The sequence below is a fragment of the Triturus cristatus genome, chromosome 8, assembly GCF_964204655.1.
Source record: "Triturus cristatus chromosome 8, aTriCri1.1, whole genome shotgun sequence".
In the NCBI taxonomy this organism is placed as follows: Eukaryota; Metazoa; Chordata; class Amphibia; order Caudata; family Salamandridae; genus Triturus; species Triturus cristatus.
Window position 1 is genome coordinate 651,025,258 of NC_140591.1, and position 72,089 is coordinate 651,097,346.

Here is a 72,089-nt window from a genome sequence, read left to right on the forward strand (position 1 = left end):
GTACGCTTAGAACATACACGGGTGTGGGTTCGCTCCATGCATACGAGGTGGGGGTACGGGTCGTACGTACACTGTTGGCATGGGGGGTTCGCTCCATTCATACGCGGGTGGGGGTACGGGTCGTATGTACACTGTTGGCATGGGGGGTACGCTCCATGCATACGCGGGTGAGGGTACGGGTCGTACTTACACTGTTGGGGTGGGGTTTACGCTCCATACGTACGCGGGTGAGGGTACGGGTCGTACTTACACTGTTGGGGTGGGGGGTACGCTCCATACATACGCGGGTGAGGGTACGGGTCGTACTTACACTGTTGGGGTGGGGAGTACGCTCCATACGTATGCGGGTGAGGGTACGGGTCGTACATACACGGTTGGGGTGGGGGTACGCTCCATGCATATGCGGGTGAGGGTACGGGCCGTACTTACACTGTTGGGGTGGGGGGTACGCTCCATACGTACGCGGGTGAGGGTACGGGTCGTACATACACGGTTGGGGTGGGGGTACGCTCCATGCATACGCGGGTGAGGGTACGGGTCGTACTTACACTGTTGGGGTGGGGGGTACGCTCCATATGTACGCGAGTGAGGGTACGGATCGTACTTACACTGTTGGGGTGGGGGTACGCTCCATACGTACGCGGGTGAGGGTACGGGTCGTACATACACGGTTGGGGTGGGGGTACGCTCCATGCATACGCGGGTGAGGGTATGGGTCGTACTTACACTGTTGGGGTGGGGGGTACGCTCCACACGTACGCGGGTGAGGGTACGGGTCATACTTACACTGTTGGGGTGTGGGGTATGCTCCATACGTATGCGGTTGAGTGTACGGGTCGTACTTACACTGTTGGGGTGGGGGGTACGCTCCATACGTATGCGGGTGAGGGTATGGGTCGTACATACATGGTTGGGGTGGGGGTACAGTCCGTACATACACTGTTGGGGTGGGGGTACGCTCCATGCATACGTGGGTGAGGGTACAGGTCGTACATACACGGTTGGGGTGGGGGTACGCTCCATGCATACGCGGGTGAGGGTACGGGTCGTACTTACACTGTTGGGGTGGGGGGTACGCTCCATACGTACGCGGGTGAGGGTACGGGTCATACTTACACTGTTGGGGTGGGGGTTACGCTCCATACGTACGCGGGTGAGGGTACGGGTCGTACTTACACTGTTGGGGTGGGGGGTACGCTCCATACATACGGGGGTGGGGGTACGGTCCGTACATATCCGTACCCACGCTATGGCATGCTTGTGCGGGCCGTACCCAGGCCTTTGCCACGTGGGTACAGCCGTCCCGCCATTGTTGGGGTGACGTAGGTGTGGGCATGGTACGACGCGTACCCACGCTCTTAAGGCGTGGGTACGGGACGTACCTGTATTGTTGTGTTGCCGGTTCGCGTCGTCAAGCACTTCCGTTGTGGCAGACGCTGGCTTTGCTGGACACGCCCCCGCCCCCTCGTAGTGACCAGGGCCTGGGGGTCAGGTATGTCCAGGGCATGTGTGCTGTGTGACTTGGGTGGGGGTTTTGTGGCCTGCCCCTGCCCCCCCCCTTTCCCCCCTCCCTTTGTTGTTCTGACCTTCTGCGGCGTCTGCGTCATAACCTGTAGAGGAGGTCGACTGCTGTGAGGGCCGGGATGACACGTAGGTTCGGGTCCATGTCTGTCCATCGCGTACAGGTACTCCTTGTTCGCGTCGTCCTGATTTCCCGGCAGTTTTTGGCTGCCGGAAAATAATGTCCGTGCGGGATGACGTCGGTGCGAATCGTACTTCCTGGTTCATGAATGGCAGGCTGCGTGCATCCCGACGTCACATCGGCGCTTTCCCGGATCACATTTGTATGTTTATTTTCGTCGGTAGGGGTTTTGTACGATTCGTACGGAAATGGTATTTCCGTGCGAATCGTACTTCCATGTTTGTATATTGTTACGACCGGGTACGCGTCGGACGGAGAATATGCTCCGTCCGACGGTTCGTACCCGGTTTTTACAGGATCGTGATCGGCACCAATGTCTTTTACCCATGTGTTTTGACAGAAAGAAGACAGTTACAGAGAGCAATAGATAAATTGCAGGCAGGCAGATTGAAATAGAACATGTTCCCAATTAGAACTTCATATCATATATGGGTGTAAGTAATGTGTAGTGTATGCGAAGTATGCAGGCATAGATGTTTGTTAGGCAGACAGCAAGCAGAGACTGTGAGGGGCCCAGGCAAGCAGGTGCTGTGTTATGCATTTCCATTTGATATGTTTCATTCTCCTGAGCAACAACTATTTGGGTTAGTAGAAGATCAAGTTGACTGACAGTATTAACAACTTTGGAGCATATTATCAAGCACAGCGTTAAAATTATCGCCGCTTTAGTGGCAGAAAACTGCCACTAAAGCGGCGATAATGGGCTTGATAATATACCGCAGAGAATTCCAATAGAAGCCCATGTTGACACCAGAACATGGGCTTCTATGGCAATGCTCAAGGGCATATTATCAAGCCTATTATCGCCGCTTTAGCGGCAGTTTTCTGCCACTACAGCGGCGATAATTTTAACGCCGTTTCTTGATATTATGCCCCTTCATAGTTAAAAAAAACAGAAAGCCTATGAGCAGCTAGAGGCGGATCGGTTTGTGGTGTTGCTGTAGGCTGGAAAGAATAGGTACTGTGCTTGCGGGTGATTAAAAGTGCCGTATTGGGTGCGTGCTTGTGTTTTAAGGAGAGCAGGACATGGGCGTATTGCCTGTGTATCTGTGTGTGTGGGTAGGAAAGACAAGACAATGGTGTGTATTTGTTTATGGTTGTGGGTAGATAAGGCCAGGTTTTGTGAAGGGATAAGGAATGACAGATTTTCGATGGTGCAGAGAAGAACAGGCTTTATGCTGGCCAGATGTATAAGCCCACCAGTAATATGTCTGTATAAGCGGCAGGGAGAGACCTGCAGCTGTGTGTCAATGGATGTTTGTATAGTGTGTTCAGGTTATGTTTGGTTGAATAATGATGTCTGTTCCCTGAATTTTGTTATCAAATTTTGGTAAGAGGAATGCCAGGGTGAGGTGATGGTTAGCCTGGCAAACTGATGCCAGAACTTTGCCATTCTATGAAATGTTTTGTAACTATGCTATATGCCAAAAGTTTGTGGAAAAAAACAGCAGAATATTACAATTAATGTGAAGAATTGCAGTCACATAGCAATGTCTTGCTATTAGTGACCATATTATCGTCACCAGTGTGTGGCATGGTAGTGCTCCGTGCATCCATGGCAAAATCGTGTGGCATTAATAACAATACTACTTAGAATGGCAATGACACAGTGACACTGACATATCCTCTGTGTGCACTTAAGAGTGAGGTTCTGACGCTGCCAGCTTGAATTTCGTTCTCAAATTGCACGCCAGTTCTAGCAATGATGAGTGAATTTCTTTTGTGGAAAAAGTATGAATTTTATTGTGATGGAGGAGGGGGCTAAGCATTTTATGCTGATAGTCATGGCACTTCCAACGCTAATTGCGGATATTACAACATACAGTAGGTTATTTTGTGAGTGATAAGTAAGGTGTACAGACAGAATAATGAGTTTAAAATATCGAGTTGCACACATGACCAAAGATTATTTGCAGAGCCCTTTGTGATGGCACACAGATACCAGGGTCCACCCCATGAGCAGCACACTACAACATTTCCCAGACACCTAACACATTATCACCACCCCAAATCATGGAGCAGCACCCCCAACATCAAGTCCAGGAAAGCATTAGTGTGCAAAAGAAAATCAAAATGCTTTATTCAGCAGAAATCAAAAATGTCAAAATGATTGTCCACAAACTAGAGGGCCCATATGCAAAGTCCTGGTGGGGGACACTTAGGGACGTGTCTCCCCTAGCTTGCCTGCACAGTTCACTGTACCACATCATCCACAGAAGGGGGGGCATCATGTGGAGGGGAAGGACCAGGCACCACAGGGACAGGAGGGGCAAGGGTAGGTGTTGTGGGTGCAGGGAGGGACGACTCCACCACAGGGAGTGGGGCAGTGCCAAAGGTGGTGGTGAGGATGGCGTTGCATACGGTGGCAAGGTCTCCAAGAGTCTCCCCTGCACCCGAATGAACCACAGGCCCCAAGGAGGGGGGGGGCAGAGGGTTGGGTTGCAGCGCTCCCGGGGGAGGGTGTTGACAGGGGGGGGACTCCACTCCCGTGGCCGAGCCCTGCCTCCAGCGCTTGCGGGGTGGTGCCACACTGGGGCTGAGGGACACACTGCGCACCAAGGACTCATTTGGTGACAGTTGGCCAGGAGAGGTAAGGGGAGTGGTCTTGGAGGAAGTGGGTCTTAAGGAATGTGGACTCCCACTCTGGCTGCGTGGCTGCTGTTTGCCCCCAGACCCAGTGGGTGTGCCTACTTCCCCCTGTGTGTGCATGACTGGAGGAGTGCGCTTAGCCTTCCCTGGTGGTGTGCTGCCTGTGTCTAGTGGGGTACGTGCATGGTGACGTCTGGGTGTGCGTGGGATAGTCATGGGAGTAGGAAGTGTGGATGGTGCAGGGGTAGGGGGGGACGGAGCGCTGCTGGAAATCCACTGCTGCAGTCAGTGTGGAGTCTATGGACATCAGCAACATCCGTTGATCAGACATCGCTGCTGACATGGCCTCCTCGTATGATTGCATCTGTGTTAGCAGTGTGGCGTGGCCATGGAGGACAGTAAGCATCGATTCCTGACCAACCTGCAACTGCCGCAGAATGTCCACAGACTCGGCATTGACGGCAGCAGGGGAGACAGGGGCAGGGGGTGCGGTGCCTGGCACGGTGGGAAGGGACCCGAGCAGGTGGGAGGCGGGTGATGGGAATTGAGGGGGCGGCGACAGATGGAGTGCTGCTCTCAGCTCTGGTAGCAGCATCCGCCCTCTCAGGGAGCTCAGCCTCGGACCCAACAGTGTCATAGTCGGTGGAGGGACTGGACAGGTCCTCCGCCGTACTCCCCTCTGCCTCCATGCTACTCGCTGAGCCAGACACGGGCTGCACAACCATGGTGGTACGGACCCTACACATGCGTGTACGCACCGTATCACCATGGCGTACGCCTAGGGCTGCACAACCATAGTGGTACTGACCCTACACATGCATGTACGCACCGTATCACCATGGCGTACGCCCAGGGCTGCACAACCATAGTGGTACGGACCCTACACACGCGTGTACGGACCGTATCGCCATGGCGTACGCCTAGGGCTGCACAACCATGGTGGTACGGTCCCTACACACGCGGGTATGGACCGTATCACCATGGCGTACGCCTAGGGCTGCACAACCATGGTGGTACGGTCCCTACACACGCGGGTACGGACCGTATCACCATGGCGTACGCCTAGGGCTGCACAACCATGGTGGTACGGACCCTACACACGCGGGTACAGACCGTACCACCATGGCGTACGCCTAGGGCTGCACAACCATGGTGGTACGGACCCTACACACGCGTGTATGGACCGTATCACCATGGCGTACGCCTAGGGCTGCACAACCATGGTGGTACGGTCCCTACACACGTGGGTACGGACCGTATCACCATGGCGTACGCCTAGGGCTGCACAACCATGGTGGTACGGACCCTTACACACGCTCTCAGAGCGTGTGTACGGTGCGTTTCACACCTTACACTGGTAACAGGCGGCACACAGAAAAGGAATTGAGCTGTCATACTTGGTCGAGGCTGGACATCAAGTCATTGTCAGTGCAGTCCTACATGTCTCGGGCCTAGGTGTGTCAGGCTGTGATGTGGCACAAATCTCCTCATGTTTGAACCCAGTAGATGTGTGATGAGCTGTGTACACATGTCATGTGTGATGGCGCACTATGTGCCACACATCCCCTTCACACCTTTGACATGTGTGCATGTAGTACAGACTTGTTGAGCACTGCGTCACTGGCATGGCACAGTCGCCAACACCCGCAACTGTCCCCTGATGCCAGGTACACGGATAATGACACCTGACATGTGACTACCGGCTTTGCACGATGTGAGTATGTCATGTGTGTGTCATGTGTTCCCATAAGCTTGCTGTTGGTGTTCCGTCAAATGCATCTGCAGTTGCTGCATCCAACATGTGCATGTGTGTGGATGGGCATGGCACACTATCATGCACACCAGGACACATGTAGAATCAGACGTAACATGTGTATGTATGCATCAAACATGGACTTGCGAGACAAGGACATATCTGCGTAGTATCAATGTATGTGTGATCAGTTACATAATAAAACAAAAATATACAGATATCTCTCCTGTACACAACACAAAAAAAGCAAGGTAATGCATACATAAAAGCATATAAACATATAATAACTATCATTCTTGTATCCATTTTCTCATTGGCTCCCATATCTGAGCCCCTAGCTTTTTCTTTGAGAGACCTTTTAATTTATACAGGGCTGATTCGGTGTTATATATTGAGCTTATCTTGGCCCTCCAACCACAGAAGGAGGGGGGGTCCGGATCAAGCCACTGTGACGTTATGCATAACCTCAAAACCGACATAGACAAAAACTTAAAGCCACTGTAGGGCACCAGTAATCCAATCGGATCTGAGAGAGATTCAGGTTCCATTCCAAACAATACCAGACTTGCTGTAATAGTTATCTGTATCCCCAGATATTGCCTCATAAACCCCTCATGGCAAGGTGTGTGGTCTGTCCGTATTTCAGGGACATGTGACCTGTGCCTCTAGTGTTCCGCAGCCTGTCTGTATGATAAACATCCTTCTTCTGCACACATGTGGATGTCTGTCACTCCTGTAATGCGTCTGCCTGTTCACTTACACTGGCCCACAGCTAGTCTCATGCCATGTCATGTTGAGCTTGTGAATCCACGTTTGTAGATGGCTCTTGGTAGGAGTGTCACCTGCCTGGCATACGTGTCCAGGGTATATTGCACAGACCTGACTCTGCATGTAGCATATGTGTATTTGCTGTTCAACATGTGCTCAGTACATTGACAGTGTTGTTGTACTGTACTCACTCTTCGTTGTCCCTTCCTAATTGCTGCAGGGCTCCGCCTCTCCCCCGACCAATCCCAGACTTGGCTGCCCTGAGGGAACGTGACTGTATACGCCGCTACCGCTTCACCCAACGGTTGATTCTGAACTTGACAGCAAGGCTGGCACCACACCTCCAACCGCTACACAGGTATCCTACTGCACTGACACCCAAGATGAAGGTGATGGCAGCCCTACATTTCTTTGCCACGGGTACGTTCCAACATACCATTGCTCACGTTGGTGGCATGTCCCAAACCATGTTCAGCCGTGTCCTGCATGATTTTCTAGAGGCCATGTTGGTTCACCTGGATGACTTTATACATTTCCCAACTCCTGAGCAGTTGACAGGTGTCAAGGGTGACTTCTATGCCCTGGGAGGGATGCCCCATGTCATTGAGTCTATTGATGGGACACATGTGGCTTTGGTACCACCACAGGCACATGAGGTAGCCTATAGGAACAGGAAACATTACCACTCCATTAATGCCCTTGTGGTGTGTCTTGCTAACATGGTGATTTCCCATGTCTGTGCTCGTTTTCCAGGATCAACACACAATGCCTACATCATGAGGCGTAGCAGGGTCCCTGAAATGATGCTGCAGCTGCGCAACGAACGAGCATGTCTTGTTGTTGGGTTTACTCTGGCAGTCCTGTATTTAGCGTCATCTTTCTGTCTTGCTGCTTCTCCTGACCCACTTCTGTCCATGATGTTTCCATGTAGGGGACTCTGGCTATCCCAAAATGCCATGGCTGATCACACCTCTCCGCAACCCCAGAACGGCTGCCGATCACTGGTACAACAACGCCCATAGGCAGACCAGGCGAGTGATAGAGAGGACCTTTGGCCTCCTGAAGAGCCGATTCCGGTGCCTCGACATGACCGGCGGCGCACTCCCATATGCACCGGTGAAGGTCTGCAAAATCTTCCTCGTGTGCTGCATGCTGCACAACATGGCAGTGAAGAAAGCTGTGCCACTCATCCTGGATCCGGATGATCAGGAACATCCACCCGTGGAGGACGAGGGGCTTGGTGATGAGGCAAGTGATGTTGAGGAGGAAGAGGACATCTGGATGCGGCTCATATGCAACTTCTTTGCTTAGCGGTGAGTTGCAGTGTCTGAGTGTACACGCATTGAGCCTTGTGTGGCATGTGTTGCAATGTGTGGGTCCATCTGCATGTATGGCAAGTGAGTCAGAGGTGTGTATGGATGTGTCACTCGAGTGATGGTGTAATGACTGTATGTCTTACCTGAGACACTATTGTCACCTAGCATGTTGACAACCTTATACGTGTCGAGTACATGCCCATGCATGCGGATGTGCTTCTTTTGGCTCACTTCTTGTGTGTCTCTCATCCCCAGGTATTTGTGCATGCTGTCTGCTGGTGGCATTGTTGTGCTCCTGCTATTCCTCATGAATCCAGCAACGTGTGCTGAATCAGCGTCACATGCACGGACATGTCGAAAAATCACCTTAGGGTAAGGGATGCACCACGGCTTTTTGGGTGTGCTATGTGTTTGCAATGTGTGTGCACTGCTTCTGTTCATGTTTGGTTACTTAGCATACATGTATCACCATGGGTCACATGACATGGAGCTGGATTCACCTGAATTTATAGTCACACTTGGTGACAGTCATCTGTAATGTGATTGTGGATTGTGATGAAGGCATCAATGTGTGTGACACTGCCCTCGGACACATACGGGATGCACTGGCTTGACATAGTGTGGGGCATCCCCATTAGTGGTTCAATGGTGAATTGCAGCCTCTCCGTGAGCAGCACGGGGTGTTGACCTCACACCTGTCACTTGTGTGCCAGTTCTATGGGTTTCCTGCATCTGTGGTGCAAAGGGGGGTGCCAGTGTAGGTTCCACAGGTTCATCCACATGACCTGTGCATCTGTTAATATAGATGTATTTGCCTTCCGGAAAACATGACTAATAAAGGTGTCCCTCAGCCTCCAAGGTGCCTCATCTCTGTCAATGCAGGTCTCTTGCCACTGTGCATGCGGCATGTCTGGCATAGTTGTCACAGATTGTGCATATGAGTCTATGTGTAGAGTAGCAAGATGCAAGCTGGTTGTCAGGGATTATGATATGTATTGTGCATGATGTACATGGCTGTGTAGGTATTTTTCCATCTCAGTCCCCACAACGGCCACTTAGCTGCATGTGTATCCATTGTCTGTATGTGTGCCATGTTGGACCAGCAGACACTCCTCCCTTCTCATACTCCTTTTGCAGTGGTCCATTCTGACATGCTTGCGTTAGTGTGCAACTTGTGGCATGGTTTCCAGGACATGGCGCCTGCTGCTGCAGGCCCTGCAGCAAGGGCACACAGAGTTTATAGTTTAGCCCTCCCACACATGCCTCTAAGACGCAACCCCCTTCCTCCCTCCACCCATTCATTTTGGTGTAATCTGCTTGTGTGTGACACAGTTGCTGTGGCAAAGGCTGGACCGTCTGCACATGCCACGTGCACATTGCACGTGCCTCATGTCCTTGCATGTGCCACATCACGCTACACCATGATGTTGAGGCCACCCACCAAGCAATGTCCATCCAATACATCTGTTGCATGCACTCAGGCATGCACTCATCGGCCACACGACACCTTTGCATAATGAGTGTGCAACTCCAACTGCCTACACAGCGCTGGCACGCCTTCCAGGCCCTGTCACACCAACCAGGTCATGTCCCTCCTACTCCCCACAGGCACTGTACCCCAACAAGGCCATGGGAGTGGTACTCCAGGCCTCTGCATGTAGTATGGTGTCGTTGTGGGACACATGGCATAGGTATCATCTCTCAGCGTGTCAGTCTACAATGTGTCCAGGATACCCCTCTACACCATGACATGCGCACTGCATCTCATCATCATCTTGTGTCCCATTGGCAGCCAGGTGCTTCTCACCCTCCCCAAAGACACAGTCCTTGCCAGTTCCCATATTGAATAATGCATGGTATCCAGTGGCAGATGGCTGCACGTTGGCCACCTGATGCTGGACTTGTACATGACTGAGGTGTTCATCTGCGGATTGTCCCCTTACAGCTGGGTCAACTGCTTGTGTCCCACCCGCAAGGGCCCTGCACAGGCACACAGTGTCCACGCACACGAGCTGGTGTGCATCATGGAAAGCTTGCCCACATGTGCTATGCTGATCACCAACATCTGTACCTCAGGCCTCAGCACACTCTGCATTATGCACAAGGTCCACTGTTCGACCCACCTCAAGGCAAGACAGACCATCCCCCATGTCAACTTCGACATCCATGTCCAATCCTACCCTGCACTCTAGGGAGAAGTACCTTACAACTCCCATGACACTTGTCCACATCCAGGGTGCATCTGCACAGCTCTGCTTCAACATCCGGCAACCCAGCCACATCACCGTCCAACTGGGATGGCGGCAATGGATCACTGTTATCTGCAGGATGACCTTCACAATCCACGTCCACACTCAGGATGCAGCCCACGAGCACGCCCCCAACACAACCATGTGGCACTGTCATCCAAGACCCCATTGTGCCATCTCCATGCATCCAACCTTGGCCTGGCCACCATTCTCCACATCCACCTGACTCCTGCTTGCAGGACATAGTTCTCCCACCTGGCTACACATACCTGGGACTCCCACCCCAGGACATTCCACATGATCCCTGACCTCTACGCATGACTGTTGCTCTTCGAAATTTGTCTGTCCGCACAGTTGTGCAGGCACCCCCTCAGCTGGTTGTGGCCATCACGGGTGAGTATGGTGCTCCATGTCTGTATTGGATGATACATTGTGACCCATGTGTGTCCTGTGCCTGACTCAGACCCCAGGGTGTGCATGGTTGGAGTTACTTCAAAACTCAGGCATGGTTTGACTTGCCAACACACACATGTAGTGGAATAATGCTAAATGACGGCATCATCTCGTGATTTGTAATGTTTTTATTGGTGGTGGGGTACGTGTTGGGGGGGATGCTATTAGGTGCTGTACCGGGGGTATAGAATCCAAAGTTCACAGGGGGGAGATGGTATCCTTGCCATTGAAAGTCATCAGAGTCCATGCCACAGTCTTTGTCAACATTGGTCAGACAGTGACCAGCAAGTCCATGTGGCAGAGAATGTCAGAGGATGAGGTGCTGCTGTAGCGCCAGGGGGCCAGGTGCCAGGCCAGGTGACCTGGGAGATGGTGATGGTCCGCTGACTCTCACGGTCTTTTGCGTGGACAACCCACCTTCCTCCGGGGACCCTCAGATGCAGGCCTTGATGATGCTGGGGACGCTCCTTCAGATGAATCCTCCTCCTCCTCCCTCCCTGTGTGTGGTGGTGGTCTACGCCTGGTGGCACAGGGAGGGTTTGCCAGGCTTTGGGCGATCTGACGGAGTGATTGGCTCACGTCCCTGTGCACCGCCAGGAGCTCAGCCAGTCTTGCCTCCATCCGTCCTTGGTGTTGTAGATGACTTGCATGATGCTCGACCTGCATGTCCTTGATCTCATTGAGGGTCTTCACTACCTGGTCGATGCCTCTGGAGTCACGCCGGTATGTGTCCAGGATGTTGCGGACGTGTGACATAACCGGGTCCTCAGCTGCCTGGTCAGGCTCGCACCTCCGCCGTTCTCCACTCCCACCACCCCTGCCCACTTGAGCCTGGCCTGCCCTTGTGGGCACGTCAGGTCTCCGGGACCCCTGAGGGATGGCATTTGCGGGGTCGCCTGCCTCCTCCTGGGTGCCCGGGAGCCCTCGTCCCTCCTGGTCAGACTGGCTGCGTTGTGTGCGAGCAGGGCTCCTGTGTGCATCCTGGGATGTGGCAGGAATGGGGGTGGTGGTTGGCACAGTTGTACCTGACGCAGGTGCTGCAGGTGCTTGGGCACCAGAGGGGCCAGGTCGGTCGGGGTCATCCACGGGGTGGTGAGAGTCGTCGCTGCCGGTGGAATCTTCGTAACGCCGAGCCGGGTCCTGTGTGTCTTCCCCCCCAGTGTTGGGGGGAGATCGACGACGTTGCCCTGTGTGTGAGAGAGAGACAATGTTAATGGTGTTACATGCGTCATCCATGTTTCATACATATTCAAGTTGGCACAGTTGCTCTTGGTAGTTGGATATGTCTAGCCTTCCTCTCACAGTGCACTTGTGGATGGGTATGTTGCGGGGGTCAGATTGATATGTACTCCTGGTCATTTGGCCTGTCTGATGAGTGTTGGGATGCTTGGTTGGCTATGTATTGGTCTTGTTGTGTCACAAATCCATTGTGGGAGTGCAAATTTGCGTTGTGTGGGACCGGCCTCGTGGCGTGGGCCCCCCTGACCATTAGTCCCTCCAACCCGACTCATGCCACCCCCCCTGATCCCTGGTTTTAGACCCCCGGCCACCATGTCCCGATGTTCCGATGGCCGACCCAGGGCCCCAGCGAAACCTAGACCTTAGACGCGCCATGCCCGGCCAAGGGAGAGGGAACACCCCCAAGCAGGACAGGGAGGAGTGGTCTCTGTCGCACCTCTGACCTCCTCTCAATGGAGGGTTTCGATCGCCCTCCGGGCCCCCAGGGAGCTGGCTCCCCACATGCTGGGTGTCTGGAGTCCCTCCCGGCCCTACTTCAAAGGATCAAAGAGCCGAGCGACAGGAAATCCCAACACACCGCCCCCGACGCCAAGACCCCTCTCTGTGAGGAAGCTGGACTTCAAAGGCAAGAAGGCGTATAACAGAGGGTGGTGAGGGGACTGGGGGAGAGAAGACCTGGAACTACGAGAGCCCTGAGGACCTGGTCGTGGCTCGAGAGCTCAGTGGTCTGGCTGGACCCGAGACTGCACCGTGTCCCCCGGCTCGAGGATTGAGAGCTGTGCGAAGGATACTCGGCAGTGACTCTGAACCAAGAACTGTCCCGCAACCCCAACCACCCTATGCAAGAATTACCAAGCGTATTGTACCGAACAAAGACTACCTTGCGGATCATAAAGGTCCATTGAATCTTAGATAAAGATCTCCGTCTACTGAAACCTACTGTGTGGTGTCTCTTTGTCACGTAGTGCAAGCTCAGCACGTGCGAGGCCAAGTACGAGACCTCCCTTCCTGAAGGGGCCTCACCGCCGGTGCTGGGCCTGGTTCTGGGGAAGGCGGGTCACAGGGTGGTCAGGAACGTGTTCTGTAACCCCCCTCGGATCACCCTTCCAACACGTTGGCTGCCCCGGGGGTGTGTGCTTGTGTAAGGGGGGTGGTGTGACCGGGCATGCTGTTGGGTGTGGTGTGATTTGTCATTGGGTCTACCAGGTGATGTGTCTATCCCCTCATGGTGCCTGCTGGCATGACAGTGACCCTCCTCCCTCTCTCTGTCTGTTACCCTCTGTCGCCCTCTGTCTCCCTCTCTCTCCCTCTCCCTCAGTCTGTCTGTCACCCTCTGTCGCCCTCTGTCTCACTCTCTCTCCCTTTCCCTCCGTCTGTCTGTCACCCTCTGTTGCCCTCTGTCTCCCTCCCTCTCCCTCTCCCTCCGTCTGTCTGTCACCCTCTGTCGCCCTCTGTCGCCCACACTCTCCCTCTCCCTCCGTCTGTCTGTCACCCTCTATTGCCCTCTGTCTCCCTCTCTCTCCCTCTCCCTCCGTCTGTCTGTCGCCCTCTGTCGCCCTCTGTCTCCCTCTCTCTCCCTCTCCCTCCCTCTGTCTGTCACCCTCTGTCACCCTCTGTCTCCCTCTGTCTCCCTCCCTCTGCCTCTCCCTCCGTCTGTCTGTCACCCTCAGTCTCCCTCTGTCTCCCTCTCTCTCCCTCTGCCTCCGTCTGTCTGTCACCCTCTGTCGCCCTCTGTCGCCCTCTCCCTCCATCTGTCTGTCACCCTCTGTCGCCCTCTGTCTCCCTCTGTCTCCCTCTCCCTCCGTCTGTCTGTCACCCTCTGTCGCCCTCTGTCGCCCTCTCCCTCCATCTGTCTGTCACCCTCTGTCACCTCAGCCCAGCTTCCTGGGCACACTCACTTTGCAGGTATTTCAAAGGCCATTGGCTTATTCATGTGGCTTTGGATGGACTCTCCCGCACCCCATTGGGCAGAGTGTCTCTGAGTCTGCGCTGCAGCGGCGGTGTGTGCTGACACTCTTTCACAGTGTTGCCTCTTCATTGACTGCTGTTATGTGCGAATTGGGCCATCATACCCATGTCATCCTGCGATGCGGCCGCCATTTGCAGGTGACACAGTACAGTGTCGGGACACACTGTCTGTATAGCTCTGCCCTAGGCCATATGGGCTGAGGGCATTGGTGTCTGCTTCTGAGTTGCACAATGTGACTTTGGAGGCCCCCCCTCCCGGCATCACGGACATCCTGTCTTGTGTTGGTGTTTTGTGTGGCCTGTGACTTGGCATGGCCTTGCTTGGTGCATGGGGCATGGAGCCGATAGTGGCATGTGTGTGTTGTTGGAATGTGGTTGCGTCCGGTGATGGCTTTGAGGTAGTTGCATGCATTATCGGGAGTTGGGTTGTGGATGCGGTTCCCCCCATGTGGGCTGATTTGTTTGTGTACTCACCAGGCTCGGCGGGTCCTTCTAGTCCGTGTACTCCCACCGGCGGCAGCGTGCGCATCACCTTCTCCTCCCAGGGATGGTAGTGTACCGGTCTGCGGGACGGCCCACCTCCAGTGTTGTTGGCCTGGTTGTGTTCGTCGGTCATCTTGCGGCGGACCGTCCTCCGCAGATCGTACCACCTGGCTTGGCATTCATGCCTGGTCCTTCGGATGGGCGCAACAGCATTCACCCTCTCGATGATCCTCTGCCACATGGCTGATTTTTCTGATGCGCTGGTCTGTCTGGCCAATGTTCCAAAGAGCTGTGGCTCGACTCTGATGATTTCATTGACAAGGATCTCCAGCTCCGCCGTTGAGAACTTTGGATTCCTGTCTGTGGGCATGGTGTGGGGTGTGGGTGTGGATGGTTGTGGGTGTGTGGGTGTGGTTGTGAAGGTGTGTGTGTGAATGTGATGAGGGGGTGTTTGTGAAGGTGGTTGTGTGAAGGTGTGCAAGTGTAAGGTGTAGTAAAGGTTGAGGTCTGGTGCTGTGGGTTGTCTGCGGGGTCTGGCAGCAGTGGGTCTGTTGCAAAGGCTCATGGTTTGTGTGTGTGGGCCCTTTTTATTGCTCCATTTGTGGGTGTGGCTGTGTTTGAACTTTGGGTGGGTGTGTTATAAGGGGTGGTTGTGTTTTGGGCCTCTGTTTACCTGTTTGGCTGTTGCAGGTCAGTGTATTGGGTGTCTTTGGGCTTGTTGGACGTGTTTTGTGGTGTTGTGCGATTCGAATTGACTCTCCTTGTGGTGTTTTGCAGTGTCCTGGTTCAGTACGCGTGTTTTTCGCGTCTGTGCGGTGCGTACATCGGCTATGTTGTTGTACAGTGCTCACATTTGCTATGGCTTGGTACGACTCGTACATGCGCAGGGCTGGGTGAGGGTGCTGGTGTCGGGGCCTCGGGTAAGGTGCGTACAGGCACGGGCAGGGTGTGGGGGCCTGGGGGTACATGCCGTACATACATGAAACCAGGGTACGACGCGTACATGGGGGGGCTGGGGGGATGGCGCCTACATACCGGGTGCTGGGGGGTACGGTGTGTGCCCCCACCCCCATATGGATGGTGCGTACACCCACCTCCGTATGTACAGGGCGTACCCCCAGCCCACGTATGTAAGCACCGTCCCCAGCACATACCCCCAGCCCCCATATATGTACGCGCAGACCGTATGTACGCGCCGTACACCCTGCCCCCCCTATGTACGCGCCGTACCCCCAGCCCCCCTATGGACGGTGCGTACCCCCACCCTCCCCCATAGGTACAGAGCGTACCACCCCCCCCCCCGTCGGTACGCTGTGGACCCCCAGCGCTACGCGCTGGGGGTCCACACCGTACATAGGGGGGGTACGCTCCCTACCTACGGGGGGGTGGGGTTCGCTCCGTATCTACGAGGTGGGGTGGGGGTCCACTCCGTACCTACGGGGTGGGGTGGGGGTTTGGCGCGGACATGGGGGGTGCTGGGGTATGACGCGTACATGGGGGGGTGCTGGGGGGGTGTTCGGCACGTATGCGGCACATATTTGGGCGTCTCCATAGTTGCTATGGGAGTTCGCACCGTACGGTGTTTTTTACATACGGTCGTGCATTCGGACGGACGGGACGGATCGTACTTGCGCGCTCGGACTTCAGTTTCCCGATTCGTAAGTAAAACTGTCCGGGGACGTGTCGGACACTATTTCCGACCCAAGGACGTGTGGGGGAATTTTCCCAATGCGATTCGTATGGATTTTTTAACATACGAATCGTACTTGCCAGTTTGTACGAGACTTGTACGATTCGTACGGTAAAAAAAACGGATACGATTCGTACGGGGGAAATTTTTAACGGATCGGAATCGGCCCCATAGTTGTTTAAAATATCGATTTTTTTTATTAGTATTATGTATTTTAGTATATGTTTTAAATGTATGTGATGTATTATTTTTGTATAAGAATTGTTTGTATTTTAATATATGTGTTACATTTTTAGTAGTTTTAATTCTTTTTATGTGAATTTTGCATTCTTAGTCCCGTAGCGGGTTCTGGGTATATAGGGGAAAAGGGTGGGAAGTAAATTAATTATATTAAATTAATTGATTATTTTTTATTTATTAATATTAGTTTAATTGAGATGTTTATAGTGTTAAATGTGTAAAGTAGTTTATTATTAATTAATTAATCATTGTTTGTTAACTAATAATAATTATTTGATTTGCAATTAATGATGCTCATTGTGTAATTAATTTTAAGTGTGTGTTTTGGTGTTTATAGGAGTAAAGGGTGGGAAGCAATTAATTTTTAATTGATAAATTAATAGTTGGTTGTTAATTAGTTATGATTAATTGATTGGTGATTAATTATGGTAGTTGTGTAATCAATTTTCGGTTACTTTATAATTAGTTGTTAATAGTAATAGTTTTTAATTTAAAAATACATTTTAATTGTGTTTTATTACTTTATAGTTTAATTTAGGTGTGTTGTGGAAATTATAGTTTTAAAGCGTGTGTAGGTAATTATTGTTTATTAGGTTTTTTAAATACTTTTTTTAATTGATTATAAATTATGTTAATTATGGAAGAAAATGTAATTTAAAATGTCCAAGTGTGTTGTTATTGGTGTGGTGTTATAGGGTAGGAAAAAAATACATTTATGTTTTAATTAATGTTTTTCTTTCTAAATATTTTCTAGCTTAAAAGTTTTTTTTAATTTATGTTTGTTTTGATTTTGTATAATATTGTAGGTAGATGTTACATGTAATTAATATTATAATATGTTTTGTTTTTAAATATTTAATATTTGTTTAGATTATAATTTATTTATTTGTATAATTTGTCTTAATTTTTAATATATATATTTTTTAACTGTTAGGGTGTGAGTAGTAATTTTTGGCTCTCCGCTATCTAACACTTTCCCTACTGTTGCACTCATTGAAGTGAGAATAGTAATTTTTACCCCTCCGCTATGCAACACTTTCCCTACTGTTGCACTCACTGAAGTGGGAATAGTATATTTTACTTCTCTGCTATCCTACACTTTTCCTACTGTTGTACTCACTGGAAAGGGAATAGTAAATTTTCCCCCTCTGCTATCCAACACTTTCTCTACATTTACAAAACTTTTCCTACTGTTGTACTTACTAGAGTTGTAATATTACATTTTACCCCTCCCCTATCCAACACTTTCCCTACTGTTGCACTCACTGGAGTGGGAATAGTAATTTTTGCACCTCCGCTTTCCAACACTTTCCCTACTGTTGCTCTCACTTGAGAGGGAATAGTAATTTTTACCCCTCCACTATCCAAAACTTTCCCTACTGTTGCACTCACTAGAGTTGGAATAGTAATTTTTACCCCTCTGCTATCCAACACTTTCCCTACTGTTGCACTCACTGGAGTGGGAATACTATTTTTACTTCTCAGCTATCTAACACTTTCCCTACTGTTGCAAGACAGTGGAGTTTGCGTCAGCTTATCAAGCCTCTTCCAGACAAAAAAGCGCAAGCTTTCTTAAACAATCCAGATCGGCTCAAAGTGATCTGGGGGGGGCAAACTAAATTCTTTTTGTCGGAAATAAAGGCTAAGGAGTATTTGGATGGGCTTTCTGGCTAGGTTCGGACTATCGTGTTAAGGAAAAAACACTCACTAGGATGACTTAATCCTCAGGGGAAGAGGGAGTCAAAGAAACTATGTTTATATTTTGATTTGTGAGGGGATTTTGTTTCCACATGTGGACTGGAATGATAACTCAAATTAAATATATGGCTATGAAATAAATAACCTACGGAGATTGGGGATTTAGGAGCAGCATGTATCAAAAAGTTCAAGTATCTGTGAAAAGTTTAAGTATCGGGCTCGCGCTCTGTGTAGCACACTCATCACGTACAGACTCAGGATTGAGTCTGAATGCCTTGAGCGGGGAGGTGGGGGCGCGGGGCAGGTGGGGGGACACAGAAGGGAGGTGGAGGGAAAGGGTCGGGTGGTGGGTAAAAGGCAAGATAAAAAAAAAACATTTCCAGAAATAAAAATGAAACTAAGAAGCAGGCAAAAAGATTAATGAAAGGCAGAATGGGAGGTGCAAATTGTATGTGCAAGAATATGAGAGAAGACTAAAGCGGCCATCTCTTGAAATCAAACCCAACTCAAGATGGGGAAGATAACTATGTGTTCGTGCAACGTAGCTGGTCTAAATGATAGGGCAAAGAGGCTAGGATATGCAGAACTCATCCGGCTAAACTCCTCGGATGTAGTTTGTTTACAAGAGACACATATTCCTTGGGAGAAAAGAGAGCTACTGAGGTTTGCAGGGTACAATATTGTGACTTGCACAACACAGACTACTAATATCAGTGGGGTGGCCAATTTGGCCAAAGTTACTTTAGGTTTAGCTAAGCAAAAAGCAGCGGATGCCCTGGGAAGATGGGTCATAGTCGAACTTGCAATAGGAGTCACAATATGTTTGGTCTACAGATCGAATCAGGATGACCCTCAGATATTCGAAGTCTTAGAAACAGAACTGGCTACGTGGCCAAACCCCTTAATTTTATGTGGTGATTTAAATATCTCGCTAGATGTAGGAAACGAAAAGCAGAGACAAAAGGGCTTTTCTGGTCGCAAACCTAGAGTATATAGGGCTTTAAATTCCCTCAAGAATAGTCACGGTCTGGTTGATATTTGGAACCTTAAAAACTCGACTAACCCGGGCTATACATACTTCTCCTGCCCTCATAAAAAGTTTGTCAGGATTGATTACTTCTACGGCACAAGGGATCTATTAGAACGAGCTGGAATTAGGAAACTACCCAAAATAATCTCGGATCACAACCCTTTGATCTTAGATATAGATATACCCAGCTTTAAGAGACTGCGAAGCAAGTAGACGTTTGACAGGAAACTACTAGTTAACAATGAATATATCGAATTTATCAAAGACTGGGCACAGGAATATTTTGATATTAACTGCTTCAGTGCCAGCAGGGGGGTGGTCTGGGATTCTTTTAAGGCTAGTTTCAGAAGGGAAACTATAAGCTTTGGTGCCAGGACTAAGAAGCAACAGGCGACCAGGAATCAACAACTATCTCAGGAGTTAGCTAGGGCTGAAGAGGAGTATGTCACGACTATAATACAGGGACAAGTGGGAAGCCAAATTCAACATCGGATAATTGCCTTGAAAACAGGATTAAACAGTTGGCTAACGCAGAGATCAGCAGAGGCATATCAATCCCATAGAAACAGTATCTACGAAAATGGAGAGCAAGTTGGCAAGAGGTTGGCTCTTTTTATACTAGACAAAGGACATCCTTTAACGCAATATCTTCCCTACAAATAGATGGACAAGTACATACTGATCCTGAAGAGATAGTCAAAGGGTTTCAACATTATTACCAAAACTTATATCAGGATGACATCAATAAAGATCGACTAGAAGTTGCCCAGGGCCTAGCGGGTTTATTTGATGATATCAAATTTAAAGGGGGCCTGGACAGGGTATCAAGCGACGAGTTAGAAGAAGCAATCTCTTTGGAGGAAGTTCATTTAGCACTGTCAGAATTGGCATCTGGGAAGGCCGCAGGTTCTAGGCTCTGTTATAACACACTTTCTTCTGGACCTATTTAAGGGAGTGCAGTATAATGGAACCCCCCCTGAGTCTTGGAAGTAGACAGATATCGTAATATTCCCCAAAAAAGGCAAGCCGGTAGAGAATCCATCTTCATACCGGCCGATCTCACTGATCAACTCAGATAGGAAATTATATTCTAAAATATTAGCTACTCGGCTGGGAGGGGTCATAGAACGTCTGGTCACCCCTTGGCAGCATGGTTTCATTCCGGGCAAAGGAACAACTGATCATACCCGTAGGGTTATCTCTCTATTTGACACTACAAATGAGATGGGCAGCCGGATGTTGAAGAACCAGAACCTTTTGGGTCTGGCGGCGCAGGGTACGCCTTAATCTCCTGGGTTTCTCCTGCTCAGCTACACAGAGACACAGGACACTCTGTCGGCGTTAGAAGATCAGATTTATTTAGCTGCAGCTAGTACAGTTATCCTAGAAGTACACAGAGTAGGTTCTCAGGAGACTGCCACTTCACTCTGTGGCGCACAGGGTTTTATACTATACAAGGTTCAGACATATTAACAAAAAGCACTCCCAGAACACACAAGAAAGAGCCAATAAGAAAAGTTGGAAAACAGGATGGAACCAATAGGAGAGATTGGAAAACAAAAGTGTCAGATGACTCGAAGAAACCTCTCCTCCAACTATGTTTGTCACCCCTCCCTCAAGCTAATTCATTAACAGATTCATAACTAACTTGCAGGTGGTGAGATACGTTTGTGTGTGTTGGAGGACAGTTGTGAAGCGAGAGAATGCTAGCAGAAGACAGTGAAGGCTAGGGGATAAGATAAAGTCAGGAAAGAATGGTGTGAATCAATAGATAGTTGAGACGGCGATTAGGAAAGCCAGACAGGGATTAGTGTACTCGGTCAGTCCTAACACCAGCTTTGTAAATAGAGGTAGAAAGCGTATTTCGACACCAGGTTGCAGAAAAAGCAGAATAGACTTTGCTCGCCGTGCTGCCTGAGTGATGGCAACACAAAATGGCGGCGGAGCACAAAATGGCGGGTCGATTCGATCGCGATCAGAAATCAAAGTTCCTCAATGTCTATGATCCTTCTCAATGCTGAGAAGGCTTTGGATAGGGTGTCTTGGGAATTCTTATGGGGGATATTAGAGATAAATGGCTTTGGGCCGCAATTCATTAAAGCTATTAAGGCAATGTATTCTCAACCGAGGGCAAGATTGCAACTCATTGGGAAGGAATCCAACAATATTAATATATCAAGAGGGACCAGGCAAGGATGCCCCTGCTCTCCGATTTTATTCGCTCTCTATATTAATCCGTTAGTGGTCAAATTGTTAATGAACCAGAATATCAAGCCAATTAGCATGGGCGACTATGAGACTAAAGTCCTGGCTTATGCCGATGATGTTGCAGTTTTAACTCCGAACCCCGCTGAGGCAATTATCGAAATAAATAAAATTGCTGAGAGCTATGAGCTTCTTTCTGGATATGCACTGAATAAAGAGAAGACTATTGTATTGTGTACAGATAATATAGATTTTATCGATCCAAGGAATGCAGATACAGCGGTTTATCTTGGGATTCGTATAAGTGCTAAGGTCGATGAAATCGTTAAATGTAACTTTGAGCCTATGATTAAAACTATAGGGAATGATCTAAGAAGGGTTAACAGGCTGCATCTGTCTATCATAGGGAGGGGACATTTTTTTTAAATGACCATGCTACCAAAGATCCTATACTTGTTCTGTGCAATACTGCTGGCCATGGAAGATAAGACACTGAGGGCATTGGAGTCAATTTTTTCCAGCTTTATGTGGCAATATGGGAAGGTATGAAGAGCGATGACATTTCTTGCTTTACCACAAGATAGGGGTGGCCTTGCAATTCCTAATATTACCCTTTATTACTGGGCGGCCCTTCTCCAACAAATGGCCTCCCTGTTTGTCTTGGATAATGATATAGGCATAGACCAAGGCCAAAGAATACCTAATATTAATGAATTGTCCTTAGGGAAGGAATCTCCTGGGCTGTTACTTAGACAGCTAGAACCGAGTTACTATAAAAAGGTATGGTTCAAAGTGATTTATAGCGCATGGAAGGTTTGGAAACAGGTCTCCAAATTCATGGCTATCCCAAAAGTGACTAGATATACTCCCCTTTGGCGCTCATCGCTGTTTCCGCCCCAGATCAATGATGTCATGGGGAAGAAATGGGAAAGGTATGGGGTGGGAACAATTGGGGATTTCTGTAGGGGAGAGCAAGATTTTCAATATTCCAGGCTGCAGCGGGTTTTTAGTATACCGGATAATCAATATTTTAAATTTGTACAGATCAGGTGCATCCGCTCTGTTTTTTACCCTAAGATTATGCTTGATAAAATACTATTCGTGGATACTATATCCTCTAGGTCTAGTAGGATCAGGAATATTTATACTCTACTTCTTGATAGGATCCCAGATGACCTGGAAAAAACTGAGACATACTGGGCAAAAAACCTGGGGAATGCTGACGTGGATATTTATATGAGCCTGTCTCTAACGGCCAAAATACTTCTATCATCAAAGCTCAAAGCCCAATTGTATGAAACTATTAAGTGCCCCAGATGTGAGTTCGGCCCTGCCACTCAGATTCACATGCTGTATGATTGTGATAAACTGGATCTGTTAAAAACAGGGCTGCAAAGGTACTGGGAGGAAGTATTTGGCCGAAGATTAGAACTGTCACCAACTTTACTGATCCTTGGATACAATAACACTTTAGGCCTCAGTACTGAACAGGAATATAGTCTGTTCTAGGGGTCAGCGGTATACAGGATTTTACTGGCAGCAAGATGGAAAGATTCTGAACCACCGTTTCATATGTGGCTTGCCAGGCTCCTGGGAGTCTACAATCAAGAGAGGGCTATCTATGCCTGTAGGGGTAGACAGGCAAGAATCCGGCGGCGGAAAGTCTGGACATATGTGGCCGACTGGAACAGAGACGCAAGGATGGTTAAGAATCAAGCTAATTATGTCGGTATATAGTGACAATAAGGGTAGGATGTAATGAATAGTTTGACCTTTTTTTTTGTTGTTTTTAGATTGTCTTAGGAATTGCATGGGTCTTATCCGCTCCTTTTAGTATGTATTAATTGCTTTTACTCTTGTATAACCACACTACCGTACTGTACTTATTTATAGATATTTAAATGGTAATGACTGAAGTTTAATATATTTGTATTTTCTGGAAATGTTAATAATAAAATGTTTTTAAAAAAAGGAGAAGGAATAGTCATTTTTACCCCCACTATCCATCACTTTCCCTACTTTTGCACTCACTAGAGTTGGAATAGTAATTTTTACCTCTCTGCTATCCAACACTTTCCCTACAGTTGCACTCACTGGAGTGGGAATAGTATTTTTACTTCTCAGCTATTTAACACTTTCCCTACTGTTGCAGTCACTGGAGTGGTAATAGTTATTTTTACCCCCCTCTCTCCAACATTTTCTCTACTATTGCACTGACTGTATTGTGAAATTTTATTTTAAATATGTTTTAATAGTTTAATGTTTTAATGTTAAAATTTTATTTTTTATTTTTTATATTTTAAACCATTGAAATATATTTTTATTTTTTATATAATTTTAAACATTTAACATAAATTAAAAATAATAGTTCATTAATTGTTTTAATGTAAATATGTATGTATAAATAATTTAGTTTGTGTGTTTACACTTATTCATTAAGTTTATTTGTTATATTTTATTTAAATGTATATTAAGGGGCCGATTCCAATCCTGTAAAAAGGCTGTACAAATCATTGTATGGAGCGTTTTTCCCGTATAACTCGTACCCGGTATACTTTTCTTACAACCTAGGAAGTACGATTCGTACAGAAAGCCTCTTTCCATAAAAATCGTACAAAAGACCATACAGCTAAAATAACCCAACGATTCTGATCCGGAACAACTTGCACGCGATGTCTGTATGTATTCAAGCAGCGGTTTCCAGCCCAGCAAGTACGATTCGTCCCTACGGCACTCCGTACCGCTCTTTTCTTACGGGAGCCAAAATCTGCTGTAAAAGCAGAGTCCCCAGGGGTACGAGTCGTACAGGCATACAGCCCCATGCGTTGTGTATGTACAGTGCGTACCCCAGCATTGCATATGTACTGTGCATACCCCAACATCGCGTACCCCAACATCGTGTATGTACGCACAGTACATACGCGATGTTGGGGTACGCGATGTTGGGGTATGCGATGTTGGGGTACGTGATGTTGGGGTATGCGATGTTGGGGTATGCGATGTTGGGGTATGCGATGTTGGGGTACGCACAGTACATACGCAACGCATGGGGGTGTATGCCTGTATGACTCGTACCCCAGTACGACTCGCACCCCGGGAACAACTTTTCCCGAGATATGAGTCGTTCACAGTTCGCTTCGTAGCGGGTAATGGCATTCCCCATGTACAGGACGTTTTCCGTACAAATCGTAAATCGGAAAGCCGGTTCAGATCGTACTAGTACGGTTGGACTGCATTTTTACAATTTGTATGGAAAAGTGTCCGGGTCCGTCTGGTACAACTTTTCCCGATCCGATTTGTAAGGATCGGGCCGATCCGTACAAATCGGATCGGGAAAAGTTGTATTTTTCCCATGCGAATCGTACTTCACGGGTCAGACGGGACTTATACAATTTGTATGGAAAAATTTACCGAAACGAGTCGGACGGGAAAAAAAAATACAGGATCGGGATCGGCCCCTAAATGTATTTTATTTTGTTAGGTGTATTTAATTTATTTAATATATATTATTTTATTTTATATTTATATAAAAATCGATATTTCATACATCTACATTTTTTACATCAATATTTTTTAGTCAATCTTTTTGTACTTACATTTTTAAGTATAGGAGTCAATATTTTTGTTGTGCATATTTTTTACTCAATATTTTCTACATCGATATTTATTACATCAATGTTGTGTCAGTGAACCGATAAGTAAACAGACTGCACTGTTAATTAGCTATATTTATTTACATTTTTGATCTGAATTATCAGCTGCTGCACCAGTAACACTTCCGTTCATTTTCCTGTTTTTTACTCGAACATTATTAAAATACCTTATCTGTGTATTGCAGTCCCAGATAACTGTACCGCTATGATGGCGCACACTTGTGTGTTTGTCAGGATTCCTAGGAAGATTCCTGCAAACCGCCCCATCATAGATAGCATACTTGACAGTAGACCTTGCAGGAAACACTCAAACTTAATCAGTAGAGGAAAGTGGAGTTCGAACTGGCATCTCTGGAATTTCTAGTTGTCTGCCAGCTTACTCCTTTTAGCAGCACACCTGTTGTTAAATACATGAGGAGGGAGCAATTAACTGTTCTTTGTTGTGTTAGTCAGAGGAAGGGTAGTGACTTTAGGGGTCATTTATTGTAGCTTTGGTACCTAGTAAATGAGAAGTTCTTAAGTAATCCTTCTGTGCATGTTCAACACAGAGGGGCCGATTCCGGCCGCAAAACGAACCGACCGACACGGACCTGGACCGAATACCGACCGACATGGACCAGCGCCGTATGACCCATGCAGTACGATGCAACGCCAGTGAATTACAACCGACACGTACGGAATACAAGCCGTACGACCGAGCCGGAGGGAAAATAGTGATCCGGCCGGAAACCTGACGCGATATTCACCAACCGTCACGAACCCGAAATTAACCCGACTGACCCGTACCCGCAATGTACGATTAGCGCAGTACGATGCAATGCGTGTAAAACCAGACCGACTCGCACGGAGACCAAGCCGCACGACCGACACGCACAGACAACCCGGCACACAAGCAATAAAGACCGCCGCGAACGATGCCTACCAAACACAGAAGACAGGCAGCGTGAACGAGGCGCAGAAGCCCGCACGAGACAACAGCAGCGTCAGTTTGCGTCACATGAACATCTCCTACATGCCTACAAAACACAAAGGAAAAAACACAAAAAAAGGACAAAACAAGCAATGACTAAGCCAATAAATACCCAACACAAATTAATTGGACAAAGACACACCCACAACTACAACTATATAAAGGACTACAATCACTACCATCATCCCTTGCAAACAGGAGACACAGCCAGCAGCAAACACCAGTACACAGCAACCACAGACACACTCACACCTCACCCATCACACAACTCACACACCATCAGCACCTCATACAAAAGCACACACATACACACAGCAAAACCAACACCAAACCAACATCACTTGCACCCTCACACACACACATCCCTCACCACCACCACCCATCACCATGCCCCCAAAGAAGAATCCAAAGTTCACAGATAGTGAGTTAGAAGTGCTGGTAGACGCGATCATCAGAGTAGAGCCACATTTGTTTGGTACATTGGTTCAAAGGACCCCCATCTCACAGAAAACAAAGATGTGGGCGAGGATTGTGGACAAGGTGAACGCACAAGCACCAACGTTGCACACAAAGGACGATATCCAGAACAGGTGGTATGACGTGCGCAGGAGTGTCAAGAAACTCATCGAGAAAGATCACGCCTTGAGTCAGCGCACCGGTCGTGGCCCTCCTGCCAAACCAGTCTAATTCAGGACCTGGGAGGAGAAGGTGCGGGACATCCTACCACCAGAGAGTGTCCATGGCCTAACAGACATCCCAGAGACTGGTGAGTACACAAACAACAAACCCAAGATTGTTTGGCAAGGGGACAGTGAAACCATGCACCCCAAGCAAACCTACACTAACCAATAGATAATCAACCCAAGATGTGTATGCCAGTCACACAAACACAACACCTGCCATCTCATAGTGACTGGGGACTGTGTCATGATATGCACCAACCTACAAACAAATAAAGCAAGCCACTGGCACTAAGCCAAATACATCCAGTTTGCCACCACAAACACACCACCTCACTGACTGTCAGGAAGGAATAGTGGAGATGCAGGTGAAGTGAGTGTAGCCAAAAGCATGATGGGGCTTGTAGTCACAGATAATGCTCCCCCTCCTCATTGGCCCATCAAGTCCTCTCTGAAACATGCCCACATGGGAGTGAAACATGGCTGACAAGATGGCTGACACTGGCTCCTGCTAGGGGTTGTGTGCAAATCAGAAGCAGGACACCACTGACTGACATCCTGAAAGACAACTTGCACGCCCTACAATGGAAGCACGTGTCATGATAGGAAGGAGGACTGACAGCCCTGATCATACTAATCAGCATGGGGATACACCCCCCTAACACAAACTCCACACAACTCACAGGGTACAATGCTTTGACACACACCTCATTGAAATATCAGCAAAAGATCCCCCGTACTGGCTGCTGCTGTGTGAAGCACAGGGGCTCACTTGGGACTTGTAGCCAAACAAACACCAGGATTTCACTGTCAGCCATCTTGCCATTGTTGTCACACCCCCTCACAGGGAAGCAGAGTCAAGAGGGAGGAGCCATGGGCATGCTGGGTAGGGAGGTGTAGCCAAGAGTATGATGGGACTCGAAGTCACACACAACCTACACCCACCCACATGGCCCAGCAAGATCAACCTGAACCATACTCACCTCACAGGGAGTGGGAAGGGACCGACAAGATGTCTGACACTGGGCTCTGTTGTGGGGAGCACAAGGCCCTGCTGGGACTGCTAGCCAAACAAACACCAGGATTCCACAGTCAGCCATCTTGACATTGATGTCACACCCCCTCACAGGGAAGCAGAGTCAAGAGGGAGGAAGCATGGGCATGCTGGGTAGGGGGGTGTAGCCAAGAGTATGATGGGACTCGCAGTCACACACAACCTACACCCACCCACATGGCCCAGCAAGATAAACCTGAACCATACTTGCCTCACAGGGAGTGGGAAGGGACCGACAAGCTGTCTGACACAGGGCTCTGTTGTGGGGAGCACAAGGCCATGCTGGCAAATGGCCAACAACAAGATCAAACTCTGTCCGTGACAAGCTGGGAAAAAGCAGTGTACAGGCTGGCATCTATTATAAAAGTAGAAAATGTCATGTTTGTGAACCAACGATGCATGTAGAAACATAAATCACATTGTGTGTCTCTTCCAAACACAGGTCGTGCTGGGCACCCACTGACAAATGACGAGGATACCCAGTCCCAGACTCTGTTGGACACTGCTCTCTCTGGTCTGACTCTCTCACTGTCCTCTTCGGATGACGACAACCAACCTGGCCCCTCCGGTGTGAGCCATCATGCAGCAACAGCAGTAGCAACATCTGCCCCCCCTGTACCCACGCCTCCACCATCTGGACACTGACAGGGCACCCCCGCCAACACGGACAGACCAAGGACAATCAACACCACCAGCACAGGGACACAGGACCCCCAGAAACTACAGCCAACACCACCAGCAACAACACCCAAGGGGTCCCAGGGTCACCTGTGCATACCCCCGCTGGTCCTGCCTGTGTGGAGAGGGGTGCTGGGAGGGGTGGGAGGCACAGGGCTTGCCTTGCAGAGGGGTCTGGACTGCATGATGACCCCCAACTGGCACGCATCATAGATGCGTTCCAGGATAGCACCGGAGGATTTGGCCAGGTAGTGGGGATCCTCAAGGACATGCAACACGAGCAGGTCGCCCACCATACCCGCATGGAGGCAAAGTGGGATGCCCTTACTGTGGTGCATTGGGACATGCTACAATGCCTCTGCCATATCAACACCAACCTGTCCCCACCCCCCTATGTGCCCACAACATCTGTCGCAACACCATCTGCCAGCGCCACAGGGAGGGAGGAGGATTCTGGCGGAGAGTCCCCTGCACCACGGAGGCCTGCACATGAGGATCCCTCCCCCGGAAGAAGAGGGGTCGTCCGAAGAAGGACATGTGAGAGGCAGATGTCCCAGCACATCCCCCAGGGCCTCTAAACCTGTTCTGGACAATGTTCTTTGTGCGCAACCCGTTCACCTTGTCCAATCGCACACAACTCGCCGACATGACATGGAGGGTTCATGTTGGGCCAATGTATCAGATGACTGTGGACTTTACTCTCGACATTTAATCTACCAGCACGTCCAACTCAAATGTGAACTTTGGATTCCCAAACCACTGTACAGCACCCAACATCCTGTGCACCTCACTCACACATGTTTGTAAATAAACTCACCAGTACACCAAACTTGCCTCTGTTGTGATTCAAACTTGTCATGTTCAGGGCGAAGTCGATCTGCTACACAACACAGTGCATGCCAAATACTGCAACAATGTGACCAATGTAAGGTCAGTCATGGGGGTGTGACACATGTGAGGGAGACACACCACTATGGCAACACAAAACATACTCACCATGGCCATGTGACTCATCACACACAATGATGTTGACCTGAAACACATTGGCATGCACAGACACAACACCAACCCCAGTCAGTGGTAACAAGTCCACAGGTGAGGTAAGCAGATGTCACTCAGATGTGGGAAGACAGACAATGCACATAACAAAGCGTAGCACAGGTTCATTACACACCAGCAACACGTTTATTCCACAATAGTTGCATGGTAATTCTACGTAACAGTGGACACACGCTCCCAATGTTTTGGAGAATGGAAGTCCAGGGATGTGTGGTACATCAGTTGATGGGAATTCTCAACTTCCACACTGGTGTTGGCTTCTGGGTGTGGGGGGTCAGTGTTGACCACACAACAGGCAAAGGACCCTGGGAAGGATAGACAAGATACAGTCAAAAGCACAGACGAACAGGAGAGAAATGCAATACACATGCACAAAACATGTTGCAAAACACCTACACAAACACTAGTTAGCAGTACTACCCTATTGTGGAGTACACACCACCTGAATGGACACATCACAGCACGCATCCAGTCAAGTGGCACACAGACACACTCAGACAGCAACAGAGCTGGCTCAACACATTCCTGGAAACTCACTTTTAGGTGAAGAAGTTGTTGATGAGGTGGGAGCGGACGTCACCATCATCTTCATCATCACTGGCATCCTGGCCCAGGATGAGAGGCACCTCCTTCCGCACCGCCATGTTGTGTAGCTTGCAGCAGACCATTATTATTTTGCACACCTTTGCAGGCTCATATGGGAGGGCCCCTCCGGTCTTGTCCAGGCAGTGAAAGCAGCTTTTCAGGAAGCCGAATGTCTGCTCAATCACCCTCCTGCTCCGACCATGTGCCTCATTGTAGCACAGCTCGGCTGGTGTCACAGGGTTCCTGAGGGGTGTCAGCAACCATGGCATGTTGGGGTATCCGGAGTCACCTACACACACAAAAATGAACAAGTAGATGAGTGTGGAATACAACAATGACAAACACACACAATGAGAAACAGTAAGTACACACCGACAAGCCAGGCACACTGAGCTGGCATCTGTGACATCAGCGTTGCAATGTGACTACTCCTCAATATGTAGGCATCGTGTGCTGATCCAGGGAACCGTGCACACCCATGTGTGATCAACATGTCAGCAAGACAGACCATGAGAGCATTGATCGAATGGTAGTGCTTCCTGTTACGGTATGCCTGCTCATGTGCCTGTAGTGGTATCAGGGCAACATGTGTCCCGTCAATGGATCCAATGACGTTTGGCATCCTCCCCAGTGTTTAAAAGGCATCCTTAATTTCAGGGAGTTCATCTTGGCTCGGGAACTTGATATACAGGTCGAGGATTTACAACATCCCCTCCAAGACATCTCGTAGCACCCGACTAAACATCATTTGCGACCACCAGCAGTAGCCACAGTGTATTGGAAGGTACCAGTAGCAAAGAAGTGCAGGGCTGCCATCACCTTCACCTCTGGGGTCAGTGCTGTAGGGTATGTCTGGCCAGGTAGCAGATGTGGCGCCAACTGCTCTGCCAACTCCTCAATCAGTGGCCTGGTGAAGCGGTACCGTCTGATGCTGTCGCATTCCTGCATGGTTGCAAGGTCTGGGAACGGACAATGCACAGCTGGTGCCCTGCAGTACAGAGATGCACAAAGGAAGATTGTCAGTACATCCCCCCATGTGGCCATGACCACAATCACTCTCACATGCTAGTTCATGACATTACACAATGTACTGAGGTGTGTGCTGTTGGTCATGGACACATATGTCACCTACAAGACCACCACCTCACCTCTCAATGCCACATGTCCACATGAGTCCCGTGTAGTGCAATGGGCTAATCATCTGGCTGTGTCACCCAACCTATGTGTTGCTGCAATGTTCAAAAAACCCACCCCAGTGACTAATGAGGACTCATGTCTCCCAGGCATCACAGATCTTTGCCATGCAGAAACCCAGGCTCCCTGTATTGCCACATCAACACAGCAATGGACATGGCGTAGCACGTACATACCACAAGGCAAGTGTAAGTCCCACAGGTAGTGGCCACTGTTGTCCATGCCCGCCCTACATGTACGTCTCTTAGACACACACACCATCAAGGTTGATGCATATACCACATGGATGTGGAGACTGTCACCCATTGGTAACATGTGATTAGACACATCTGAGACACAACATGCACACAGACTGTGGGTGCACATCAGTATTGGGGCTACAGGTCTCACTGTGACATACATGCCATCACCCCCAGGACTCAGGGTGTAGGTGACATGCCCCAAACAGATCCAACCTGACACTGTGGCCTTCACTCACGCCAATTACTGTCCAATTGCACATCACAGTGCAAATGTGCACAACACACAAAGGACTCTCCCCACATGTACAAGATAACAGCCTGGGAGTGGCTGCACAAAGTGCCAGACAAAAAAACTGCTGTGGCCCCCTCAAACACCCAGGGAATGCAGCCTCACATGCCATGGGACACTGTGTGGCCAATGCTATCTGCTATAGTGTGGCAGGTATGTGCAGGTGTCCATGGCCGGTATATGTGTGTTGCATCCGTCTAATAGTCACACTAATGCGGTCCGACGCAGATGACAATGCGTACGCATTGCACGGGTCATGTCCGAGCCGTGCATAGGCCTTGTCATTGAATGCAATGAGGTCCGACGCGGGTGACAATGCATACGCATTGCATGGGTCATGTTCGAGCCGTGCGTAGGCCTTGTCATTGAATGCAATGAGGTCCGACGCGGGTGACAATGCGTATGCATTGCACGGGTCATGTCCGAGCCGTGCGTAGGCCTTGTCATTGAATGCAATGAGGTCCGACACGGGTGACAATGCGTACGCATTGCACAGGTCATGTCCGAGCCGTACGTAGGCCTTGTCATTGAATGCAATGAGGTCCGACGCGGGTGACAATGCGTACGCATTGCACGGGTCATGTCCGAGCCGTGCGTAGGCCTTGTCATTGAATCGTATGGAGATGGGTGCATGTGTACATTCAAAATATGCGTTGTACAATCAGTTGAACGAGCCGGGTGCACCCATTGGCTCAGGACTGTCATGGAGACGGATGCGGATTCAAAATTTGTACGAGTTGTGCACTGGAAGTTCAGTTGGATGCCTACAACAATGTTGCAATTTCTAGTGTTCCATGAAGGTGAAGATTTGAACGATGCGGAAGGCGTGTACGAGTCGTACTTTTAAATGGATTGGCCAGATTCATAGAATGCAACTGTGTTGGACCTATCCCTTTGGACACATGGCACAGAGTCTGCCTCTGCAGCACAGATATAAGGCTGGCTGGACCCCAGGGAGCTCACTTGCCTGCACTACATGCTACTGGACCACATCCCTGCTACCACTGCTGCTGTCTCTGCATCCTCTGGCTCCTGCTATGGCACGTACACTGGAGAGGGCCCCAGCCTTCACTGAGGAGGAGAACCAGGCCCTGTTGGACGGGCTCCTTCCAGAGTACAGAAAGCTCTATGGGACACCAGGGGAGCAGGTGAGTGTGCTGTCCACTGCCTTCCTAATTAAGCATGGTGTCTGACTAGCAGTACTAGCAGTGTGTACAGCAGTGGCAAACTTTCATCCCCCAAAGTGTGTAGGGACATGTACTGAATATTTTTCCTGCTGCTAAAGTGCATTTTTGCCAGCTTAAACTATCCATGCATTGGTAACATGTCAGACATGCATGTGAGTTTTCATTCCCCATGGTTGCACTACCTGTGTAATTATTTTCCCTTTGTGATGATGACATGTATATCTAATTGTGTGCTGCACAAATCTGGGGCATGTGTGTTAATGTACTTTTCACTTTGTCCTCCTCACAGGTTGATGCCCACCAGAAGCAGGATATCTGGCTGACCAAAATCCCGGGTTGTTCGTTCTGTGGGGGTCTACAAGCACCGCATCCGCAACTGCCAGAAGTGGTGGCAGGACCTTCGGGGCTGGAACCGGAGGATAGCTAGAGTCCAGCTGAAGCTGTCACCTCCACGCAGGAGGAGCGGACACCGGACCTTGACTCCCCACATGCTCCGGATACTGGCAGTGGCCTTCCCGGACCTGGATAGGCAGCTGAAGGCCAGACAGCAGCAGGAAGGGGGTAAGTCCATGCCTGATCTGTGTACTATGTCTGACATGCAAATAGCAGTCTTTTGTCCGGGTCACAATTCCACATTACGTCGTCTTGTAGTCCTCAAATCAGGTCCCTCATCTGTGTGATGCACCCTCCTCATCTGTTCCACAGGTGTGGCCCTTACAGTCTTTGGATTGTGTCACTAGGGCACTGTGTCCCTGCAGTCAGCTATGTATCAGGTACCAGTCAGCATCAGTTCCTGTGACTCTGTTGTGTGTGTCATGGGTGGGTCAATTGTTTACACAATGCCTGAGATCTGACATGTGAACTGTGTGTGCCCTTGAGATGTGTACCAATTGCTGGTCTGACTCGCAACTTGTTTCTGGGGTATTCAATACAAAACCATGCAGCGGGGTACTCCAATTTTTGGGCATCAGGAGTAGGTATGGCAAGTATGCCACAATTGCTTAGCCACCTGACTACTGTCCGGGGCAAAACACTGTTTCACTTAGTCATGCCCAGTCCTGCCCCCTCAAGGGCATTCAGAAACACTCTGTAATCCCACTCCTGTGTGTGAAATTGCAGGTTGTGCTTCGTATCAACAAAATAGTAAGCCTGGGCAAAGCACTAAGCTACGCTCGCGTAGTTTGCGAAGTTCGCACTACTTCGCACTACGCGAATTGCACGTAGCACAGTGCGAATACGCGTAGCGTAGTGTTGCGTAGTGCTGCGGTCATTTTTTGCTTGCTCGCGGTCCTCAACGTCAAGTTGGCGACCGCGAGCAAGCAAAATGACAACCCGGCGAGACTTTTTCCTTGTTCGCGATCAGCAACATCAAGTTGGCGATTGCGAGCATGGAAAATAAACCTCCCGGCGAGATTCCCAACGCAAGGAGGTCAGGTTTCTCATTGCGAGTGGTCATGTATGCTCGCGACCGCTCGCGATGAGAAACTACCAGTTCGCGTTGAGAAAGCTGCCGCTTGAGTAAAAATCTACTCGAGCAGCAGAAAACTACAGCTCGCACTGTGCAAGATGCCATTGTCAATGATTGCACAGTGCCGGTTGCTTGTCCGCACTGTGCAATCATTGAAAACAACATCTGGCACAGTGCGAACAAGGTACTACGCAGTTCGCGAAGTGCTACGCATAGCTCGCGTAGTGCGAAGTGCACTTTGCGTAGCATCGCAAAGTGCTACTTCGCGAACTACGCCCAGGGTTACAAAATAGGGAAAAGGGGGTCGGTTTTAGTGAGCTTGTGCTTCGTGACATGTGCCCTCAGGTGTGTGCCTCTGTGTCATTAGGGTGTGGCTTGTTGCTACATACAACTGGGGTGTCCATGATTCCGAGGGTCAGCATGACATCTGCAATGTGACTGTGGGAGACAAGACCTGTGTGACATATAGGTGTGTGAGCATCTGACAGCGCACAATGGTGTATGCAACTCTGTCCCTCATGCAGCTGGGTTATATGCATGGCAGACTGTGATGTGTTACTGTACATAGAGTCGTGTTTGCTGAGACTCACATGTTTGAATTTCATGATGTGGGGTCTTCTGGGTCCTGGTTATGTTGTTTGCATGGGATGGGCAAGTGCGCCGGTCATCTGCAGAGTCAGATTTGCCCCTGAGCTAGGATTGTGAGTCAGTGCATATTGTTGTTGTCTGGATGCCCTGTCCCTGTGACAGGAGACAGTGTTGACTGACTTAACAGGCCATCCCAGTGCCATGGTATTGAACCTGCTATGAGTGAGCCTGCGTTGTGTTCAAGTGTGCACCATGCACCCCATTGTGGCCTTGCCCATCAGGACATGAGTACATCATAGTGTGTGTTGCTGGCATGCATCCTAAGCATGTGAAATGAGTCTCTGCCCATCCCTTCATCCGGACACCTGTGCTGAGTCAGTCGCAAGAGATGTGCTATGGGTCTAGTGACATACTCCTACATGTTCACTTGCATGTACAACTAATGTGTGGGTGGTGCATGTTGGCACATTGGGGTATTAGCATTCAACATGCAACAGACATATGTGTGCAAATCAAGGAGGGATATGTGTGCCATGGTTGATGTTGGAAATGACAATTGTCTTAGTCTAAACAGTGTTGGCACTTTGAGCTGTGTTCAGCTGATGAGGCCAGGGCTTGCCCTGTGATGTGATGTACTCACTGTGGTGTGTGCAGTCGGTGCAGGTGACTGATGTTGTTCTGTTACTTCCTATTCCTATCCAGATAAATCCACGGCCACAGGAGGGGACAGCTCCATGGAACAGGAGGAGCCACAGAGCCTTACAGGGACAGAAGGAGAGGAGTCAGGTGGACCCAGTGGCACGGAGGGCGATTTCAGCCACACAGAGGAGTCGTCAGCACCATCCCCCCCAGCTGAAGGCCACAGCAGCTCTGAGGATGACTCCCCTATGGAGGCGGGTGTCAGCAGCCACCAAACCCCAGCTAGTGAGGCAGTCTCCGCCACCACCACCACCCCCTCCCATCGGCTCCCATTCCAGAGGTCCCTGTGGGCTCCCGTGATCGTGAGCATGTCTCCCTTGTGCCAGGCACCGCACCCCCTGCCCCTGTGTCCCCTGCTGCCCTGAGTGAGGAATATGTGGACTTACTTAGACAGATGCATGTGGGGTAGACATCGATGCTGAAGGTCCTCCATGCACACACAGGTCTGTTGACACAACTGGTGTCATTCATGGAGGGCATTTCCTCTGGCATGTCTGCCCTACAGAGCACCAACCAGTCCGTGGCCTCCTCCCTGACGGCAGCAGTGTCCCTCCTCCAACAGTCCCACACCCCTCCTTCCCCTGCAGCACCCGCAATTCCTAGCACACTACCTGTCCAAAGCCCCAATACCCCCAAACCAAGGTCTAGACGTGCACACAAGCAAGCGCAGGGGACTGATTCCACATTAACAGGGGCTGGTTTGCTGACACACACACAGTCATCCACAACCACTCAACAGTCCTCCGAGACCTCTCCCTCCCAGCCCCCTTCCCTTGCCTCACCTGCAACCCCATCCCCCAGAAGCTCTTCTTCTGTGACCTTGGCCTCTTCCCCACCGACCCAGCAGATTCTGATTACAAGGGGAAGAGGAAGTCCCCACACACAGAAGGGAGTGCCCTTCACACCCGGACACCCTCCCACAGGCGCACTCAGATGGAGACGCCCACCCGCAAGTCCCCCCGGTGCAAGAAGAGCAAGACCCCCCTGCCAGCACGCAGCTCCAAGGCAAAGTCTCCGTCCTCCATCCCCCAGGCTACCACTCCAGAGGTTCCCCCGCCACTCCCTGCCCCGGGTTCCCCCACACACAGATACACCATCCCCAAAATGCTAAGGCCATCCCCCCCAGCACTTGCTCCTCCACACTTGGTCAGACAGCTGCTGCCACTGATGTGGGGACCGTGTCACCACTCCCTGCCCTGCAGACCTCACCTGTCCCCCATTGCGCTCCCATGGATGTAGGCACTGCTTTGGAGTCCACACCCACCCCGTCTGACTTGGGCACTGCAGTGGTGAGCCAATCCACTCCATCTGACCTGCCCACTGGAGTTGTGCCGGCACCCACCCCATCTGACTTGTGCCCCACAGTTGTGATAGCACCCACCACTTCAGTCATCTCCACTGCAGTTGCAAGTGTCTCGCCTGCATCCCCCACCTCTTCACTGCCTCCTTCTGCTGCACCCTGATCCTGTCCCTGCGGTGCCTGGCCTGCCCCCATGTATGCCCCTCCGAGGGAATGACCCCAGTCCGTAGCAGTGCAGGCAAGCAAGGTGTGACAGTTGTCACTCTAGTTCACTCCTTGGCAATTTGACATGGACTGGCCATTGGCCTTTTGGTTGCACAGATGTTTTGATTTTCATATACTGAATTTGTGACTCTAGTTCACTCCTTGCCCTTTGGACATGGACTGGCCATTGGCCTTTTGTTGGAACAGACGTTTCACTTTTCATATGATGAATAAAGCTTTTTACTTTGTCCCTGTGAACTTGATTTAGCTGTACATCATGTTGAGGTTGTTTTAGATGCCCTTGCACCTGTAATGCTTGGTTTACAATGTTGCATACTGATGTGTTGATGCGAGGTACTCCCTGTGGTCCATGAGATATGTAACCTATTCTGGTGGGTATCCATGTCATCCTTTGCAGCTACCTGGGTGTGTCTGGATCAACCATTTGTGTACATCTGTCTGTGAGAATTTAATTGCCATGGGCACATCTGTGGCTTGCACCCTTGCACATATGATGTGCTTCTCATTGTCCAAATTGTCACTTCCACATACTTAGTGCTCATCACTACTAGCCCTACAGGTGTGGGCATCATTGGTATAGGAGCAACTGGGTCCTCTGTGAAACTTGCTGTACATATGTATTGAGTATGTGCAGATGACTTAAGGGAGACTCATGTACCCAGGCTGTTGTGACCAGAGCCTTCATTGTGCGGTAACTGATGGCTGACTGACCAAGTGTTCTGCAGACATGAGTGGGACTTGCGGTGAATATGTTTGGCACAGCTGGGCACCCACAGGAGTTGTGTTCCCTCAAGTTAGTGTGTTGTCCAGTGACATGGCCTGGGCCCATGGTGTGTATTGTATGTGCATGTGTGTGTGTCCATATCCCTGTTGATACACAGACAGTGTTCCCTTGATATGTTCGTGTTGTTGATGCTTGCTGAGTGGTACTGGGTTAATCCCACTACTTTTCCAATGGGCTACCAGATGTGTGGGTGCATGACTCACTCCTGTTAATTGGTGTATCATCATTGTGATTTGTCAGTTCTGAGTGTTGATGATGTTGTCAGACACAGATGGGACACAGTGAGGGTTCCTCAAGGCACTTTTTTGTTCGCAATATCATGTAGTTGTCCCTAGGTGGTAGTTTTCAGTGATTGAGACATTTGTATGTGTGTGTGACTGCTCCCACTTGTCGGGTTCACGGCAGCGATGCTGGCAGGTGTCAGCATTGGTGCCTTGTGTTCCTCCGTGGCATCTGCATAGTCCTGGGACAGTCGCAGGGATTGTGAAGCTCACATGAGCTTTGAGGTCACGGCCATGTACCGCATTCTGTGCAGTGTGTCTGTCATTCCCCAGGGTTGTAAACAGTCCTTGTGTGATGTGTGTGTGCACCTTAGTTCCTGCAAACATTCCTGTGTCTGTCATGTGGGCATGTGCAATGTCACCTGTCCATGTGGGCTTCACAGATACACATTGTTGCAGTTCAGGTGTGTGGTGTTGATGGTGGACTGATGTGAATGTTTGCATGGATGGTCCCTTAGCTCCCGTTTGTCCATAAATGAGGGGCCATGCTAAGTGATTTGTGTTTGTGTATGTGTGATGTACGTTTGTGGCACAGGACACATGTCTGGGTTTCCCAGTTTGTATGACATCTGCCTTTGTCATCACAGTGGAGGTGTCATGCATGCTTGTGTCACACCAATGTCTTGTCCCTGGTGATTGTGCTGTTGTGTGTCAGTCTCTTGCTGTGTTAGTTGTTGTTCATTCCAGCTAGTGTCACATGTTTCTGTTGTGCTCCCTCTCCTCTCCCAATGCCTGATTGCCCACTGAGGGTGTCCCAATGATGGTTTACTTTTGTATGGCACTGTGTCCACATCTGTGTCACTGTGGTTCAGCCCCTCTCATGTGTTGTGTAGTTGCCTGTGGATACTGTGACACACACACACACATGTTGTGTCTGATGTGCAGTGTGAGTTTGCCTGTTTGTGTTTGTGCATCTGCACCATTGCATTGGTGTTGCTGTTGTGGGCCTTTGTCTGGATGGTGTTTCTGTGATTTTGCATGCTGTCCCTGTGAGCCATTTCACATAATTGTGCACATTCATCCTAGTTGTTGGGTGCCATTGCTGGCATGGAATGTGAGTTAGTGAGCTGACACCTACAGTCTACACATGTTGTTTTGGTTGGTGTGTCTATTTTCTAGATGTGTGCATGCTTGGTGATGGTCACTTCTGCTGTTGTGTCATTGTACGCTGTGTGCATTGTCAGCCCCCATGTGTGGTGCTTGTCTGCACATGGCCGAGAGTGTTATGTTTTCACAGCACTGTTTGCCTCAACACATCTCTGTGTGTATGGGACACAACCACTATTTTCCCCCAGAAGTGTTTGATGTGTTGGGAGCAGGGATCATACATGCTGTTAGTTATTTGCAGCTTTGACCATGATGACACTTACCTTTTGGTCACTATGTTGAGGGGGGTTTGGTCCCCATCACCACAATGCTCCACATCTGCTGCATTTTGTGAGCCCCCACTTGACTTCTGTTCTACACAGTGAGGGGGTGTTCTTTTTACATTGCCACAGTGCTATGGTGATGCTTGCCTTGTGTATGTCACACTCATGTGTTGGTCACACATGTGCTGTTACTTACATTGTATGCTCGTAGCCATGTTCACTGTTGTGGGCATTTGTCACAGACTACACACTGTTGTCATGTTGTCGTGGGGGATGTATTTTGCGGACATACCTGATGTTTGCGTATGCTGGATGTGTTGCGCATCACCCATCCTATGGCTGGGGGTGGCAGGGGTGATGGGAAACATAAGCCCTGTGAGTGGGGGTGGCAGGGGTGATGGGAAACATACGCCCTGTGAGTGGGGGTAGCAGGGGTGATGGGCAACAGGTCCCCTGTGAGTGGGGGTGGCAGGGGTGATGGGAAACATAAGCCCTGTGAGTGGGGGTGGCAGGGCTGATGGGCAACATAAGCCCTGTGAGTGGGGGTGGCATGGGTGATGGGCAACAGGTCCCCTGTGAGTGGGGGTGGCAGGGGTGATGGGAAACATAAGCCCTGTGAGTGGGGGTGGCAGGGGTGATGGGAAACATAAGCCCTGTGAGTGGGGGTGGCAGGGGTGATGGGCAACATACACCCTGTGAGTGGGGGTGGCAGGGGTGCTGGCCATGCAACCCCTATGGTGGGCTGTTGTTAGTGGCCAGGATATGTATCCCCTGTTTGTGTGTGCCATTTTGCGGGTACGTGTCGTTTGTTTATGTGGTAGGTGTCTGACTTACCGTCTGCGCCGTCGACGTCGGTCCCTGATCCGGTCATAGATGTAGAGTACTGGTATGACCAGCGCGATGGGATTCATGGTGTGTTCGCGTCGTACACGCTGCTTGTTGCTCTGTCTCGTACCCACTGCAAGCTGTTCCGTTTGGTAGCCGTGTATTGATTTGTGGCACGAATCGTAGCTGATATGCTTGTTTTCCGGATGCTGTGACTTGCCGTACGTGACGACCCGTCCGGCGCGTAGGAAGTATGCATCGTACTTGTCATGCCGGAAACTGGTATGGATACTGCTTCCGGGCGACACGGTTCCTCTTTGGGAGTTACGGCTCGGACGGAGAATGGGTCTTAATTCACAGCCTACGTGTCGGTCGTGTTTTTGGCATTCATGCGCATTGTACTTCCTGTACAGGACGGACCGGCTCCGGGTACGTGTCGGTCGCATGGTAAGGCTACGGACATCTGTCCGACCAGCCATCGAAATCGGAAGAAGAAGTGTCTCGCTTTTTCCGACCGGCCATCGAAATCGAAAGAAGAAGTGTCTCGCTTTTGAGCAAGACTGATTAGACTCACTAGTTGGAGGACATCCAGTGCTTCTCCTCAGACTTGTGAACACTTCGAGAAATAAGCAGGCAAGTGAATTAATCAAGAAATATCGGGGCATATCAGCAAGGGCCGGCGATAATTATCGCTAAGCGCACTTAGCGTGAGGATAATTATCGCCGGCCAACTCTGAATTTTATCGCGGAGAGAGCGTGCCATCAGCAACGCTTATCTCCAAAGCGATAAAATTCAGAGCGCAAGCTGCCAACTGTGCGATTATCGCTGGAAATGCAGTGATAATCGCACAACTTTTGGCAATAGCTTGCTGATAGAGCTACACATACTTAGCCATGATATTCATCTTCCATAGGATATCATGGCTAAGTCAGTTTCAAAGCAGGTGTAAGGAAAGTAGCGATAACAGAGGTTATCGCTACTTTTCTTGTCGCTATGATTCTTAGCGTGAGGCTTGATAACAGGAGAAATGTCGCTTAGCGACATTTCTCCTGTTATTCTTGTGAGGAACACCCACTTTGCATTTCATTAGAGATGCAAAGCTGGGCGTTAAGGGAAAGGGCGAAGAAGCATGGATTCACGCGTTACCGTGTCCTTGCTAATATGGCGTTAAAATTATCGCCGCTTTTCGTCCGAAAACGGACGCAAAAGTGGCGATAATTTTTTATCGTCTCGTTGATAATATGCCCCTTCAATTGGCCGAATGCATATTTGCGTTTTGGCCTCAGGTGAATCATTAAAGAGCCAACAGATCCGGTTTCATGATTCTCCTCTTGACATGAAGTACTTCCTCTCGAAGAAAAAGACGGAAAAGGCCTTCAAGAAGCGGAACTACAATTATTCGCTTTCTCATCTTTTTTCCAATCCCCTTTCCCCCTTGACACACCACCATATGAGGAAATTAAGAGTTTGGCAAGGGTGTTCTGGGAGGGGCATTGGGAACTAGTCTTGTTCAGCTCCTGTGCAACTAATCAGCAAGCAAGGAAACCTGACACTGTTGATCTCATACCGAAACCTCTGTATATTACAGACTTCACAAGGTGCCGGGCGCTTGTGAATAACTGTGCGAGTCAGGACTGTCTGCCTTCAGAACCACCGACCCTCTCTTGCTCAGCGTAGACCAGAAATACTTGCATGATGATAGAGCTTCAAGCAGTATTTCTGACCAGGGGAAGGAATTCAATGCCTTTTTATCTGTACCAGTCCCTTGTTTGCTGTTTGGAGGTGCATGAAAGAGTGTGAGTATGTCATACATGTACCAGGACAGTTACAGGTGGGACAGCAGTAAACAAAGTTCAGTCGGGAGGGAAGGGGGTACAAACCATAACTTTGCTGCGGGCAGTGCTCAGTGTTGCATGTGCTTGGAAGCAAAGTAAGCCCTCCATGTGAACTCCTAATTTAACTGTGAAGAAAGGCAGTGAAGTTTACTGAGAGAAAATGTTCCAAACAAGGTGAAAGCTTAAAAGAAACCAAGCCTTAGTCACACTGCAAGGGGGTTAGCACTCAGCTTGCTACCAGCTAGAGTTGTAGCCTCTTCATTCACATGGTAAACAACGCGCGGTCAGTGCAGCAAGAGGAAATGCAACAGAGAGAACAGAAAGGGGGCAGCTGTAACTAGAGCTGCTGTTCTTCCATCTGTTTGTGTGTACAAGGGGCCAACAAAGCTGCTTTACAGAAGGAGATGACAGTCAGGCATGTGTTTAAGGCCACCACCCCCACTGCTTAGGAGCACCTGAACTACCTGGCAGCAGTTAGTGTGATGCTGGGAAACATTGCATTTCATGAGTGACTGACACTGTGTCCATGAGTGGCAGACATTTATATGGAAGCTGCTGGGGTCGAGAGAGGCAATGGAAAAGAGGTCAGGAGGAAGGAGTAGACAAAATAGTACTGGCATGAAAGCGGATGGCCACTAATCAAGAGTAATTAACGTGTAGTTGAGCATGAAAACGGAAATGATCTAATGAGTCGAGAACCAATTAGGAGGCTGCAAAAAAATCGCAACACTGGGGTCAGCCAATGCTAAGCAGCAGGAGAGATTTGAGTTGTTTTAGTTATTACAGCAGGTCTTGCATACAGTGCATGCACACTGCCTAGGCTCGACCTAAAAACAATTGAAATTGTGAATGCTGTCACATAGTAGGTACAATGTGGCAATGCGCAATAATAATTAACCCTTGCAAAAAACTTACAAGAGAAAGAGAATGGCCCTGCTGAAGCACAATGGGAAGAGTGTTACCTCAGAAATAACCATACCATGGACACTGATATTTTGCTTAGTACAATGAAATTACGTGGGTAATTTTGGGATTAAATTTACCATGCTATTATATATTGCAACATTATAAATTAATCTTTACAATAAGGGCATAGGCAGGTTCACCAAACTGTCATACTCTAGCAAGAAGACAGGAAAATACCAAACCCTCCAGCAGATATGATGAATGACAAGATGCCAAAAACAATCTGTGCATCATAATAATACAGAAAAATACACCAAACTGACAAAAATTCTGCAGCCCTCTGGAGAAGAGCACATTTAAAACCCAGCAGAACACACTCTCATAGACGTCATGGCAGCAACTGAAAAAACTTCAACATCCCTGGATAATATGGTGCATGCCATGGCAATAAACTTAAATATGGTAAGAACCGGCCTATGCAGAACCACAGATCACCCAGTATTTGTAAAGAGCAAACTAATCACCCGTAAGTGTCTCAAGGCGCTGGGGGCCATCAGTGAGATTAAGGGGGTCATTATGATGGTGGATGGACCGCCACTGCCGGCCCTTTGGTGGCGGTTCTTCTGCCATCACTCACATAGCGATTTACTCACTGCCAAATTAGGATGGCGGTGGGTACCGTGGCAGACGCAAAGTCTGTCCGCCGCTTCACCGCCAAAGGCAATCGCACCGATTGCCAGGCGGACGGAGCAGGGCCACTAATATGGTGGCAGTGCCTAGCAGGCACCGTCCACCCCATTAGGATGTGGGTCCAAAAAGGCCTTTCCATGGTGGCAATGCAGCCATGAAAAGGCTGGCCGGGATTGGGTTTGGGCGACTGTTGTGGGCCCCCCTTGTCGGGGTTGTCACTGCACTGGGTGGTACCCCTGGTACTCCCCCTCATTTCCATGCACCAAATGGCAAGCACCGTGTGGTGCCTGCCACGTAGTACAGGGAAATGCTGTGCACGCACTTTTAACATTGCGTGCGGTGCTGCAGCCAGCAGCACCTCCCGCAATGTTAAAAGCCCAGGATGTGCCCGCCAGTATGGCGGGCGCATCTTAATTGCAGTGGTAGGACCGCCGCATGTCTGGCGGGTGTCCCAAACACCGCTACAAAGGTGGGAGGACCAAGTCCGCCCGCCATCGAAATCACCCCCTTAGCGAGCTATTGTCCAGAGTCACATGGTGCTGAGCTGATCTGCCTCCAGCGCTGGGGATCGAACCGTGAGGCCCACTCTCCAGAGTCAGCCACCCTGGCCGCTGTACCACACTCACAATACAACACAGATTTGAAAAAAACCTAACAGACCCTACTTATGAATCATAACAGGGTTATTTCAAATGTATAATAGATGGTCAAATACAAAGAACTCTCTCAAAAGCAATGCACAAAAGAAAATATGTCTCAGTCACTTACACAGACAATGACTGATTTTAACATGATAGGTATGTGGTGCCAAATTAATCCAGGAAAGAGGAAATAATCATGCTGTACACAAGTCCACCTCACATATTTATGGCTAGATTTAATACTAGCAAGTAGACAAATCATAAGAAACATGGTAGAAATATAGTGCCTACGCATATCTATCTCAGGCCGCTCTTCATTGTTACTCAAACTGGGTTGCGGACCACTTAGTTCCAACATGGCAGCTTCCAATATCCTCACTCAAAAAGTGCCAACATTATTCAAAAGATGAGAGAGGAAATAGTTATCTAATTTGAGGAAATTAAAATAATTTCTCCACAAGAGGTATAGAATGGGAGACATTAAGGGCCCGATTCACAGAACTAACTTAAGACAAAATCCTAAACTTACTACCATTTTGGTATTCACAGAAGGGACTTACTCATTTTGGTATTCACAGAAGGCACTTACTCATTTCGGTATTCACAGAAGTTAGGACTTCTAACTTTAGGACTCCTAAATGCCTTCTGTGAATACAGAAAGTCTTAAAATTAGGATTTTTCTCAATTTAGTAGTAGTAAAGTTAGGACTCCTAACTTTAGGACTCCTAAATGCCTTCTGTGAATACCGAAAGCCTTAAAATTAGGATTTTTCTCAGTTTAGTAGTAGTAAAGTTAGGAGTCCTAACTTTAGGACTCCTAAACTGAGAAAAATCCTAATTTTAAGACTTTCGGTATTCACAGAAGGCATTTAGGAGTCCTAAAGTTAGGACTCCTAACTTCTGTGAATACCAAAGTGAATAAGTGTCTTCTGTGAATACCAAAATGAGTAAGTGCCTTCTGTGAATACGAAAATGGTAGTAAGTTTAGGATTTTGTCTTAAGTTAGTTCTGTGAATCGGGCCCTAAGAGTGGCGATGAAAGGGAACATCATTTCAAAAGGGGGAACAACCTTTACAACGCAACTTTTACAACGCACTACACTTACAACGCATTTTTTACAACGCACAATCCATTACAACGCATGACATTACAACGCATGACACTACAACGCATTTTTAAAAACTACCTTTACAACGCATTCCATTACAACGCATACTACCATTACAACGCATACCATTACAACGCATAATATAGTAATTTTTACCCCTATACTATCCAACACTTACCCTACTGTTGCACCCCCTGGAGTTAGAATAGTAATTTTTACCCCTATACTATCTGACACTTACTCTACTGTTGCACCCCCTGGAGTTAGAATAGTAATTTTTACCCCTATACTATCCAACACTTACCCTACTGTTGCACCCCCTGGAGTTAGAATAGTAATTTTTACCCCTATACTATCCAACACTTACCCTACTGTTGCACCCCCTGGAGTTAGAATAGTAATTTTTACCCCTATACTATCCAACACTTACCCTACTGTTGCACCCCCTGGAATTAGAATAGTAATTTTTAACCCTATACTATCCAACACTTACCCTACTGTTGCACCCCCTGGAGTTAGAATAGTAATTTTTACCCCTATACTATCTAATACTTACCTTAAATGCAATTTAATATTATGCGTTGTAATGGTATGCGTTGTAAAGGTAGTATGCGTTGTAATGGAAATGCGTTGTAAAGGTAGTTTTTAAAAATGCGTTGTAGTGTCCTGCGTTGTAATGTCATGCGTTGTAATGGATTGTGCGTTGTTAAAAATGCGTTGTAAGTGCATGCGTTGTAAAAGTGTGCGTTGTAACGACATACATCCTTTCAAAAGTCCTAGATAAACAAATAGTAGACACTGAATCAAAGTTGGACATCTTCAAAAGCAGGATATAATGGACAGACAAATAGAAGAACGATTCACACAGCTTAGGATGGAAATACGAAGAAAGATACATTGAGATAGAACTGCTGCAGAATAAGATAGCGGAGAGCTGTAGGGGGCAAAATGTTTTGGATCTAAATTCCAACACCTTCCCTGATGTTGCATAGAATGGAGTTGGAATAGTAAATTAGATATTCCAAAATCTTGCGCCGCCTCTAAAGCAAGTCATTTTTTGACTTGTGTTGCAATGGTATGCAATGTAACAATGCGGTTGTTGTAATGACTGCGTTGTAATGGCATGCGTTGTAAACGCATGGGATGTAACATGGCCTATTCTTTAGTACATTCAAAGGAATGGGAATTAGACAGAGGGATAAGAAAGAATTGCCTCTGCCCCCTCTGCTATTCACTTTGGCAACTTAATCCTTGTCATGCCAATTAAGAACAAAGCTTCAAGATTTATTGATCAACCTATACAGACAAAAACACATAGGGCCTTATTTCGAGTTTCTGAACCCATCACCACCGCCACACTGCATGACTGCCTGCAGTATTAGGGAAGAGGCAGTCATACTGCCACAAGACTGCCAGCACCAGCTGTAATACGCTGGCAGTCCTGGTGCTGACACCGCTGAGCATATTACGAGTTGCATTTTCATCACCCTTTTCATGGCAGTGATCCTGCCATAAAAAGGGGGGGGAGGGCAACAAAGGGAGCCCTAGTAGTACCCCCTGCAATATTTGAGCTGGCAATACATGCGTGGTGGGCCCTTGTACTGTCCCCCTGTATTTGCACCCCCACTTCCTTCACGGTATGGCATGTATGTCCCACCTTGCAGAAGGTGCAGTCAGCGGTCAGACTGGGGCGGTCTGCATTTTAGGCTCTTCTATGAGCTTTGCAGACAGCTGCAGTCAGTCCACCGCAACACTGCCCATCAGACAAGGATTTTACTCCTTATCTGACGGGTGGTTGCACCACAGGTTTGGCAATCCTACAGTGGAAGGTGGAGGACCGCCACCAAAGTAGGACTACCAAACTCGTAATAAGGCCCGTAGTATCATATGCAGATCCATTTTATGGTACTTGTCAAACCCTGAAGAGTCACTGCAAATATTGATGGAAATACTAGAGCAATTCTGTGGGAAAGATTGTCTGTACATCAATAACGGGGACTCCGACAAAAAGAGACATCATTATTATCAATGGCAGAAATCATTAGGGAGAAAAACTGCTACAGATACCCAAGAATAATGGTGACACACAGGGAAATGTAATAGCACAAATTAAATACAGACAGATCTGACAAACTACAAACAAATCAATAGATATCTGAACATCAATGGCACTAGCTCCAGCAGGAGAAATAGCCATTACTAAAATGTTTTAACTCCTAACTGTCAATATTTTTTTCAATGCCAGATCTACGCAATACAGTCAGAATTCAACATTTCCTAAACGGAAACTGATATGGGGGAAGAAAAGTAAAAATAGATCAATATGTTACACATACAAAGAAGGAGGACTTCTTATCCATTGTAGTTTTTCGCTAACTTAGCATGAGCATGTTGCACTTTGCGTGCTGCTTTGCACATGTTACTACACGTCTTTAAAAAAAAAATAATCAAAGACTGCTTTCACATGAAAACTCATTGCTGTGTTCACTCTCTGCATGTTCCTGGGATTTTGACTGACCCTCATGTGCAAGTTCGAACAACAATGCCCCTTGCTATTTTATTCTGACCTGTCCTTAGCCCTTCGACAAAACATACCGATGCAGCTGTTGTTTGGACAGTGTACTTGGGTTTTTAGTAGGGTGCAAGAATAGGAGATACACACTTGGACAGGGACCTTTCAAGGGTGAAGAGCACCCATGATGTAGCTCTACCATCTATAGGCTAAGGTATGGAGTCTGCTGACAAAGCCCAGAGATCTTCTAATATATAATAATACTTCTTAGCAAGGGGAGGGAGGTTAGACACTATAGTCCTTTCTCCATTGTCTTTTTATGATGATATCTCCCTTCGTAATCTATGGGCTGAATGCTATGCTGACAATATCTGTACTATGCATTTTCCTGCTTGTTGTGGCACGTATATTGCATATTAGGGCACATTAGTTAAAATAAATATTTTAAACTGTTTCGTGTCTCCGTCAGATCTTATTGTGGATGAGTACAAGAGAGTGAGCGAAAAGGTGTGTCTTGTTACTGCGATTCCTGGGAGGTCTGGGAGTGTTGTGTTTTGGGGTGTCTGATCAATTGTTTCTCTGTGAGTGAGTAGGAGAGCAAGTGCAACACTATAGCTAGTTGGTCCTTGGTTTGTGGGTATTGAGGTGGTAGGAAGACTTAGTCCCTATACACCAAGGTCCCATTTCCTGCGCATAGTTCTGTATTTGTGCAGAATCACTACAACACCCTGAAATAGAATCCTAATACACTAGTGGCTCAAATGCAGTTTACTACAGAATGATTTACTGTAGACGTAGATATAGATAGAAAACAACTAGGCACAGAATTAACTAGAACAATCTGTTTAACATAAATCACAAACACACACACAAAACACTGCACTTAGACAAAGCCTGTGTGATCAGTGTCAAATAACAGAAAATGCCCATCAATGCCATACACTCTTCAGCTGTCGCTATGGGCTTTACCGGATTTAAAAAGTCTAGAAGACAAGATGACCACAATGGAGCTAGTCACAAAGGTAACTTACCCTTGTGAGTAATTTACACATGTAATTTACTCTTTCACTTTTGAGCAACTATACAAAAGTATAGACTCACATGCATATACCCCCAGAAATAGAGAGTGGAAACATATTTACGAGTGTATGTTACTACTGTCCAAAAACCTGTAGTAAGTCCTCTACCACACATTACCATCCACTCATACTGCAATGCCCTTCCATGGAAAATAATGGCGTTAGGGACCTCAGAGGAAATAATGTTAAATTAAAGTTAACTCTTTAAAATAGTTTAAAATATATACAAATATAATTTGATATTAAAAAGTATGTAACAATAACATATTTAAATATATGTATTGAATTATGCACTAGTTTAACAACATCCTTTATTTAAAAAAATGTGTGTAACATTATATTTTAATAATATATCATTACATTTCTTTTAATTAACTCTATATATCACTTTTAATAATTAATAAGGCATAATACAATACATTACTTAAGGTGGGAAATATTTTTTTCATTTAGATTCAGAAATGAATGTTATTCGATTTAACATGTTTAAATTAATTAAAGAATGTTTTCAAAATTAATGGTGTTGTAGCTTTTTTCTTTGTCTCAACATTTAAAATAAATGTCCAAAGTTAATGTACATTAATATTTACAATAACAGTTTTTACTAACTTATTCCAAGTTTAATAACCTTTTGTATTATGTCCTATACTTCACCTCAGGAACACATGCACCCACTGTGCTACCATATAGGGAAAAGTGAAAATGTTTATTTACCTCAAATAAAATTAGCAAAAATACATAAATCATAAATATTAATGTAAATCAATTTTATGCATCTTTTTTACAGGTAGAACAACATTAGAAAATGCTACAGCACTAGTAACTTATGTTGAATTAAATATCCCTTGCTTTTAAGTATGAAACGTATAAGTGTTAGGATCTCTCCATACAAAATATAGGAGAGGTAGAGATGGAGATTGGTTTGTGAAAACATTTTGTAGTACTTTAGTAGTACTATTGTAATACTACTAGGGTGCCGATTCCGATCCTGTACAACCCGGGTACAAATGGTCGTAAGGAGCGTTTTCTCCGTCCGACTCGTACCCGGGAAAAACACCTTACAAACTCGCAAGTACGATTCGCACAGAAATACATTTTCCGTACGAGTCGTACAAAAGACCGATCAGCAAAAAAATACATACAAATCTGAATCTGGACAGCGCCTACGCGAAGTCCGGACAGAGTCAGGCAGCGTTTTACGGACCAGCAAGTACGATCCGTGCCTACGTCACTCCGCACCGCTATTTTTTTACGGCAGCCTAAAACTCCTGGGAAATTGAGGACGACGCGAAGAAGGAGAACCGGTATGCGACGGACAGCGATGGACCCCAACCTACGCGTCATCCCAGCCCTCATAGCCTACGACCTCGTGTTCAGAAACCGCTGCAGATGCCGCAGAAGGTCAGAACAACACCCAGGGGAAAAGGGGGGTCGGGGGGCTGGGGCAGGAAACATTACCCCCACCCAATTACAAATATACATATGTCCTGCACAGAAATGACTTCCAGGCTCTGGTCACTGGGGGGGGCGTGTCCACCAATCCCTACCTACCTCCACAACGGAAGTGGACGTCGACTTGTACCCGTCACCACTACAATGGTGGTACGGCCCGTACCCACGCCCCCAGAGCATGGGTACGGGCCGTACCACGCGTACCCCTGCGTCACCGCCACAATGGTGGTTCGACCCGTTCCCACGCCCCCAGAGCGTGGGTACGGGCCATACCACGCGTACCACTACGTCACCGCCACAATGGTGGTACGGCCCGCACCCACGCTCTGGGGGGCGTGGGTACGGGCCGTACCACGCGTACCCCTACATCACCGCCACAATGGTGGTATGGCCCGTACCCACGCTCTGGGGGCGTGGGTACGGGCCATACCACCATAGTGGCGGTGACGTAGGGGTACGCGTGGTACGGCCCGTACCCATGCTCTGGGGGCGTGGGTACGGGCCGTACCACCATAGTGGCGGTGACGTAGGGGTACGCGTGGTATGGCCCGTACCCACACCCCCCAGAGCATGGGTACGGGCCGTACCACGCGTACCCCTACGGCCCCATTACATGATGTATACAAGGTGTACACACGCCACGGATGTAGGTGTACGACTTGGTGCAGCACATCAGCTGTAAATTGGGGGTGGTGTGTATGCCCAGGACAGCAGTTTACCACAGCAAGGGCGCAAGTTGCAGAGGAAGACCAGCAGTGGACAGAGACATGGGGGTGGGTGCAGAGGAATACCAGCAGTGGACACAGACATGGGGGTGGGTGCAGAGGAATACCAGCAGTGGACAGGGACATGTGAGGGGTGGGTGCCCATCACTCCCAGCAGTGGACAGAGACATGGGGGTGGGTGCAGAGGAATACCAGCAGTGGACACAGACATGGGGTGGGTGCAGAGGAATACCAGCAGTGGACAGGGACATGTGAGGGGTGGGTGCCCATCACTCCCAGCAGTGGACAGAGACATGGGGGTGGGTGCAGAGGAATACCAGCAGTGGACACAGACATGGGGGTGGGTGCAGAGGAATACCAGCAGTGGACAGGGACATGTGAGGGGTGGGTGCCCATCACTCCCAGCAGTGGACACAGACATGGGGGTGGGTGCAGAGGAATACCAGCAGTGGACAGGGACATGTGAGGGGGGGTGCCCATCACTCCCAGCAGTGGACAGAGACATGGGGGTGGGTGCAGAGGAATACCAGAAGTGGACACAGACATGGGGGTGGGTGCAGAGGAATACCAGCAGTGGACAGGGACATGTGAGGGGTGGGTGCCCATCACTCCCAGCAGTGGACAGAGACATGGGGGTGGGTGCAGAGGAATACCAGCAGTGGACACAGACATGGGGGTGGGTGCAGAGGAATACCAGCAGTGGACAGAGACATGTGAGGGGTGGGTGCCCATCACTCCCAGCAGTGGACACAGACATGGGGGTGGGTGCAGAGGAATACCGGCAGTGGACACAGGCATGGGGGTGTGTACATCATTATCAGATGATCCCAACTCCATGGGTGTATGTACACATCCCAACATTTGGACTATGTCGATAGTGCCATAACAACACATCACTGACAGCAGTGTCCCGCTCCCAGGAGGAGGGATGTCTTTCCCCCACTGCATGACACACCACATGTGGGTGTGAGGACAAATCACACATGCATACCCACCCCTGGCAGATGCAGCACAATACACACACAGAGATCATGCCACAAGACTGTATGGTCATGTCAATGCCTACTAAACTAAGAGAGCCAAAGGGAACACACACTGTCACGCACATCCCAGGACTGATTGGAATGTACAGGTGCCGGGACAGCCACCAAGATGTTGTTTCTCATGGAAGGAATAGGGTGGAGTTCCCACAGATACAATGCCCACAATTGTGAGTCAGGTGCCCAAATACCCTGCAGAACAAGTACCATATGTGAGCTAGGCTGGGATTACACACATGCATTGTGCGGAAAAGGGAGACTGTCTCCATTAAGGCATTTCAACATACTCAATACACAAGTACAGTGAGTAGCAAGGATGGCACAGACGATGCAGCCGGAGACATTGCTGAGCAGTCATGGCCAGAGTTGAAGGGATCCATCACCAACAAAGGAAATGTAGACACAGGTCAACACAACAATTGTGCAACTCTCTGCAGGGAAGATGTCAGGTGCCACAGAGGAAGGAACACTCCTTGGGACAATGTCTCCAAACACAAAGAGCATACACGACAAAGAATCTTTGCAGAGACCTTGTGATGGCACGCAGATACCAGGTTCCACCCCATGAGCAGCAGACTACAACATTTCCCTGAAACATAATACATGCCCACAACCCCAACTCCTGTAGCATCAACATCAATACCTGAAATGCAAGACTTTTCTAACGAAAATAGAAAATGCTTTATTCAGCATGAAAATAATAATGTGTAAACGAGACTATTCATAAAGGCCAATAGCCAGTCCATATCATCACTCCTTGGGGGGGGACACATGGCCATGCGTCTCCCCTGGCTTGTCTGCACATCAGAAGACTCTGTGTCATCGACTGGGGGGAGGGGCATCATGTGGGGAAGGACCAGGCACCGCAGGGACAGGAGGGGGAAGGGTAGATGTGGTGGGTGCAGGGACAGATTACTCCACCACAGGGGGTGGGGCAGCGCCAAAGGTGGAGGTGAGCTCGGCGCTGCACACTTCTGCCAGTTCTTCAAGCGTCTCCCCTGCACCCGGAGAAACAACAGGCCCCAAGGAGGGGGGGGTTGGCGGGATGGGTTGCAGCGCTACTGGGGGAGGTGGTGGACAGGCTGGGGGACTTAACCCCCCTACCCGTGGAGTGCCTTGACCGTTTCCAGCCAGGTGAACTAGTGGGGCTGAGGCCCAGCCCAGTAAAGTAGGCCTCCTTCTCCGAATCTGGGGCAGGGGAGCAAAGGGGAGTGACATCGGAGGGACTGGGAAGTGAGTCATGTGGACGAGGACTGTACCTGCGTGCCTGCCTGTGTGCCCCAGACCCAGTGGGTGTGCCTGCTTCCCCCTGAGTGTGCGTGTCAGGAGGTGTGCGCTTGCCCTTACGTGGTGGTGTGCTGCTTGTGTCTGGTGGGGTGCGTGTGTGTGGATGTCTTGGTGTGCTTGGGACAGGCATGGGCGTGGGACTTGTGGATGGGGCAGAGGTAGGGGGGACACAGCGCTGCAGGTAACTCACTACTGCCGTCAGTGACGAGTCCAGGGACCTCAGCAACATCCGTTGGTCAGACATCGCTGATGATATGCCCTCCATGTACGACACCATCTGGGTCAGCAGTCTGGTGTGGCCATGGAGGACAGTCAGGATCGATGTCTGCCCAACTTGCAACTGCCGCTGAATGTCCACAGACTCGGCATTGAGGGCAGCAGGGGGGACAGGGGCATGGGGTGCGGTGCCTGGCACGAAGGAGACACGGCATAGCCTAGCATGGACAGAAGGGACCTGAGCAAGTGGGAGGGCGGTGATGGGAATGGAGGGGGCGGGTACGGATGGAGTGCTGCTGCCAGCTGTTGGAGCAGCCTCCGCCCCCTCAGGGAGTTCAGCCTCGGACCCGTCAGCCTCGTAGTCAGTGTTGGTACTGGGCAGGTCCTCTGCCTCACTCCCCTCACACTCGGTGCCACTTGAGTCCGCCGACTCCTCAGCAGTGGTGGCACCACTGCTCGATCCCTCCTCCACGTCCGTGCCGTTGTCTCCCTTGGTGTCCTCCGATGATGCTGTGGTCAAGGTGAAGAGACAGGAAAAAATCAGTCACCTGTATACATCTGACACATGAGTCCAAACAAAATAGGCAACAGTGCATATCAGGAAAGGCATCATGAGTAACATCTAGAATACTCCCCACATATGTAAGCCCTGCACTCCCCAGTTGGTTGACCCAACCATGTTACTTGGAAACAATGAAAATTAGGACACAACAGCAAATAACTTGAAATCACAAGATCATGAGAAGCTAGTGTCTGGGGTCAGTTGAGCACAGCAAGACTATGAAGGCATGCCACCTCTTGTTCACTGTGAACCAAACAGTATTGTCGCAACCAAGGCAAAATACCACATGCCAATGCAGAAGGTGTCCCCACACTCAGAGACCTGTGAGTACTTTTGAAACCCCAAAGAAATACATTTTGACTCCTGGAGAATCACAACCCTTACACAACACAATGGACATGTCTAGAATGTGTGAATGTGGCACTCTGTGAACACAACACACATGTGTCTGTATAGCAGAAGTCACACAAGGAGGTGCACACCAAACTACATGTACACAGTCATTGTCTGAGCTGCCAGACTCATTTAAATCAGCCACTGTTAGGCAGAAATGGTGTATCAGTAAGTACATATACATGGCACCACGGTGGTCTGGATGACTTGACACTCGTAAGTTGGTATCAGCAACAACCAAGGACTAACCCAAATGCTACCACACTGTGGGAACATGTATAGGTATGAACTGCAAACAAGTTTTGTTCAAACTGTGCCTTACTTTAAAATGGGCCAGCGTGTCCCTGGAAAGTGTAAAGGTGGTGTCTTGTGCACTTCCTTGGGAGACATCTGTCATGCAGGCACATCATTGTCCTTCACAACAAAACAACAAGGTCAAGCATATGAAACATTGAGACATGTTGACAGGTGTAGTGAGTGCCAATGGACATTTATTTTCTCTGAGTAACAACTTGAATAATGCCATTTGTCACATGGCTATCCGTCACCTGATCACACAGTTGGCTACACATATGACCTACTGACTGTCATCTGGAGTGGCACACATGGACAATGCATAAGCTAATGGGCCTGCAATTGTTTAGCAAAAAAGTCTAGCTGTACTGTGGGATCCCCCTCATGGCAAGCCAGAATGTACCCACAGATGTCAGCACACAAAGTCACAACTGTGTAGCATCTGAACCACACACAGGTGCCAAAAATGTACAAGCAGGATACATGATTGTCAAAAAATGACACAGGCTACGAAGCACGAACATTAAGCACTGGTCAACATCACGGGGGCACTGCACGGTGACTTTCTGTACTGCGAATCATCACACACAAGTCAGAACTGGCAATGAAACATCAGGGTTGAACATGTACGCCCCTCCCGCACACACACACCCATACCTGAGTCAATGTGACTGATACCGATCAAGAAGTGACACCTCTTATTCAGGGTTACAAAAACTGTGCTTGAAAACTAGCTTCATTAACACGACATCACCTTGTAGGGCTGCCAAAACATATTGGTCACAAACAAACATCAACAGATTGTTGTGAATAGCCACACAGGCACTGCCCAGTGTGAGTATGCACAAGCAAACTGGTGTATCCCTATCCAGTGGACAAATGTATCACACATGTGAAAAATACTACCTAGGCCAGGGAACAATGCCACAGAGGCAGAGCCATGCTGAACCCACAGTGAATGTGCACAGTGTTGGATGACACACATGAGTAGGAGGGCAGACTGTGTCAGGGGACTGTAGTGGGCACACTGCTCCATGGTCCTGGAATGAGCTGACTGTAACAGGGGCACTATGCATATATCCCACTCATGCACATCATGTCTGAGGCCACAACATTGGTAATGCATGCTTCAAGTCTGTTCATTTGAAACCTCACACTCCTATGTTGAGACTCAGCATCAGTGCCAATAATTATGCACCCACAAATGACTGAACAGGACAGGGCACAGGCAGACCACCCCCACACATGATGCTGAAAGCAGTGTGCACCTTGATTGACTGGCAGCCTAGATGACCATGTGCAATAGTGATAACACACAGACCAGGTAACACATGTCAAGGAGGGGAAGGGAGGAAGAACAGCACAGGTTGACTTTGGGGAACAGGCTATGCACTGCACATATATACCCTGGCAGTGTATCCAGGCGATTGAGCAGCTACAAAAGCTGGCGACACACAACAAACACACATGTACCTACCCCCTTCCTGCTGCTGTAACTCCTGTATCCGCCTATCCAGGTCAGGGAAGACCACCGCCAGGACACGCTTCATCTGGTGGGTCAGGCGCCGGCACCCGCCATGCTTGCGAGGAGCCTCCTCCTTCAGCATGACCCTTGGCGATCCTCCGGGTCCAGCACCGGATGTCCTGCCATCTCTTCCTCACTTATGGCAGGTGCCGACTGCGACCCTCCACCAATTGCACGGCCTTGACGGCATCCTTCCAGATCTTCCCCTTGTGGTAGGCGGTTACCTGTGTGGATGACAAAGTGGGACAACATCACTACACCTGCACCATGTCACAGAGACACACATTTGAACATCTTTGATTTGTTGAACAGGGCATAGTATGCTGGCAAGTAATAGCACCTTAGTCATAGGGACTTTTTCCACTGTGGACGCACCAATGCACTACATGGCATAGTAAGTACACAGGTGGCATGAGGGGTGCGAAACAATCCCTGATCATGGCACACACTGTGCATTGCAAGCAACACAAGGCTGATGGACAGCACCGCAAAGCAGTCACATGCCCCAGGCCACTGACAAAACCTCAGCAGAGTACACAGACACACACAGGCACACATCAATCACCTGCCATGGACAGGTGTGGGGCTAGCTCAGCAAGTCACACACACAGCACAGCTTACTTCTCCCATCAGATGGATTGAGCAGTTGCCTCATCCATGCAGCTGTGGTGCAACACTCCACATAGACACTCACCCACATAACAAGGAACATTCACACACATCAATGTCCAGGGGGCGTACACATCATTTGGACACTCTCACCACTCTCTCCACAGCTCCACTCAACTCTCACACACATCTGTGGGTGCAGTCACCTGTCACACCGGGGTGACCACTGAATCACCGCAGGACAATAGAACAAGAATGCCCAAGAGGATTAGACTGGCTGAATGTGCCATGCACTATGCAGTGAATGTCACAGTAAGCACAATGCAAGTGAGGAGTGCACACATGAACTACATCAAGCCCTGCATGAGAGACATAAGCCATCCACCCCCCCATGGGACCCACTCCAACCAACATTGCATGTCTGTCACACCTGGACACAATGCCAAAAGTGACAGACACAAAAAAGGTGCGCAGGCAAAGGTAGTGGAGTCAGCACTCACCTGCTCCCCTGGTCGACCATACAGCATGGGGTACCGTGGGAGGATCACATCCAGCAGGGCCTCATTCTCCTCCTGGGTGAAAGGCTGGGCCCTCTCCACAGTCCTTGACATGGTGCCAGAGGGAGACAATACAGCAGCAGTGGTATTGACTGACATGTTGTGCAGGCAAGTGCCCTCCCATGGGTTCTGCCTGCCTTATATCTGCCTTGCTGGCCTATTTCATTTACAGGAGTACAGAGTGATTGGTCAAACTAATTTGCATCCTACGTTTCCTCCAATCCCTTTACACATACACCAGTGACAGCCTTAGCATCTTTCGAATTTGCAGCATCATGTCAAGTCAACAACCACTTTGCAACAATGTATAATGTGGCCAACTGCTTTTTCCAGACCACATGATGAAACTTGGTATCCATGACAACCAGCATGCATTTAGGCCCTCATGTGTCTCCATTGTAATTCTTAAATCCCCACACAGGTACGGTGAGTTTCACACGTACCCCAAAGGCACCATCACTACAGTGATACGGGCCGTACTCACGCGTGTACGTGCTGTACATGCGTGAGTACGTGCCGTATTACTAGGGCCTACGGTACCCCAACTATAGTGATAGGCACGTACTCACGCGTGTACAGCCCGTACACGCGTGAGTACGTGCCGTATCACTAGGGCCTACAGTACCCCAACTATAGTGATAGGCACGTACTCACGCGTGTACGGCACGTACTCACACGTGAGTACGGGCCGTATCACTAGGGCCTACGGTACCCCAACTATAGTGATAGGCACGTACTCACGCGTGTACGGCCCGTACACGCGTGAGTACAGGCCATATCACTAGGGCCTACGGTACCCCAACTATAGTGATAGGCACGTACTCACGCGTGTACGGCCCATACACGCGTGAGTACGTGCCGTACACGCGTGAGTACGTGCAGTATCACTAGGGCCTATGGTAACACAACTATAGTGATAGGCACATACTCATGCGTGTACGGCCTGTAGTCACGCGTGAGTACGGTCCGTATCACTAGGGCCTACGGTACCCCAACTATAGTGATAGGCACGTACTCACGCGTGTACGGCCCGTACACGTGTGAGTACGTGCCATACACGCGTGAGTACGTGCAGTATCACTAGGGCCTACGGTAACACAACTATAGTGATAGGCACGTACTCACGCGTGTACGTGCCGTACACGCGTGAGTACGTGCCGTATCACTAGGATCTACAGTAACACAACTATAGTGATAGGCACGTACTCACGCGTGAGTACGGCCCGTACACATGCCCTCAGAGTGTGTGTACTGCGTTTCACAGCTTACACTGGTGATAGGAGGCACACACGAAAGGAATGGAGGTGTCAGACTCGCACAAGGCTGGACATCAAGTCATTGTCAGTGCAGTCCTTCATGTGCAGGGTCTAGGTGTGTCAGGCAGTGATGTGGCACATGTCTCCTCATGTTGTGGCATAATAGATGTGTGATGAGCTGTTTACACATGTCATGTGTGATGGGGCACTATGTGGCACACTTCCCCTTCACACTTTGCACATGTGTGCATGTAGGACACATGTGCCAAGCACTGCATCACTGGTATGGCACAGTCACCAACACCCGCAACTGTCCCCTGATGCCAGGTACACGGATAATTAGACCTGACATGTGACTACCAGCGTGCCACGATGTGACTATGTCATGTGTGTGTCATGTGTTCCCATGAGCTTGCCGTTGGTGTTCCGTCAACTCCATATGCTGTTGCAGCATCCAACATGTGTCTGTGTGCATATGTGCATGACACACATATACGCACACTATGCCACATGTGGACTCACATGTTACATGTGTCATGATGGTTCGAAGATGACTTCCTGACATGAGGCAATATCTGCGTTGTCTCAATGTCTGTGTCATCAGGTTTTGACATGTACCCCTTCACTACAGTGATACGGGCCGTACTCACGCGTGTACGTGCTGTACATGCGTGAGTACGTGCCGTATTACTAGGGCCTACGGTACCCCAACTATAGTGATAGGCACGTACTCACGCGTGTACAGCCCGTACACGCGTGAGTACGTGCCGTATCACTAGGGCCTACAGTACCCCAACTATAGTGATAGGCACGTACTCACGCGTGTACGGCACGTACTCACACGTGAGTACGGGCCGTATCACTAGGGCCTACGGTACCCCAACTATAGTGATAGGCACGTACTCACGCGTGTACGGCCCGTACACGCGTGAGTACAGGCCATATCACTAGGGCCTACGGTACCCCAACTATAGTGATAGGCACGTACTCACGCGTGTACGGCCCATACACGCGTGAGTACGTGCCGTACACGCGTGAGTACGTGCAGTATCACTAGGGCCTATGGTAACACAACTATAGTGATAGGCACATACTCATGCGTGTACGGCCTGTAGTCACGCGTGAGTACGGTCCGTATCACTAGGGCCTACGGTACCCCAACTATAGTGATAGGCACGTACTCACGCGTGTATGGCCCGTACACGTGTGAGTACGTGCCATACACGCGTGAGTACGTGCAGTATCACTAGGGCCTACGGTAACACAACTATAGTGATAGGCACGTACTCACGCGTGTACGTGCCGTACACGCGTGAGTACGTGCCGTATCACTAGGATCTACAGTAACACAACTATAGTGATAGGCACGTACTCACGCGTGAGTACGGCCCGTACACATGCCCTCAGAGTGTGTGTACTGCGTTTCACAGCTTACACTGGTGATAGGAGGCACACACGAAAGGAATGGAGGTGTCAGACTCGCACAAGGCTGGACATCAAGTCATTGTCAGTGCAGTCCTTCATGTGCAGGGTCTAGGTGTGTCAGGCAGTGATGTGGCACATGTCTCCTCATGTTGTGGCATAATAGATGTGTGATGAGCTGTTTACACATGTCATGTGTGATGGGGCACTATGTGGCACACTTCCCCTTCACACTTTGCACATGTGTGCATGTAGGACACATGTGCCAAGCACTGCATCACTGGTATGGCACAGTCACCAACACCCGCAACTGTCCCCTGATGCCAGGTACACGGATAATTAGACCTGACATGTGACTACCAGCGTGCCACGATGTGACTATGTCATGTGTGTGTCATGTGTTCCCATGAGCTTGCCGTTGGTGTTCCGTCAACTCCATATGCTGTTGCAGCATCCAACATGTGTCTGTGTGCATATGTGCATGACACACATATACGCACACTATGCCACATGTGGACTCACATGTTACATGTGTCATGATGGTTCGAAGATGACTTCCTGACATGAGGCAATATCTGCGTTGTCTCAATGTCTGTGTCATCAGGTTTTGACATGTACCCCTTCATGGAAATGTGTGTTATCTGTCCTTTTTCAGATGACATGTGACCTGTGCGTCTAGACTCCCGCCAGCTGTCTGTATGAGATAACATCCTTCAAATGCTGATATGTGGATGTCTGTCACTCATGTAATGTGTCTGGCTGGTCACTTACACTGGCCCAAAGCTATTTTAATGGCATGTCACGTCAACATTGCCATGCAACTATTGTGGCTGGCTCTTCATAGGAGTATCACCTGGCTGGCCTACGTGTCCTGGATGTATTGCACAGACCAGACTCTGTATTAAGCAGATGTGTATTTGATGTTGAACATGTGCTCACCTCAGTGACATTGGTGTGGTAATGTACTCACTCTTCGTTATTCCTTCCGAATCTCTGCAGGGCACCGCCTCTCCCTAGACGAATGCCAGACCTGGATGCCATGCGTGAACATGACTGCATACGCAGATACCGCTTCTCGCAAGAGTTGATAGAGAACTTGACCCGCCGGCTTGAACCACACCTCCAACCACAACACAGGTATCCTACAGCTCTGACCCCCAAGATGAAGGTGATGGCAGCCCTACATGTTTTTGCCACCGGCACGTTTCAATTGACCATAGCTGATGTTGGTGGCATGTCCCAGACAATGTTCAGCCGTGTCCTGCATGATGTTTTAGAAGCCATGTTGGTGCACCTGGATGAATTCATCAATTTTCCCACTCGTGAGCAGTTGACATGTGTCAAGGGTGAGTTCTATGCCCTGGGAGGGATGCCTCACGTAATTGGGGTCATTGATGGGACACATGTGGCTTTGGTACCACCACAGGCACAGGAGGTAGCCTTTCGGAACTGCAAACATTATCACTCTATCAATGCCCTTGTGGTGTGTCTGCCTAACATGTCCTTTTCCCATGTCTGTGCCTGTTTTCCATCATGAGGCGTAGCAGGGTGCCAGAAATGATGCTGCAGCTGCACGCGGAACGAGCATGTCTTGTTGGTGGGTATACTCTGTTAGTCCTGTGTTTAGCACTATCTTTGTATCTTACGGCATCTCCTGACCCACTTCTTCACATGATGTTTCCATGTAGGGGACTCTGGCTATCCCAACATGCCATGACTGATGACGCCTCTCCGCAACCCCAGAACAGCCGCAGAACACCGGTACAACGACACCCATGGGCAGACGAGGCGTGTGATTGAGAGGACGTTTGGACTCCTGAAGAGCAGATTCCGGTGCCTCCACAAGACCGGCAGCGCCCTCCCATATGCCCCGGTGAAGGTCTGCAAAATCTTCATTGCAGTGGAGAAGGCCGTGCCACTCATCCTTGATCCGGATGAGCAGGATCATTCACCCGTGGAGGATGAAGGGCTTGGGCACGGGGCAATTAAGGATGAGGATGAGGATGAGGACATCCGGAGTCAGCTTATCCGCAACTTCTTCTCATGATGGTGAGTCCCTGTGTCTGAGTGTGCACGCTTTGAGCCTTGTGTGGCATGTGTTGCAATGTGTTTGTCTAGCTGACTGTGTGCTAAGTGACTTGGAGGTGTGGTCTGATGTGTCATTCAAGTGATGATGTCATTCCACACATTTTAGCTGGGACACTAAATTTTTTAAGAGCATGGTGACAACATCATTCCTGTAGAGTACATGTACATGTCTGCGGATTACTAGCTCTTCGCTGACTTGTTGTGTGTCTGCCCTCCCCAGGTTCTTGCGGCTGTCGTCTGCTCATGTCATCATTGCCCTCCTGCTATTACTTATGAGTATTGCAACGTGTGCTGGATCAGAGTTACATGCACAGACATGGTGAAAAGTCATTTTGGGTAAGGAGTGCAGCAAGGCATTTAGTGGGTGGTACGTGTTTGTGATATGTGGGGACTGCTCCTGTGCATGTTGTGTTACCATGCATACATGTCGACTCACCATGGGGCACATGACGTGTTGCATGGCTCCCATGATTTGATAATCACCCTTCCTGACAGTCATCTGTAATGGTTTGTGGATTCTGATGAAGGCATCAATGTGTGTATAACGTCCCTCAGGAACATACGGGCTGCTAATGGTGGACATAGTGTGGGACATCCCCATATGAGGCTCAATGGGGAATTGCAGACTCTCCGTGTGCAGCAAGGGGTGTTAGGCTCAACCCCTTCACTTGTGTGCCAGCTCAGTAGGATTTACCACATCTGTGTGTTGAATGCGGTGTCCAGTGTAGGTCACACATGGTCAGCCAAATGACCTGTGAGTCTGTTCCAATTGATGCATTTCCCTTAGTGTGAGGCTGAGTAATAAAGGTGTTCGTCACACTCCAAGGTGCCTCATCTCTGTCAATGCAGGTCTCTTGCCACTTTGCATGCGGCATATATGGCATAGTTGTGGAAGATTATGCATAGGAGTCCATGTGTAGTTTAGCAACATGCATGCAGTTGCTCATGGATTAGTCTCCCTATTGGGCATGAAGTACATGGTCGTGTATGTTTTTTGGCATGTTGGTCCACACAATGGGCCATCAACACCTGCTGAGGGTGTGTCTCCTGTGCGCAGGTCGGCCTTCAGTTTCCCGATCCGGTGTCATGCTTCTTTGGTGATTGTGCATGCATTGTCTCTGGGTGTGCCATGTGACACTGGACACTCCTTACTTTACACACACGCCTGTTGCAGTTGTCCTTCTGACATCCCAGTCTTTGTGTGCAAATTCTGTCATTTTGCAAGGAGATGCCACCTGCAGCTGCGGCCCCTGCAGCAAGGGCCCACAGAGTATCCAGATTTGGCAACACACACGCCTCCAAGATGCTCCTCACTTCCTCCCTCCACCCATTCATTTGGCTGTCCTCAGCTTGTCTATGCCACTGTTGCCGCCACTCGATGCCAAAGGCTGGACCATCAGCACATGCAAGGTGCACATTGCACCACCATCCTGTCCTTGCATAACCCACATCACACTACAGTCTGATGTAGCAGCCACACTCCGAGCTATGTCCATCCGCACATCTAATGCCTGCTGTCAGACATACCCTGGGCACACACACGACACCTTTGCATGCTGAGTGTGCAACTCCAACTGCCTACACTGCGCTGCCCTGCCTTCCAGGCCCTGTCACACCAACCAGGTCACGTCCCTAATACTCCCCACCGGCTCTGTAGCCCAGCAAGGGCATGGGAGTGGGACTCAAGGCTTCAGCATGTAGTATGGTGTCATCATCTGGGACATGGCACAGGTATCATCTCTCAGCATGTCAATCTACAGAGTGTCCAGGACCCCCCTCTCCACCATCACATGCGCACAGCACCTCATCATCGGCTCATATGCCATTGACAGCCAGGTGCTCCTCACCCTCAACAAAGACACAGACATTGGCAGTTCCATCATTCAAGTATGCATGAGATCCATTGATGAATGGCTGAACACGAGCCACCTGAGGCTGGACTTGTACAGGACTGAGGTGATCATCTGAGGATTGTCCCCTTCCAGCTGGGTCAAGTGCTTGTGTCCCACCGCAAGAGCCCTGCACAAGCACCCAGTGGCCACACACACAAGATGGTGTGCATCATGTTTGGCTCGCTCACATTTGCCATGCTAGTCCACAGCATCTGTACCTCATGCTGCAACGCCCTCTGCATTATGCACATGATCCACAGGTAGATCCACTCCAAGAAAAGACAGACCATCCCCAGGTCCATGACAACATCCGTGTCAAATACTGCCCTGCCCTCTACGGAGCAAGTACATCCAAACTCCCAGGAAACTTGTCCACATCCAGGGTGCATCTGCACACCTCAGCTTCAACACCCTGTGCCCCAGCCACCTCACCGTCCACCATAGATAGCTGCAATGGATCACTGTCTGCTGCAGGATGACCTCCACACTCCCCACCCTTACTCAGGAGGCAGTCCATAACCCCGACCCCAAACCAACCTTGTACGTCTGTCATCCTAGATCCCGTTGGGCCATCTCCGTGCATCCAACCTTGCCCTGGCCACCGTTCTTCACATCCACCGTACTCCAGCATACAGGACATTGTTCTCCCACCTGAGAGGAACGTCTCATGACCAAAGTAATATATTTATTTGCGGTGGGGTACGTGTTTTGGTAGATGAAATTAGGTGCTCTACCGGGGAATAGAATCCAAAGTTCACAGGGGGAGATGGTATCCTTGGCATTGGAAGTCATCAGAGTCCAGGGCACAGTGTTGGTCATCATTGGTCAGACTGTGACCAGCAAGTCCATGTGGCAGAGAATGTCATTGGATGAGGTGCTGCTGTTGCGCCAGAGGGCCAGGTGCCAGGCCAGGTGACCTGGGAGATGTGGATGGTCCGCTGATTCTCACGGTCTTTTCCGTGGACGACCCACCTTCCTCCGGGGACCCTCAGATGCAGGCCTTGATGATGTTTGGGACGCTCCGTCAGACGAATCCTCCTCCTCCTCCTCCCTCCTGGTGCTGGTCTACGCCTGGTGGCACAGGGAGGGTTGCTCATGCTTTGGGCGATCTGACGGAGTGATTGGCTCATGTCCCTGTGCACCGCCAGGAGCTCAGCCAGTCTTGCCTCCATCCGTCCTTGGTGTTGTTGATGACTGGTATGATGCTCGACCTGCAGGTTCTTTATCTCATCGAGGGTCCCCTGCATCTCTGAGAGTCTCGACACGACCTGGTTGATGACTCTGGTGTCACGCCGGTATGTGTCCAGGATGTGCGTATGTGTGACATACCGGTGTCCTGAGCTGGCTGGTCAGGTTCGCGCCTCCGCCTGCCTCCACTCCCACCACCCCTGCCCACTTGAGCCTGGCCTGCCCGTGTGGGCACATCGGGTCTACAGGACTCCTGAGGGATGGCATTTGCAGGGTAGCCTGCCTCCTCCTGGGTGCCCGGAGAACCTTGTCCCTCCAGGTCAGACTGGCTCTGTTGTTCAGTGCGAGCATGGCTCCTGGGTGTGTCCTGGGATGTGGCAGGAATGGGGGGGGTGGTTGGCACAGATGTACCTGACGCAGGTGCTGCAGGGGCTTGGGCACCAGAGGGTCCAGGTTGGTTGGGGTAATCCACGGAGTGGTGAGAGTCGTCGCTGCCGGTGGGATCATCTTCACGCTGAGCCTGGGACTGTGATTCTTCCCCCCCAGTGTTGTGGGGGAGATCGACGACGTTGCCCTGTGTGTGAGAGAGAGACAATGTTAATGGTGTTTCATGCGACATCTATGTTTCATACATATTCAAGTTGACACAGTTCCTCCAGGTAGTTGGATGTGCCTAGCATTCCTCTCAATGTCCACTTGGGAATGGGTATGTTGCGGGGGACAGATTGGGATGTTCTCCTGAGTGTTTGACCTGCAGATTGTTGGCTATGATGCTTATTTGGCTATGGATTGGTCTTGTTGTGTCACATGTCCATTGTGGGAGTGTGTAAATCCGTTGCCTGCCCCGGGAGTGTGTTCTTGTGTTAGGGGGGGGGTGACTGGGCCTGTTCTTGTGTGTAGTGTGAGTTGTCATTGGGTCTCCCAGGTGATGTGTCTGTCCCCTCATGGTGCATGCTGGCATGGCAGTGAGTGTGAGTTCCTGTGCTAGATACCTGTGCTTGTGGAGTTGGTGTTTGAGTGTACAGTGGTCCCAGGAGGGCCTTGTGCTGCATACAGCAGGGCCAAGTGTCAGCTACCTTGTCAGTACTTTGCCAGTCCCTGTGCATTGTGCATGGGTATGTATCTATGCCATATGGGTTGAGGGCATTGGTGTCTGCGTCTCATTTTCACAATGTGTTGTGTGGGGCCCACCCTCCCAGCCTCCCGGACATCCAGTCTTGTGTTTGTGGTTGTTGTAGCCTTGGACATGGCCTTGCCTTGATTTGTGAAGGGTGCATAGAGACGTTAGTGGCATGAGCGTGGTTTTTGAGTGTGGTTGTGTGCGGTGAGTGCTTGGGGGAAGTTGCGTGCATTTGGTGTATATGTGGTGTGGACCCCATTGCCACCATGTTACGTAAGTTGTTTGTGTACTCACCAGGCTCTGCGACTCCTTTGACTCTGTGTACTCCCACCGGCGGTAGCAGGGCCATCACCTTCTCCTCCCAGGGATGGTAGTGTACGGGTCTGCGGGGCGGCCCACCTCCAGTGATGTTACTCTGGGCATATTCTTCGTTCATTTTCCTCTTGACCGCCCTGCGCAGATCACACCACCTGGCTTGGCATTCATGCCTGGTCCTTCAGATGGGCGCAACAGCATTCACCTTATCGACAATCCTCTGCCACATGGCAGATTTTTCAGCTATGCTGGTCTGTCTGACCCATGTTCCAAACAGCTGTGGCTCGACTCTGATGACTTCGTTGACAAGTAGGTCCAGCTCCGCCGTTGTGAACTTTTGATTCTTGTCTGTGGGCATGGTGTGGGGTGTGGGTGTGGGTGTGGATGGTTGTGGGTGTGTGGGTGTGAATGTGACGGTGTGTGTGAATGTGAAGAGGGGGATGTTTGTGAATGAGGTTGTGTGAAGGTGTGTGAGTGAAGGTGTAGTGAATGTATCAGTAATGTAGAGTTGTTTCTATGTGGGGTCTGGCAGCAGTGGGTCTGTTGCAAAGGCTCATGGGTTGTGTGTGTGGGCCCTTTTTATTGGTCCATTTTTGGGTGTGGCTGTGTTTGAATTTTGGTGGGTGTGTTATAAGAGGTGGTTGTGATTTAGGGCCTCTGTTTGCCTGTTTGGATGTGCCAGGTCAGTCATTGAGATGTATTTTGTCATGTAGACGTGTTTTGTGGTGTTGTGCGAGTCGAATTGACTCTCCTTGTGCTGTTTTACACTGTCCTGGTACTGGAAGAGTATTTTTCGCATAGGTACGGTCCGTACATACGCGATGCTGGGTGAGGGTGCTGGGGTATGGTGTTGGAGTGTAGCGCGTACATGGGGGGGTACAGCGCGTACAGGTGCGGGCCTGGGGTACGGCGTGTACATGCGGAGGTACGGCGCGTTAATGCGGGGGTAAGGCATGTACATGGGGGGTACGGCACGTACAGGTGCGGGCCTGGGGTACGGCGCGTACATGCGGAGGTACGGCGTGTACATGCGGGGGTATGGCGTGTACATGGGGGGGAAGGCACGTACATGGGGGTACGGCACATACATGGGGGGTACGGCGCGAACAGGTGCGGGGCTGGGGTAAAGTGCGGACAGGGTGGTGTACGGTGCTGACATATTGGGGTGGGGGGGCTGTACGGCTCGTACACGGGCATAAGTTTACCCGTGTACATGTGTGCTACTGCGTTGGCTCCGTACGGTCCGTTTTACATGCGATTGTGTATTCGGACGGACGGTCGGGATCGTACTTGCGCGCTCGGACTTGTGTTTTACGATTTGCACTTAAAAATGTCTGGCTCACTCTCGTACACTTTTCCCGACGATATTCGGACGTAAAAACTTTCCAACGCCCTCTCGTACACTTTTCCCGACGCTATTCGTAGTTATTTTTCACGTTCGAATCGTACTTGGCCGTTTGTACGGTACTTGTACGACTCGTACGTAAAAAAATACGGATACGAGTCGTACGCAAAAGTTTTTTACAGGATCGGAATTGTCACCTAAATGTGCTACAAAATCGAGTTTATGAATAGGCACCAAAAAGTTGGAAAAGGTAGGGACTGTGCTGACTATAGGAAAGTGAATTAATAATTAGGTGGATGGTAGAACATCATAAGTAATAAAGTCAATAAACTGTTAGATCCTGGCAAAGGTTTCAATGATCTTAACCTGAGTTCAGTCCTTGTAGATATTGCACAGCGCAGGCATGCTTAACCTAATGAAAACTTTTAAAGCATTTAGAAGTAAGAAAATAATTAAAAAGTCAAAAAAACACAAAACAAAAAAAATCCTACTACAATTTATAAAAAAGCAGAGGAAAATGCTGTCTACATTTAAAAAAAAATCAAGGGTCACAAGAGATATGAGTTTTAAAAGATTTAGCTACCCCTTCTTTGTTGATATGTATCACACTCTCTACACCCAACCCATCTTGCCACCAGGGCTAAGCCATTGTCCTAGCTCTGGAAACAAATTTTACTCACAACTCATCAAGGTCAAGCACTGGCAGAGCATTAACCTTAAGGAGCTCAGGCAGGGAAAAGGTAAGTTTCTAAAAGTTACTTTTCCTAAATATGTAATAAAAATCTAACTTTACCATTAAATCTGGGGTTTTATTAATTATTAAAAATAGTGGTTGAATTGTTTCTCTAGCTTGCCCCAAACTTGAAATAGGATAATTCATATTTTGATATGACATCTAAATGTCCTCATAGGACAGTCAGAGCATTCCCATGTGAAAATAACATTTGGGAATTGTCACTGCAGAGACATGGCAGCATTAAGGGGCTTATTACCAGCTATGGCGTTCTGAGCACAGTGAGCTCAGCAGTCCAACCGCCGTATTACAAGTTGGGCATATAGGCTTTCCGAAGAGTAATGCCAAACCGCGGACACTGCCAGCCAACTCAGACCAGTCACGGAGTGGCCCTATGAGGCTGTGGGAGGCTTGCAACACCAGTGAAACCGCCCACCCAATTACGAGTTGCCTCACAGCTGGCGTGACCATGGCCAACCAACATCCCCATCTGAGATAGTGGGATATAAGGAGAAAACACACCTCTACTCACCTCTACTCCTCTTCTAGCATCATTGAGCCCATTTTGCATGTCCTGGTCCTGCTCTACCTCCTCCACCAGCTTCAAAATCCAGTCTGTTGCGCACAAAATCAGCGGTAAATCAGACAACCACCTGCTGCCATACACTCCTCAGCAAATGATGCACTGCCATGGACCAGGCAAGGGAATTGGGGTCACAAATGTATTTACACATATTCAGGGACCCTCTCTGGGATTGTTTCTCATCAATCCTCCAAAATACATCTGAAAGATGGCCTCCTAGGCCACAACACATGCCCATGCAGAACTACACAAGGGGGTGACAAGATGATACCCTCTATGTGTGAATACACAAATATCTTACTTCAACACACCTAACACATTCCCAAACTACATCATAGGAAGAAAGGCAAGCTAAATGATGTTGACAGTGGCCAGGCAAGGAAGACATTCTTACCACATAACATGTCACCCAATGCAGCATCTGCCCCATCTGGATGTCAACCCACATAGACATCCATCCAACATTTACCCTTTTCCTTTCTAACTCCAGCACTAGTTCCAAGGGCACATTATTCAAATCACTTCAGCTGGATCAACAATCAGGGATGAAACAAACACAACTGTACTTACACTTCACTAACTATACAACAACATCAAATATGAAATGATGAGATTATTCATCAAATGAAACATAGGCCAATGGCCAGTCCATAATGTCTGAAATATGCCACAGCACAATGCTGTGCCAAAACACTTGCACTATCTGACACTGCCAGGAAACCTCCTCACAAAGGGGCATCCATTGGGCACAGCAGGCAAGATGGTAGTTGGGAAGAGGCGGGCTTGAGGTTTAGGGATGGGTGAGTTTAGCCTTGGGAGGGTGATTGGGTTTGGGATCTTTAGGGCTGGGTTTTAGTTTAGGAGGTTTATTGTTTTTACTTCTTTTTTTGGGTTGGGATCAAGGGGGTAGGGAGGCTTTTTTCAGGGGTGGAGTGGAAAGTGGAAGGGATGGCTTTGGGTGCGGAAAATGTTTTTGGGACTTTCAGAGGGGTGTGAGGAGCAGGAAGGTTAAGGGCAAGGGCACACAAGAGAGAGTCATAGGGAAAACGAGTGTTCAGGATGGAGTACCGGTTGAGAGGAAGAGGGAGTGAAAGAGTGTGGGGGGTCTGCTGCTTGCACTGTGTGTTGTGATGCTGGATGTTGTGTGGGTGACTGTGAGCATATGCTTTTTTTGAAGGGAGTGTTGAGGATGTCCTGGGTATTGTGGATGGGTCTGTGTGTGTTGCTGTGATGTCTCTGGATATGGTTGTGTCTGTATAGGGTTCAGTGTGTGTTGATGTGATGTCTGTGGGCATGGTTTTGTCTGCAGAGGGGTCTGTGTGTGTTGCTATGGTGCCTGGGGGTATGTTGGGGTAGAGAGGGAGGTTAGTGTCTGCTGTGCATCTGCATGTCTGAGTTTGTTAGATGTCTTGGGTTTGTGTGTTGTGCTTGGGTCTTCTGAAGTTTGTGCATGCTTAGGTGTGCATGTACTTGTTTTGGGATTGGGAAGAGTGAATGTTGACAGGGAAGGGACAGGAGTGGGGTGGGAGGTTGGGATGGGTGGAGGGCTTCCTTGTGGGAGGAGGCCAGAGCCTTAAAAGATCTCTGTAGTATAGACATGCCAGTGTGAATGCCTTCCGGGAAGGCTACCACCTGGGTCATCTGGGTGCGTAGTCCCTGGATGGCATTCAGCCCTGCATTATGGCATACGGAGATGCTCCTCCATAGGTCAAGAGCTTCCTCACTCAGGGCAGTGGGGCTAACAGGGGCAGGGGCTGAGGTGTCTGCTGAGAAGGAGAGCAATTCACTCTTAGGGAAGCAGGAACTGCCAACTTGTGGGAGTACAACTGGATGTTAATGGAACTGAGGATGGCGGATAAGGATAAGGGTGGAACTGATCGTGTTGGGTCCGCCACCACTTCAGAGTGTTCACCGGAGGATGACTCAGTTGATGACAAGATGTTGATGTTGGCCTATGGGGAACTCCTCACACCGTCCTGGTCACTGGGTCCCTCTGTGTCTGACGTATCATGTCCAGAACTGCTGTGACCAGCTTTGTCCCCACCGATGTTGGCCCCATCCCCTCCACTTTCCATGGACGTTTCCGATATGACAAGTAGCATGGGTTTATTGCAAATGAATTTCCACTCCTGATCATCACAAATCCCCAGAAAACATTAAAGAAATACACATATCACACCACCTTCCTGGTTCATTCCATAG